The 72,089-nt window shown below is 38.5% G+C and overlaps 3 protein-coding genes across 5 annotated transcripts; 1 reads left to right on the plus strand and 2 right to left on the minus strand.

Moving 5' to 3' along the window:
- Positions 1-6,165: 6,165 nt before the first annotated feature.
- Positions 6,166-19,400, minus strand: slc2a3b (solute carrier family 2 member 3b). The gene is made up of 12 exons (XM_067448922.1): positions 19,064-19,400; positions 18,223-18,368; positions 11,125-11,226; positions 10,879-11,039; positions 10,553-10,793; positions 9,689-9,851; positions 9,325-9,512; positions 8,734-8,838; positions 8,462-8,563; positions 8,221-8,292; positions 7,914-8,114; positions 6,166-7,824 (listed from the first exon to the last, which is right to left on the minus strand). Exons 2-12 carry the CDS (start codon positions 18,244-18,246, stop codon positions 7,567-7,569), a joined length of 1,617 nt encoding a protein of 538 aa, XP_067305023.1. The 5' UTR covers positions 18,247-18,368; positions 19,064-19,400; the 3' UTR covers positions 6,166-7,566.
- A 1,806-nt stretch (positions 19,401-21,206) lies between these two features.
- cox6b2 (cytochrome c oxidase subunit 6B2) lies at positions 21,207-30,421 on the minus strand. The gene is made up of 4 exons (XM_067448953.1): positions 30,323-30,421; positions 29,731-29,857; positions 29,190-29,290; positions 21,207-21,509 (listed from the first exon to the last, which is right to left on the minus strand). Exons 2-4 carry the CDS (start codon positions 29,834-29,836, stop codon positions 21,456-21,458), a joined length of 261 nt encoding a protein of 86 aa, XP_067305054.1. The 5' UTR covers positions 29,837-29,857; positions 30,323-30,421; the 3' UTR covers positions 21,207-21,455.
- Positions 30,422-32,558: 2,137 nt separating this feature from the next.
- On the plus strand, positions 32,559-51,375 carry rasip1 (Ras interacting protein 1). 3 transcript variants are annotated; one of them, XM_067448901.1, is made up of 17 exons: positions 32,559-32,903; positions 33,411-33,798; positions 34,826-34,947; positions 35,924-36,372; positions 37,370-37,630; positions 37,717-37,946; positions 39,697-39,858; positions 40,257-40,461; positions 42,679-42,977; positions 43,297-43,458; positions 44,521-44,561; positions 46,230-46,384; positions 46,931-47,043; positions 47,125-47,413; positions 47,579-47,742; positions 47,836-47,977; positions 50,834-51,375. In XM_067448901.1, the coding sequence occupies exons 3-17, from the start codon at positions 34,826-34,828 to the stop codon at positions 51,010-51,012; spliced, it is 2,973 nt and encodes a 990-aa protein (XP_067305002.1). In that variant the 5' UTR covers positions 32,559-32,903; positions 33,411-33,798; the 3' UTR covers positions 51,013-51,375. The 3 variants fall into 3 exon arrangements, with proteins under 3 accessions (XP_067305002.1, XP_067305004.1, XP_067305003.1); XM_067448903.1 differs by having other exon boundaries at positions 33,411-33,705; XM_067448902.1 differs by lacking the exons at positions 32,559-32,903; positions 33,411-33,798 and having other exon boundaries at positions 33,853-34,947.
- Positions 51,376-72,089: the final 20,714 nt, after the last annotated feature.

Here is a 72,089-nt window from a genome sequence, read left to right on the forward strand (position 1 = left end):
GGTTTTGTAAGGAGTTCCTCCATCTGATCCATTCTGGCTTTAGGTCATCTGGTAATGGAGAATCCCAGTCTTCAGCCTGCATTGAGAGTTCCCGAAGCAACAGCCTTCCTTTGATGGTAACAGGAGCAATAAAACCACATGGATCATATAGGCTGTTTACGGTTGACAGTACACCTCGCCGGGTGTATGGCTTCTGATCATCAATACCTTTGAAAGTGAATGTATCTGTTGCCAAGCTCCATAACACTCCTAGGCTACGCTGGACTGGGGTATCTTCAAAGAAGAGGTCAACATTCTTGATATCCACAGCCCGATCATCAGGGTGAAATGCCTCAATCACTGCAGGTCGATTAGAGATTATTTTATGTAGCCTAAGGTTGGCTACTGCAAGCATGTCTTGAGTTTGCTTCAGAACACTAATTGCTGCCGTTTCAGTGGGGAAGGATTTCAGAGCATCATCAACATAGAAATCACGTTCAACAAACTCTTTCACTTCACTGTTGAAGTTCTTCTCTTCCTCTTTGGCTGTTCTATGCAAACCATATATGGCAACAGCTGGAGAAGGACGATTGCCAAACACATGAACACACATTCTGTGCTCCATTATTTCTTTACCTGGGTCATTGTCCTGATACCAGAGGAAGCGCAGAAAATCTCTGTGATCTTTTTTGACTATAAAACAGTGGAACATATGCTGAATGTCAGCGGTAATCGCCACCGGCTCCCTACGAAATCTTAGCAACACTCCCAGGAGGTTATTGTTGAGGTCTGGCCCCTTAAGTAGGACATCATTCAATGAGACTCCATCATAAGGTGCACTGGAGTCAAAGACCACACGGATCTTGTTTGGTTTCTGCGGATGATAGACACCAAACAAAGGAAGATACCAGCACTCTTGGTCTTTCTTGAGTGGGGGAGCAATTTCTGCATGTCCGTTAGCAAACATGTTCTTCATAAACTCGAGAAAATGAGCTTTCATCTGAGGACGTTTATCCAAAGTATGACGAAGTGAGGAAAGACGTTTGTAAGCATACTCTTTGTTATTTGGAAGCCGCCTTCTGGGAACGTGAAACGGCAAAGGAGCCACCCAGCCATTGGATTCATCCTGGTAGAACTCTTTGTCCATTATGCGTAGAAACCTGTCATCATCCACTGACAGTGCAAGCTGGTGATCTCTGGATGTACGAACAAAGATTGATTGGCCTAGCTTCTCGCTTATACATGTTGCTAAAGCACTTACAGCTTTTGATGTGAGCTGTTCTTGATACTGAGGCTTGGCACCATAATGGTCTTTTACATGGAACTGACTTTCGCAAGGCCAGAAACAACTGGGCCGACCACTTTCAAGAATGGAAGTCTTGAAAACATCTACATGAGCAGGTCGATGAGCTCCTCCAAGACACACATCTCCAATAACCACCCATCCAAGATCTAACTTTTGAGCAAATGGAGCGTTGTGCGGACCATTAATCTGTTGACGGACCTTATGGACCCTAATAAGGTCCCTTCCAAGAAGAAGAAGAATGTTAGCATCTGGGTCGAGGTCTGGTATTTCATCTGCAATATCTCTAAGGTGACTGAAATTACATGCTGCATCTGGGGTAGGAATTTCAGAACGAATGTTAGGAATCTGATTGCACTCTAGCAATGTAGGAAGTTGAAGGCTTACTCTTTTATCCAATGACTCCACAATGTAGCCACTTGCTCTCCTTCCGGTGGTCTCTTTTAATCCAGCACATGTCTTGAGTGAATACGGAAAAGAAGATCCTTTGATTTGAAACTCTTCAAAGAATTCTGTTCTTGCCAATGAGCGGTTGCTCTGTTCATCCAGAATTGCATACATTCTTCTGGATTCTACTTCATTACCCACAGGATAAACATTAACCAAACAAATCTTGGAACACGCTCTGGCACTCATTCCAGCTCCACACACTTCAGTACACTTTGACGTTACCTCTTGGTTGGTTAATTCACTTTCCTCCCCGCCATCTTCTATGACAGGAGAGATGGTTTTCCTCCAAGGTGCTGGACCAGGATGTAGAGCTGACATATGACGATCACTATTACACTCCGTGCAATAGATCTCAGCTTTGCAGTTTTTTGCTATATGATCTATAGAGGAGCAGCACCTGAAGCATACTGAATGTTCCTTAAGAAACTGTTTGCGATCTTCAAGACTTTTCGCTCTAAAGCCTCTGCATCTTTTCAATGGATGAGGCTTGTCATGGATGATACAGTAACGATGAGGATCAACAGTCCGTATCCAGTCCGTAGCATCTCTCGTCTCAGACATGTTAACTTGGGTTTTATGAACAGCTATAGAAGCTTGCCTGAATTTATCTGATCTTTCTCTTCTTTCTTGTGGTGCTGAAGGAAAAATGGTAAAACTTGGATCGGTTCTTGTTTTTGCTTCTGAACGAATAAAGTCAGAAAACACAGAAAATGGTGGGAAGGCCACAAGATGCTCTCTCTTGTACTTTGATCCAAACGAAATCCATTTTTCTTGGATATTATAAGGAAGTTTTCCTACAATCGGGCTCAATCCATGAGCGGTGTCAAGATAGGACAACCCAGGAAGATAGCCATCCAGCTTTGCTGCCTCTAGCTCTGCAAGCAGATCTCCAAAATCACGCAGTCTATACAGATCTCTACCCGATATTTTAGGGAAGCTTTCCAATTTGAAGAAGAGAGCCCTTTCAATTGCCTCTGATGAGCCATACATTTCCTCTAGCCTCTCCCAAGCCATTTGTAGACCTATAAAAGGGTGCCTGATATTAACTGATTTTATTCTTCGAACCTGTTCAGATGATTCTCTTCCAAGATATTTGATGAGCAAATCCATCTCTTCCTCTGGCTTAAGGTCAAGGTCTGCAATGGTAGTTTTAAAAGATGATCGCCAAGCCCAATAATTTATTGGTTTATCATCAAAAGAATTCAATCCAGAAGTTACCAACTGACTGCGTGCAAGGAATTTAGCCAGGCTATAGGTGTCTGACATGTGCTCAGGATTACCTTGTGAATTACGGCGGCTAGAAGCTTGCTGTCTTACATAGTCTGCAGTACGTTGGACGCTGAGCTCTTTGGAAAACTCTGATGCCGATACATGATCTACTTCTGTGAAGGCTGCTGCTAGAATATCTGCTTCGGCTATGGCTGCATCTTTTTCTTTCTCTTCCTGCAATGCCTCTAGAGTTGCTTGAAGCCGGGCTTGTTCCACTTTAATCTCAATTTCTTTCTTTGAATGAGCTGCTCTTGCCTTGGCTGCCTCTGCCTTTGCACGAGCTTTCATGATGGCTAAACTAGCCGTAGAACTTCTAGATAAGGTAGAAGATTGTGAGTTGGAGCAAGCATCATCACTTTCTTTGTGCATGCAATGGTGCAGCGATGATTTAGATTCTCTTGAAGACATTATCGCTGTGCAGGCTTACAAGCAGAGATATTCCCTTATCTCTGATAGATGCAGTTGTTAGACAGACATCCTGTCCATCTTTCCAATTTGCTGCTTATCTTTTCACTGTCACTGGCCTCACTGTTTTAATTGTTCCAGCTATCCAGCCGCTAAACACTTCCACAATCAACTCCACGAAGGTGCATTTTATGAAGTTTAATCATGAAAAGTGTGAAAAGATATTGCATTTCAAAGGGCTCTAATAGGCATGATGAAGCTGGATGTCTGCAACCACATGGAGCACCTTGCACAACTCAAGCACACAAGAAATATGGCCTACTTCCTCTTTTAAACAGGAAGCCATAAGAAAACCAAGGGAAACTCAGAAATAAGTATCAAAATAAAAGTCCTTGTATAAACCAAAGTTTTAAAGTCCAGCACATAATCTAGGATAAATGCTATTGAATTACAAGACCACCAAGGACTCAGGAACCAGTAAAGTTATTTCACGGTCTTATATAATGTATGTGTATTAGTATATTATCCATGCATTGTATTTGGTTTCATATTGTGCTTCAATAAAGTAATGTAGTAACCTGTACCATGTGAATTTTATTCAGATTAGCATCTTTATTTAAAACAAGTGCAAGTAAAACAACTAACTCTTTTAAGTGCCTTGTAAACACTTTTAAATTGATTAATAGATGTAAATTGTTTAAATTTCAATAGCATGTCTTTTGCTGACAGTTTGTAACACAATACTATTAAAATAATAACATTAAATGTGTTAAATAAATAATCATAATAATAATTAAAAAAAACATTTAAAAAACAATAATGAAAATGGAAAGCAGTGTGTTAGATCAGTCGTTCTCAACCAGCATTAAAGCATTAAATCCAAGCATTAAAATAAGATATAAAAAAGACAAGAAAAAAAAAAACATTACAATCATGATTTATTTTAATTCACCATCACAAATGTTTTTCTTTTTGAATAAAGGCTCCCCACACCATTTCTATAAATGTGATATAGTAATTGTATATTTGCATTATTGTACATTATCTACTTAGAGTAGATAAGATATAGTTTAATAATTTCAGGATTGTTAAAAATCCTTATCCTTAATCCTTGTCCAGTAAATCATGAACAAATGGAAAAGGAATGGGGCCGGTAGATTGACATTTGGAAAATTTCAGATGAGGATGATTTTCTTGCTTAAAAAAGACTGAACATATTTTATAGTGTCTTTTGTGATTTAGATTTAATTACTGTATTTTTAGGGATGCACTGATATCAATAAACAGCCAACATTGATAAGCAGATTAACCCACCATAACCAATAAATTGGCAATAAAATAAATGCAATACTGTTTTTTTCCAAAATAAAAATAAATGATTACAATTTTAAAGTAGACCAGATGTAAATGCTATAATTTCATTAATTTATTTATAGGTATTATATATATTATAAAATCGTATATAAGATTGTTATAACTTTTATTAATAACAATAATTATTCTTTTCTATTTACTCTGCCAGTGAGCGCTATGTGTGTACGTTTCAAAGTTGCTCTCTCAACAACAACAACAACAACAAAAATAAACAAAAAAATAATAATAAAAAAAGAAACGAGTTCCTCCTCTTCCACATTTGTGGACGGTCCCTAACTGGCCTTTACGTTAACTGTCCCTAACTGGGGAGGAGGGAACCCTTTATTGAGGAGGATTAAGACAAATAAACTGTCATCTGTGTTCAGTTCCACGTCATAATACCCTTCAGCTAAAACACATTTTATACATTATTGTCATCCACTAAGAATCTATTGAATTTTTTAGCGGCTGAATCTGTCTAATATCCACGGTCAAACCAACTTTATATCAGGTAACTCGGGAGACAGGAAGTGAAAGGGTTAGTTCCATAGATATCTATGGTTAGTTCACCCAAAAAGAAAATTCTCTTTAATTAATTACCACACATTCTACACCTGTAAGACCTCCGTTCATATTCGAAACACAAATGAAATATTTGTGTTGAAATCCGATGGCTCAGACAGGACACCAATGTCATTTCCCCTCTTAAGACCCATAAAAGGCACTAAAGACGTCGTTACAAAGTCTATCTCACTACAGTGATTCTATAATAATTTTATGAAGCTACGAGAATAGTTTTTGTCCGCAAAAAACTAAAAAAAAACTAAAACTAAATAACGACTCAAAACAAAGTTTCGAACGGTTATGTCACGGCCAATGTCACGTGATTTAAGCAGTCTGGCAGTTTGACCCTGAGTTTGACACCCGATCGGAATCATAAATCTATGGCTGATTCATAACCGGCCCATCACTATTAGTCGTTATTAGTTTTTTTTTTTTTTTTTTTGCGCACAAAAACTATTCTCGTCGCTTCATAAAATTATTGTAGAATCACTGTAATGAGATGGACTTTGAAGGCCTTTCTGAGCCATCGGATTTCAACAAAAATGTCTTAATTTGTGTTCCGAAGATGAACAGACTGGACGTCTTAAGGGTGACGAACGATATAAGGGTAAGTGAGAATTTTCATTTTTGGCTGAACTAACCCTTGAAGCTTCCATTTGACATTAACGTGTCTTCGTGTCTTTCTAGTTCCTACCTTGAGTTGGAATGCGTCCTCCAAAAGCGACGCACGGGCGAATGTGGTAATTTCCCGCTAAAACGATCCCCGCCTGAATAAAATATAAACACTTGAAGGAAGCTTACCATAGTAAATCATTGTAAGACACAAACATTTTGGAAGGATTGATGATTTATTGATCATTATTTAAATTGTGTTAATTTTGAACATAAAACAGTGTTGTATAGCATTTAAACCACATTTGAATAGCCTCTTTTAAAAATAAATCAGACAGTATTATTAAATTACAGTAAACTCATGATCTCATGATTGTGACTTACAAATAAGTAATTATTTATTATTACTTTACTAGAGGATGCAACGTCTCACGGCATGTTATGACAGTTATCTAAAAAAAAAAAAAAAAATAGTAGAGTAGGCTACCTCTAATGCAAAGTAACAAACGCAAGTAAAATCAAATCATGGGAATGTTTTAATCTTGACAATTTCATAAAATATGCTTCCAAATGCCCGCTGTATTAAATATTGGCTACCAATATTTAGGACAATGTGCTTGTTACAATGAAAGGAAAATGAATGAATTTATAATTATAAAAGCTATAAATATAACAATATATATAAATATATATAAAACACACACACACACACACACACACACACACACACACACACACACACACACACACACACACACACACACACACACACACACACACACACACACACAAAAACTCAATATTTGGTCAAAACCCAGAAAGCATCTTAAACATACAGTGCAACAAAATGCAGCAATAAATGTAAACAAAACCAAAATATATATATATTTACATAGTTGAGCAATACTTTTATAGTATACACATACAGTTCTAACTACCCCCAACAACCAAATGGAGTCTAATTAAAAAATGAAATATATGGGATGCACATAGGTCCATATTAAACAATAAATGAGTGCTTGTGATTGCTGGGCTATCACGATGAACTTTCATATGATCTGTGTCAGTACTGTTAATTCAGTCAGGCTGACTGACAACTGTCATGACAATACTTCAGGGATGAATACTGTACCTTCAGTAAAACTTCTAAAACTAGGATCACCTAAATAAACATCATGGCATAAATAACTGAACTTGTACAGTGGGACTCAAACCCATATAAAAAAGGCCATCAGCGAGTCTGATTAGTGCATACATTTAGTCTTATTTAATTATTTGGGCAATATGAGTAATCTGTTAATTAACTATTTAATTATGTCACAGTAATCAGTTTGATATTACTCATGATTATGGACAAGTGCTTAGTGCTCAGTAGAATACTCACATATCAGTTAAGTTGATTAAACATTCAGCAATTTATCATTAGGCATCTGTAACTACATTTAACACTTATTTGCTAAAAATTACTTTATAATTGCCAATTATAAAAGGGCTCTCAATACCATCCAAGCTAATACTGCCAAGCTATTTCCTTTGTAATAATGCCCATTATTTAGCTGCATCTGTTCTCTATTGTCCACTGCAGGAGTCCATTTAAAGTGTCAATCTTTTGTGTAAACTATGGGGTTTGTCTATAGGTTTGTTCCACTTTTCTCCTGTCCAGCCAACTCAGTCATCTGAAACTTCTCTGATGACGGGGACACTGGCAGAGAGATGGCACCCTCTGGAGACATGTAGTTGGGTGCATTGGAGCCTGCAGCATTGGAAAACCCACTGGAAATGTCCTCAAACGTCCGGCCTTTTGTCTCAGGAACCCGGAAGTAGGTAAACACGAAGAAGAAGATGAGGAAGATGAGAAATATGATGAACACATACGGGCCGCACAGTTTCTGGAAAGGAAGCAAGGTCATAATAATGGGTTAAGTTTCTGTATCCATGAAAAATGTGATACTGTGTAATTCTGTGACAAGGTTCTCACCAATAGCGGTGGGAAAGACAGTGTGACAATGAAGCTGGCGGTCCAGTTGCAGCATCCGGCTACAGCGATGGCTGCCGGACGTGGGCCCTGAGCAAATAACTCTGCCACTATGAACCACGGGATTGGTCCTGGTCCCATCTCAAAACTGGCCACATATCCGAACACTGCCAGAATGGCCAGAATGCTGATTGCTGAAATTCCCTGTTAGCCGGAAATGTAATAATTTGTAGAGAGAAAAGATACACATAAGTGAACGAATTCAAACTTAAATATAAGTTGGCGTTCATTAGTAAAGTCACACACTGACCTCTTCAGATGCAGGTTTGGAGATAGCAGTGCTATTCTGAACAAGTCCAGCACCTGCAACACCTTCAGGGTCCTATAGATCCGAAAAGACAGAATGAATTAAAAAATGTAGTCTCTATTCTTTAATATTTAATTTGAATGAATCTCCATCCCATTCACTTCTGAATATCAATAGTTTATCATAAAGGCCAATTTAATGATCATATATATTTAATTGTATTTAATTATATATCAAAACTGACCGAAATTTTAAGAGAAATAGTCATGAGCAGAACACAGAAAGCCATTCCAGCCAGTCCAACCATATGAAGGGTTCTTCTGCCTGCCCTCTCCACCAGGAAGAGCTGTTGAGCAAAGCAGTGGGATCATCAACACACTGTTCTTTCTACACCCTCACAAAAGTGTTTTAACAAATATAAGGGCATGAAATGAGTTTGACAACTGGTTTCCTACAGTACAGTTCCTTTTAAATGTTTGTTTATGTAAGTATATTAGCTCAGCTGTTTAAACTCACAGAGACAACAGTGAAGAGAGTGTTGACCGCACCCACTCCAATGGTGGCAAAGACTGGCTCAGTGATACCTGCTCCTCTGAAGATCTCTGTTGAGTAATAAATTGCCTAGAAAATGTACAAAAATGCAGCTGTTTAACATTTAGAACAGTTTATGTCAATACTGTGAGTTGACATGGGGAAAACATGAAAGGGAACATTGCAAATAAAGTGACAAACACTGAAAACAAAAATATTTGTCTAGTTTTATCTATCTATCTATCTATCTAACTATCTATCTATCTATCTATCTATCTATCTATCTATCTATCTATCTATCTATCTATCTATCTATCTATCTATCTATCTATCTATCTATCTATCTATCTATCTATCTATCTATCTATCTATCTATCTATCTATCTATCTATTTACAAGGTATATATAGTATTTATATTGGTTTATACTGTAGATGTTAAGTATTTTATATAGGGTAAAACAAGGCACTGCTGACTATTGAGATGTTTAACAAGATATGATAATCAAAGATAACTTTTAAAAGTTTTTATGTAACTGGTGTGGGGAATGGTGGGGAGTGTTGAGTGTGAGACTCACAGCGTTGATGCCGGACAGTTGCTGGGACAGCTGCAGGATTATGGCAATAATAATGGGCTGTCTATAGGCGGAGTTACGGAACAGCTCCGGAATAGAAACCTTCTTCTCCATTGACATCTTCATGGCCTCTTCCTTCATCTCACGAATGTCATCCTCAACATCTGAATGCCCACGAAGATGTGTCAGCACTAAAGAGCAGAAGAAAGAGAGAAAGCTCAACAAAGTCAGTGTGGAAGAGTAAATACACTTCAGTTGCTAAGGCAGCACTCAATGGTATGTTCCGCATGTCTCCTGCTCTTTCTAGATCCAAATGTAACGCTTCTAAAGACTTTTCTTTAGTCCCGAGCAGTCATAGCAGACTCACCTTGGCGTGCCTCATCCTCCCGGTTGAGACTGATCAGCAGGTATCGAGGGCTCTCCGGGCAGAAGATCAGCATAACACTCTGTAACACTGCAGGCAGCGCAGTCAGAGCCAGCAACAACGGCCACAAAGACTGAGACCCCAGCAATGACTCCAGACCTAAGATCTACCATAGAATCCACAAAAATGACACATTTATAACTATTTCCATTTGACTTTTTAGGTGAAGTCCTAAATAACGACTGTTATTTACTGTAAATAAAAGTCTGAATGTTCCGAAACCAGACGACTCCCTTTCTTCTGTAGAATATAAAATGATACATTTTGAAGACTTCCCTTAAAATACAATTAATAAAGACTGAAGCTTTCAACCATCATAAAAATGGTCCAAATATCTTCCGAAACCATGAAATAAAATTTTATGAGAAAAGAATAGTAATTTGTTATTATACAACAAAAACTTTGAACGAGTCAGTGAACTCATGAATCAAACCAGTTCAGTTTTGTGATGTGAAGGAACTCATTGACAATATCCGACTCAAGAATAATTTCTTCACAAATCTTACATCACTACTGAATATATACAATGGAGAAGTCAAGATTTGTTGGGAATAATGCTTTCAATTTCAGTCTGTCCCTTGCACAATGCTATCATATGACTTCAGAGGACTATAGCACACAAGTTGTATACACCAATTTTAATATATTTTGATGCTACTTTTGAATTTTTGTTTTTGCTTTTGGAATCTTTAGTTTTATTCTAATTGCATGAAAAAAAGAAAACCATATGGGTTTTGAATGAGATATGGGTTTGAGTGATATTTTTGAGCGATCTCTTATTTACATTTATCCATAGGAAAATCTAACCTGTGCAACCAGGATGCCGATGACCACCCCGAGCTGGTGAAGGGTGCCAAAAGCCCCTCGCAGTGCCGTTGGAGAAATTTCACCCACATACATGGGTGTCAGTCCTGTGCACAGACCACAGAACCCACCAATCACTAGACGGCCCACTATCATCAACTCATAGGAGGTGCATATGCTGGATAAACCCATCAGGCCTCCACCAATCAGAGCCAGGATGTTGGACAGCAGCATTGATTTCCGTCTGTAAAGAGAATTTTGGAGATGAATCAAGATGTTCTGTTTTTATGTCAAAATATATTGTGTGATTTTGGTCACTATTTTCTCACCTCCCAAGCTTGTCAACCATAGCGCCAACACTAAGAGACCCGATCATGCCGCCGACATTGAAGATGGAAACAGCGATACTCCACACCATGGTGAGTGTGGATTCATGCATAGGCTCTCCAGTGCGCACCAGAGTCACGTTTCTGAAGAAGTCCTTCACTTTCTGATCATCAACAGAAAGACAGACAGAAGTAAGTGATGATGTGTTGTTTTTTGAAGTCTAAAATGTTCCTCACTGAAATGTTTACCTGATCGGGTGCGTTGATGACTCCTGTGTTGTAGCCGAACTGCAGCGAGCCGATGACGGCCGTGGACACGCAGAGCACCAGGTAGCATGTCACCTGCTTCCCCTAAACAAAAAGAAGAAATGCACATACTGTGACATGCAGAAAAATGACAAGAGTAAAGATGAATGTAACAGAGAAAGAAACTATGACCTAAAATATCTCAAAATATGCACAAAAACGGTCCCATTTTTTCTTTCTTAATTTCTTGCACTTTGTTGTTGATGTGAAATAGTTCTGCAGCACTTTTTATTTCCGAGATTACAATGTTATAATATTTTAATAATATTTATATAAAAAATAATATTTGAATATGTTACATGTTTTATATATATCAGAGAAAGGCTCAGAGAAAATATAATAATAATAATATATAAAATAATATATAATAATAATATACAAAATGAAAATGAACATCATTTCACATCATTACTGTTTTATTCTGCTTTCTTAAGACTGTTTGGAAACCATTAAATTAATTATTTGATTTTATTGACAACCATAGCTGCATGTTCCTTTTGTTTCTTCTCTATATATATATAGTGTAAAGTTAAACTATAACTTGGAAATGATTTGTCTATGAAGCTCTGCCAGACCATAACTCAGTTACCTCTGAGAATGTTCTGGTTTTAACCAGGCTACACCGGTAATGTTTAAACTACTTAAATGCCCTAATTGAACTAAGGCCTAATCCTGGCTTAAGCTAAACCCTGTCTATGAAGCCGAGCCAAAGGTTTCTCAGTTCAAACGTATCTTCATGAAAATATAGCTGCCTTTCTAGTTTTGGAAGTGGGTCCCTTGTAAAGGGGTTTATTATAAAAAAATAACACTTTAAAGAGCTAAAGAAACCTAAACGAAAAAAGATAAGAGAACCTTTCTCACTTTTTTTGCCTTTATTTTAAAAATCACAAATCAATCTCGTTTTACTCAGTCACACTCAGTATCCTCTGTTTTTAAGGTCTATAAATATTCATCAAGATAAATATTTATCAAAACGTAAAAAGTCCTTTGTCAAAGCCTAGATACAAATTGCAGCTTTGAAATTCTATGAATTTCTGTTTATTTTAATTATATTTAATTTACAGTCAAATTGAAAATGCAATTCTGCATCACATCCTGTTTGCTACCTCAATTAAGGGGAAGGGAACTAAAAGACTGATGAAAAGAAGACAAAGCATAATCTTGCGCCAATATTTATTAGAAAGCTTTTTAAACTATTCATGACCAACCCTTACTAGTATCTGTAACATTTTATTGTGGTATTTGGGTCGTTTCATAGACAGGGCTTAGATGAAGCCAGTATTAGGCCTTAGTTCAATTAGGTCATAGTTTTTATAAACGCGTCTTAGAGAAAAACATTACTGGTGTGCATCTTTAGACAAAATAATGGCACACTGAACTATTTTAAGAAATGTCAGTGCAAGTTGCTTTCAGTTAAAACAGCTCAAACATGGATTTTAGTCTTGAACTAGATTTAAGCCATGGGAAAAATCATTCTAAATGGCACGCAAATCCTTATACAACATATTACACAATACAGTCATTTTTTGTCGTATGTATGAAAGTGGAACAACAGAATTGCATAAATCAGTGGACATCATAAATGTGTAATTTTTTTCTCACACTTCTCAAACTCTCTGGTTTCCCAGAACTTGATATCTGTTCCTCACTCTTATGTCAAATTAAAAGAAATAGCAATCCAAGCTAATTATCAGCTGTGTGACGTCTGTACGGCTGCAAATATAATAAGCTTGATCTGATCAAGATCTGTTGAAGATCTTGATCTGATCAAGATCTGATCAAGATCTGTCTTGATCTGTTTCATGCCGTCTTGGGAGTAATATAGGGTATATTGAGTGACATATTTGTATTTTTTATGTACTTGCTATGCAGTATTTAGCAAATGTCTGTACAAAAACAGTGCACTGCACCTTAAAACCTGCGCACAGGAACTTCTACATGTGAACAACAGTCTAATGTTATGATAGAGACCTAAACAGACCCAAACATAGCACACAGAAACAGCAGCTGACTTCTGGAGGAGTGACTGTAAACAAGGACCCATATGATCTGTAAGGAGCCAGAGCCGTCATTATGAAAGAATTCGAAGTGCAAAACAAGTTTTGCTGATAAAGGGCGATAGATCACTGTCTTTCATCTCTATTGATCAGGATAGGCCGGCTCACATTTGCACCCCAACATCCCGCCATGCACCCCAGTCTCCCTAAACTTACTTCAGTGATTTAGCATTAAGCTTTGTATTTAAACTGGGTCATTAATGTAGTTAATTTTGGTGCCTTCTAGACTGAGAAAAGACAGAAAATTTATTTTTGTCTCATGGGGATGAAAGACAACAACTCCCAGAATGCACTTGCTTCGCTGCCCTACAAGGCCACTCCCAAAACGACCGCTACTGGATTATTGAATCACTTCACTTTCCCGCTGTGTTCATTTTCATAAAATCCAGTTCAGTTAGAGAACAGACACTACAATTAAAACTGAACGTGTCTTTTCAATAAAGTGTGAGTAAGCCGTACGAGAGTCACGGCACAAACGCAGCAGGAGTCGGATTACATTCCTCACTAGAGCTGAGGTAAGCACGGCCGCGGCATACATTCACAGCATGTGTTCAGTCTGGCGCGTTTTCAGTTCATGCCTTTGGAAGCTTAACTTTCATAGGAATTAATTTGAGAAGTTGAAACACTCACTTTGCTCCGCACTGCTCCATTTACATGAATGCCCACAGCTGCCTGAGCCGAGCACTGTGAGTGCGATCCCACCCCCCTTGCACGATCATTCGAATATACGCCCGGGTTTCTACTGATACAAATCCATATGCTAAATCGCTGAAGAAACCCTTTAATAGATTTTGGTTTGGGAATTTCCATTCTGTCTGTCCGTTCTAAAACAAGTAAGAACTGGTCAGAATGTTGTGCATATTATGTTCAAGTTTGAACATGCCATCTGAACCCTGCTCTAAACAGTCTTTCCTCCTTGTCATTCTCCTTTGCATATCTCAGTTTCATAATTTACATTTTGTAATCCTCTATTTTATTCCACACTTGGAGTTGCATAGAGATTGTCTCACACATTCCAGGATGTGTTACTTAATTAGAACTAGGATCAGAATCAGTTGGGATAAGGTCCAAACAGCATCCATCCAAAGAATAAAATGTCTCACTACAGCTACTGCATGTGATATTAAAGTGACTTATGAAATCAATTGAACACTAATAGCCTGAACAGAACCTTCTAGTGTTATACATTAGCACCGCACAACCATTACACAATCAATACGTAAATCTTACTGGCAATAAAAAAAAAGCTTTATGTACAATAAAACACATTATAACCTTTTAAATCCACCCCAGATGCCCACTGCCCTGAACATTTACTATAGTTCTTGCATGTAACCACAGTTTACTGTGTCTGTATCGTAACACCAAAGTAACCACATGGGTGGCTCCCTAGCCTAGAAATCTAGACGCACCCTAGCGGCAGCAAGTGTTGTCTAGCAACTCTCAATACACTTCTGAGCTGTAAAAACCAAACTCTGGTCAGGCCAATCACATTGTGTGGGTAGGCGGGTCTTAACATAATGACGGCCGAGTTGCGCTTGCGTGCTTCTAGTAAACACAGAAGCTGGCGAACAGCGGTCTTTCGAATCAGCTTTGACCGCGACTCTGGAAGATTTGGAGTTAAGCTTTTCTCTGAGAAAAGAACGGCACTGAAGTCCTTTTTAAAAAGGGAAGATGTGTTCAGAGTTTTGCCAAACGGATATGGCGAAAGTTTAATCTGTCAACAAGCTCTGCTTCACCTTCGTTGCTCTGGTTGGTTGTAGCGCTATCCTATTGTGTGCAGAGGGAGTGTGAAAGACAACCGTTTATCCCACCCCTCGGATTGAGCCCTGTCAATGATGAGCTTCCTTTTAATTACAATTCAAATGTAATTTCTATTAAAATGTGTATGTTAGTCAACACATCAAAATAAATATACTTATAAAAAAACATGACAAAAGACTTTTAAATCATAATGATTAACATCCGGTTTCACAGACAAGGCTTCAGCTGAGTCCCAGACTAAAATTCACGTTTGAGCAGTTGTAACTAAAAGCAACTTGCACTGACATACTGTCTTAAAATATGTCACTGCCATTGTTTGAGCCATCTCTAAGCCTTGGCCTAAACATACTAAAAGTGTACTTAAGTGTGTTAAGAATTTTTTTTATTTTAAGGTTGTTACAATGTAATATTACTTTTAAGTACTGAGTAATATGATCTACATGCACTATACCCAACACAGGACCCTGGGACAGGGACCAGTTTTTCTTCCATATAACCAAGGTGCAGACGCACAGCCGCGTAATCTTGATCATACGAAAAGAGTTCCCCCTCTGGGCCTGAGCCACCACTGTCAAGGTCTCATGTACAGCATGCCAAAAGGTATCACGTTGGAAGCTGCTGCCATGAACCCCAGCAGCTTTTGAAACTGTTTCACAGTGAGTGTCTGGCCTAGTTTTACTCTTTCGGTGGCTGATAGAATAGCAGGAATGCGTGCGGGCGCAAGGACTGCCTGCATCGCTACTAAATCCCAAACTGGGCCCTAACCGATTTGACTGTGTTTTTAACCTCCTCGGAGGCCAAACACAAAGAGTGACACATTGTCCAGTGGACGCCGAGTCATGAACCCGCTGGAAAACCGCTGTGCCTCGAAGAACCAAGGGTGATGGCGTCAGGACCTCTTTTGGCCTAAAGCCTTCTTCCCTGAAGCATAACCCTCAGGTCGCGGTCTTCAGCTTAGAAGGCTTCGGCTGAGAGTGACGACCTTTCCCACCGAATCTCTGAGGTGGAGCACGAGATGCGACATTCTCCTTTTGCTGCTGCCTATATGAAGAGCTTGAGAGCCCCAGAGGGTTGGTGGTGGCACGGAAGATACTTTTTAAAAGCTTCTGCTTGCTTCCTACTCTCTTGAAATCTGCCGACGACTGTATTTACAGCGTCGCTAAACAGACCAGAGGAATCTATAGGAGCATCGAGGAGAAAAGCCCTATCTTTGTCTTTAATATCAGAAAGGTTGAGACACAGATGTCTCTCTGTCGCCACCATAGATCGCCTGTCATAAACCACCCTATAGCTCTAGCAGTCTCCTTGGTGGCTCTCAGAGAGTTCGCGAACTGCGTCAGGGCTGATCCCCTCACCGCCATCCAAATTCCTCAGCAGTTCAGACTGGTATGCTTGTAAAATGCTCATGGTATGCAAACAAGCACCAGCCTGCCCTGCTGCCGTATACGCTTTCCCCACCAGCCCTGATGTAGTCTTTAATGGCTTAGTGGGGAGCGTGGGGGCCTTCAGGGACGATGCTGACAAAGGGGACAGATAGCTCACAAGCGTCTGATCCACCTTCGGCATCGCCGCATAATCATATTCTTTCAGCCCTCTTGTATTACTATATGTTTTTACTTGAGGGCTTAAGAGACGTGATAAACATAGTTTCTTCCATGATCTACACAGCTTACTATGTAAATCAGGAAAGAAAGGAAGGCCCCAGTGGTGAAGGTGACACATTAGATGTAAGAAAGCGCTCGTCTAACTTGCTTTTAGGACGAGCGCCTTGTTTCTCGGCCGGCGATAATCGATGTTTAATTTAGCCACAGCGCGAGTTATCACCTCCACTAGCTCTTCATGGGCTGGGGAAATAGATGGCGAATCATCTTCCCCCAAACCAACGCTCAACACACACACTGGACTGGAGCATTGAGACGACGGGCTCTCATCCCGGGCGGAAGAAGCCGCAGCGCGGGATTTGAGTGACAGATTGCAGCACTCACGCCCGTCTCAAACCCCTCCGTGAGATCCATCTGCGATCCCCATGATGCCCTTCGAACCAGAGGGAACGTGAGCCTGATCACCCTTCTCGAAGAGTGCTGATCACCCTTCTAACAATGCTCGCAGTCAGCCCCCTCGAAGGCTGACAGAGCATACTCCACTCCCAAACACATCACACACAAATCATGTGTATCTCCCCCCGTAAGGAAACGGGGACACGGGGGAGCACACTGTTTGAAAGATGATGTGTTTGCCATGACTGTTTTACTATTGAAGCTGATAATATCAGACAGACAACAATTCATAGACAAGTTTTAGACAGTTTTACAAAGAGTGCTTTGCTGAGGCAGAAAAGGTGAAGTCTGGTCAGACAGGAGGTGTATTTATCCTTTCCTGGTCGTGACGTCACCCGCCCGTGAAGTTCACGTTCGCCATTGGCTAAGTTGACATACGTTCATCAGACGCTAGCTGTGTCTCATTTCAGAAGGCTGCGTCCTCCGGAGGTCGCATTCGAAGGCTGCATACGTCATAAGGCCGTCTCATTTCAAAAAGTGAGAAGGACACTCCAAATGCGACCTTCGAATGCGTCCTTCTTTCACAGGAATTCGGAGTGTACATGAGGTGTAGCCTTCACGGCTGGAGATAACCCACAATTCTTTGCGTCTCCGTTAACAACCGTCATTTTTTTTTAAATATATTATATGAAAAAACAGCACCACCGCCAGATATACATGCGAGCGTAGGTGTGGTGTTTAAAATAAGTAGTTCAAGCTTTTGTTTTTGTTTTTTTAAGGTCTATTACCTCAAACAGATAGTTGTGGTAAACAGGATTACAACTGTTTAGTGCATTTTAAACGTTTAGAACAGTACATCGCTGTCAAGACAAGAAACATTTCATAGTCATTTTCAAGTTATAAATAATTTTAATTCATATAACTGCCGTGAGAGCGCAACGAGGCTGAACTTGTTGGCATAGCAACGTGATACTTCCTGCCTGTGTGTCCTACGAAGGACGTCTTGTTTAATTCTGATTGAGGACACTCCGTATACTGCATCCTACACAGGACGTGTCCTCCGGAGGACGCAGCATTTGAAATTTAACGAAATGAGACACATCTGCTATCACGCTGAGGGCGTTCACAAAGCTGTCCCTAGTGGACGCAGTGTAAAGTTCCCTTCTAAGGGAACTAAACATCACAACTTTATTTAATGACACCGACAGAGAAAAAAACTCTACCTTACTGTCTTTCATCTTCTCCATTTTGCTCAATGTTGAGAAAGTTGAGCAAGTTATTGCAACTGAGACAGAAGTCTTCTGTTCGTCCTCTTTCTTGCAGCAAAGCCAAAATATGGGTAAACACAAATCCGTATTTGGAAAAGTCTCTAGAATGGGGGTAAAAGAATACAAAGGATTTGTTTTCAGTAATGCACAGGAATGAAAGCTTTCATGTTTTCATCAAGAACAACCACACAAAAAAAGTTGATTTCCGACAACAGTTGTCTGCTGAGTCGAGGTGACAGTTGAGCATCAGTAGGCTATATTGTGCAACGCAAATTGCAAAGTCGTGGAAGTCAAATATAAGAAGCATCTGTCTGTCAATTCAAGATCCTCTATCTATATATCACTCAAATGTGGTTTAGCCTATAGGTAAACACAGTTTCAGTAACTTTCCTGTACTGAAATTTGAAACATTCAGTGAATAACATAATTCTTGCTTTAGTTTATAACAGCTTCATGCAGTTCCTTGATTGAAGACAATTGATCAGATTGTTACTCAAATAGTCTAGAGTTATAGCTGCATTTATACGTCAAATGTTTCATACAAACACATTATATTGTATATTTATAATAATAAAACCTGTGTTCATTATTGAAAACACATTGAACATTTAGAGTGGTCAAAAAAGTAAAATAAACTTCACTGCAGTGTTATTTTAATAAATATTAAACGGTTTAACAAACCGAAATAACGTGTAGACTTATGAGACAATAGGCTATGTTGGTCAATATTGTAATAAAAGATCGTTCAACTGCAACTTATAGCATGTTATATCAGATAATGTAAAATAATATTTACGTGTGTTTGCAGAGCTCGTGCGTCGATCAGGTATGTGCTGGTGTGTGATGAACACTCTTGCGCTCGTGGGTTTTATGGAGAATGAGACACGAGAACCAGCACGTTGCGCTATTTGTCGTCACACAACCACGCTTCCCCATTTTCTGTAATGTTTGAGTCACAGGATTTAACAAGAACTACATTTTGAGTCTCTCACGTAACATCCTTTCACAGGAAATTATGGCCGTAGCTATCTTAAAAACTAGAGCATCCTATAGACCGTATCTGAGCATCATAGGCGCGTGTTGGTGTAAGTTGGTGTCCCTCGGAACATGCATATGATGCCTAATAACTCTTATCTAGATAGGCAGCTAAATGAGGTTGAGACACTGCCTTTATTTCATGTCCTTATTTGGTTAGTGCGCGTTCGCCACAGTGAATCGCGCCTCTGTTCATCTCGCGCAGCATCCCACCAGAAAAAAAGCTGCTGGCCGACAATAAAACAGCTATTGTTGTCATGTGAGTGCTTCTGTGAGAAAATTACGTCTTTTTTGTTTGTAAACAAATAGTCCTCTCTTCCGAGATTGGACAATTTGCGGGGTTTGATGGCTCTCCATACACGTGTGTGATCTAGTGATAACGTTTCGCCGCCTACGCTCATAGCTTTAATTTGTTCAGTGAAAAAAAAGTTGTCTAAATAGCATTACAAATTAACTCAAGGATAATTATGAGAGAGAGAGAGAGAGAGAGAGAGAGAGAGAGAGAGAGAGAGAGAGAGAGAGAGAGAGAGAGAGAGAGAGAGAGAGAGAGAGAGAGAGAGAGAGAGAGAACTAGACTAGTTGACTGCTTTTAAGACAGACAAACAGGAACTTGCCGAAGGAAACACATTTTGAGAACTTAGATCATGCCACTGTGGTGGTCTTTTTGTCGTTGTTGTTGTAGGCTATAAACTACACTCTACACGCTAGTATAGATACTCTAAATTCTCTACGAACCTGACATTTTTCACAACTTCTACCTGCAAAGTGTCAGTTTACCTATATCATTAGAACATCATAGACAGTCCAGTTTTTACATGCATTCGTTGTACTAAATATGTTGCTGACTAAAAAATATGCAGATGACACTATGTAGCCTACAGGACATTATAAAAACAGTATATAAAGCATTTAACTAAAGTGGTCAAATTTGAAGCAGCTTATGCAAATAAAAACCTACAGTATAGCAAGCAGAACAGTTACTCATATATATATATATATATATATATATATATATATATATATATATATATATATATATATATATATATATATATATATATATATATATATATAAGTGTCTAAATATTCGACATGATAATCTTCAGAAGCCTATAAATAGACATCACACCTATTCCTACAATAGAAATCAGAGAATTCGCGCGTGCGCACATGATTCTCATCCAGGCCAGGGCGACAGCCGCATTGTGAACATGATGTAACGTCTTGATTGATTCCTGTGTCCTTTTGCCCTTGTGGTTTGCGATATAAAAATACAGGAATTTACCAGTCGTCTTAATCATGGTTGCCGTCACAATAAAGTTGATGATACACAGATAAAGGGTAAGCTTTTTGAGCAACGTTGCTTGGGCGCCCTTTTCCATTGAGAACAACAAATTTCTATCTGGATAATTTAGAACGGTCATAGGCCGTCTCACACCCGGTTGCACATTGATAGCAACATTGTTCAAAAAGTTGCCTCGTCCCTCGTGTATCATTACCATAAGAGCCTAATTCATGCTACTTTGCCGCCATCTGCTGTTTTAAAAGCCGAGCTGGGTAACGGCTTACTTAGAACCTCCTAACTCGTTAACTCTGATTTCATGTAACCTCATGCTATTTGTAAAAACTGAATTAGCCTTTGAACTCTATATAGCTAAATCATCTTCATAAGATTTATCATGTCTTAATAGGAGAGTCAATAAGGCATGTGTAAGGAACAGTGTTCACCTTGGACATCAATATGTGAATTGTGCTATATGACAACTCCACACCTCACAAAAGCCATTAAATTACAATTTTCAACAGGTCAGACTTGATATAATGGTTAATGGAATGATTTAGAAATGTTCTGTACAAACTATACATTGTTCACCCTTTATTTAAAAAACAAACAAACATTGAAATCAGTTGAAATTGTGCGTTTTTATTTTATAATTTGCAACAGTAAGATGTAGAGTCATAAAGTGTGATGTTAAATGTAGGACCTCAATATGCTAAAGGACAAAAGGTCACATGATTCAAGGCGCGCTCTGAATGACCTCTCATCCTTCAGTGGGCAAAACCAAAAACTAAGACAACGTCAAAATAGGATAATATTACAAGGTACTCTACAAAAGGTTGGGAGTTCATGAGTTGAAGGTAACAGGGACCATTTAGATCTTTCCGGGAAAGCTTCCATCATCAATCTGTCCATCCCATTTCTCCACCTGAATAAAGGAAAAACAAACAAAGACAAGAACACATTGCATTTCAAATATAATTCTAACAGCACATCATATTTTAACAGATTTACAGTTACCGCTTGTGTCTTGTTCCATGAAAGTAAAGGAAAGAGTAAAAATACACAGAATCTTATACACAGAAGCACGTTGCTGTGGCATGACTGGTTTTCATTGGCACCTCCAGTAATGGCAGTAACTGGCAGATGAGTTGAGCAGCTATAATGATATAATTGAGACAACATCCTAAATAAATATCCTAATTTAGTAAAAAATAATAAAAAAAATAAAAAAAATTAGCTATCAAACATTTACAAATCTGTAATATTTTTCAAACATGTCATTTGTGGCACATCTGTATTTGAGTGGCATGCGTGCAATATAAATAGGGTAACACCAGTGTAACTGTATGTTGTTCCATTCAAGGAAATTAATCTATCATTTGTCACTATGAAAACCACATTAAGTCACATCCGTTAATGTAACCCATGATAAATAGTATAAGCGTAACATTGGCCAGCACAAGACAAACCAAAAACTTGCGAAAGTTCTTGTGAGTTTCTTTGTGAGTTAGACAGCAACAAAAATTAATCAGTTTAATACTAATCTGAATATACATTAGTGTTAATTTTATCACCTATTGTTAATTTAGTCTTAGTCTTGTGCTAAATGTCCTTGTTAGTTTTAGTCATATTTAGTCATTCACATATCTTTTTTTAGTTAGTCACGTTTTAGTCGACTAATAGTCTTGTCATTTTAGTCTAGTTTTAGTCAAAAGAAAACTTGACTAAGAAATATCGAGTTTTAGTTAAAACATTTTAGTCTTTTTTTACATAAATTATGTCTGAGATTATTTCTAATACCAGTCAAATAGTGTTTCACACATCCTAAATATTGGTTAAATGTCAATTACCAAACAAAATACACTTGATGAATGATTTTTGTTGAATGCAAAATGCAACTTTATTAAATGTATCGATTTCGATCAGTATCAAAACATATATATATATATATATATATATATATATATAGCCTACTGAATATATAAGGGAAAGCAAGTTTGTCTTTTTAAGCACTATTTTAAAGTGTTTCTTAGGTTAAATTATATTTGCTTCCATTCATTAATATTCACTTGTGTGTGCTTATAGAAGTATAATAAAGGATGCAAGGAATTAATGTTTTAAAATTTTACATTTAAGGAAATCTAGTCTAGATACATGTATATTTATTTATTAAAGAGCCAAGTGGGTAAACCATGGGATTATAATTGAAAATTGTAATATTTCCAGCCACAAAATGACTCTAAATTTGCCTCTTTGCATTGGAATTCTTTATTTTAACCATAAAGGGTTAGTTTACCCAAAAATTGAATTGACGTCATTAACAACTCACCCTAATATCGTTCCACACCTGTAAGACCTCCGTTCATCTTCAGACACAAGATATTTTATATTTTAGTCCCAGAGCATATGCAGTCTATGCACACTTTACTGTCCATGTCCAGAAAGGGAATAAAAACATCATCAAAGTAGTCCATATGTGACATCAGTTGGTTGATTAGAATCTCTTGAAGCATCGAAAATACATTTTGGTCCAAAAATATCAAAAACTACGACTTTATTCAGCATTGTCTTCTCTTCCGTGTTCCTCAAATAAAGATTCAAACGGCCATAAATCAGTGAATCGATCAATGATTCGGATAGCCAATGTCACATGATTTCAGTAGTTTGACACGCGATCCAAACTGCTAAAATCACGAGACATTGGAGATGTAATTAATAAAATGTGAATTCTAATTAAAAAAAACTGATATCACATATGGACTACTTTGATGTTTTTATTCCCTTTCTGGACATGGCCAGTAAAGTGTGCATAGACTGCATATGCTCTGGGACTAAAATATAAAATATCTTAAACTGTGTTCCGAAGATGAACGGAGGTCTTACGGTGAGGAACGACATTAGGGTGAGTCATTAATGACATCAATTTCATTTTTGGGTGAACTTATTTGGGTGAACTTACTAATAGTAATATAAATAATAAATATATTAGAAAAGAAACATATTTTAAGAGCTCATTAATGGACCATAATCATTGCAAAAATAGTTTACTACCAAAAGATCTCATCAAAATGTTCATGACTGTCTATTCAAATGTATTGACAGCGCTGGCTTGAGCTCCATGAGCCATGTGACCGCGTGCACCGCAGGGAGGTGAACGCAAGTCGCCACTCTGTTATTCAACAGCTCTGGCATTAACTATTATGCCACATTAGTGCCAAAACGCTATTTATTGTTTAAATTTCATATTAAAACTTTACAAATTTGGCATGAGATTTATTTGGCCAGAGTGAGAGAGAGTCAGAGCTTGAAAGCGTTTGACTCACGCAAAATGTGTGACAGACGGCAACTGTTTTCCTGCTCCATGTAGTTTTGTGTTGCAGCCACAGGATGGCAGCGACAGAAGACTGAGACGAGACCTGTACTTGAGCAACAGCAGCATGAACTCATTCAGAATATTTTGAAGGCATATCAGCTGAATATTCTCTCTCGTGATGAAAAATTAGAGACGATTGTTGACGTAAATGAAGAGAGATTTTATCTTGGTTTTTATTTTATGCGAAACATTTTAGTCTCCTCCTTTTTTGTCAACAATAATGCATGTTAATTTAGTCTTAGTCAGCGTTTTTGGACATTGGTGCAGTCTCGTCATCGTCTCGTCTTAGTCATGGAAAAAAGGGTTGTTGACGAACATATTTTGTCTCGTCTGATGAAATTAACGCTAATATACACACTTGTCTGGCTATCACCAGACCAAGCTCAATTTAAGATTGAACATTGGTCTGGGGAGTCTGCTCTGTAGTTTTACTGCACAAGAGGCGTGATCAATGAGCATAATATAAATGACTCCGTATGCAATTGGATAGTCTTTCAACCAATCAGACCAATGATCCGGGTGACGTATTTGCAAAGCCGTTTGGTCGGTAATAAGGCAAACATCATTTTGTAGGAATTGTTCCATGGCAAGTTTTTCTGTTTTCAAAGAAAACCTTGCCTTTGAAATCTTTTAAAACAGCAGCGACAGTAGGGCTGTCAAAATTGCTCAAAAAATATTCCCTCTAAAACAAAGACGAATATTCGAACTATTCGAACATCTGGTTGCGCATTTTGTCAATAACAGGACAAATTAATACAAAGAGACATAACTACTTGTATATGTTGTCTATTTAAGTTTATACATATATGACAACATATTACTTACACAAAACAAGTAAATTAACTAATGGCCAAGACCGCAAAGTGCAGACCCCCCCTCTCGCTCTCTCTGCGGATAACGGTTTAAATGAACAAACTTTGAGTGCTGATCAAGAGTTTTGTACAAGCAATTTAAGGTCGCGAGACTCGAGACTCTTGTCCCAAATATAGCAGGCTTTATTCAGTGATTGAAACAAATATTATTAATATTAGTTGAAGTTTTACAGCATATTGAACGCTCCGAGCGAGCTCTGCTGTGCTAAACATGGAACTTTTCCTTGACATGAAACGGTAAATAATCACACCAATGAAAGCAGTGCATTTATCCTTTATTCATGCAATATCTATTCAGTCAGTACAGTAGCCTACACTTTAGTGTTTCTGTTTAATGTTAAATAAAATGAGGCATGGTATGCTAACTGTATCTTACATAGCTTGCATATAACTATCTATCTCGCGGCTCAACAATTTTACCTCCTACCGACCCAAATCCAAAACTGCCATCTTCACTGCAAGACGCGTCGATTTTCAGCATGACGCTGTGACCTGTCCCTGAACCCCCATGAGCGTGCACTCACTCGCAAAGCAGACAGCCACGCCTCTATGGTGTCCCCCCCCCCACTTTTTTATTTGTATTAGAATATTAATTTTTGCCTTCGAAATTCGCTTTTTAAAAACCATTCAAATATATATTAGAATTTAGAATATTCATTGACAGCCCTAAGCGACAGCGGCATCAACTGTTTGCAGCGCTTTGGTGGCCACCATATTCAATGTCAACAAAAAGCTGCTTGCCATCTCTTCTCTATCATCATCGTATTAAACAAGGCCGATTAAAGCCACCAGCAGGATAAGTCAGTCTGTGATTGGTTCCCGCAAAAGTGTAACAGAAGCAGGATAAATTAATGTACAGGTTTCTAGACTGAGCTGCAGGGTAAAATCAAATTACTGGCAGCAGATCAGGCTGGGTTTACCTAGTATATATACATACACTATGTTGCCAAAAGTTGGGACGCCTGCCTTTACATGCACATGAACTTTAAAGACATCCCGTTCTTAATCTGTAGGGTTTAATGTAAGGCTTTCCACAAGGTTTAGGAGTGTGTTTATGAGAATTTTTGACCATTCTTCTAGAAGCGCATGCGTGAGGTCAGGGACTGATGTTGGATGAGAAGGCCTGGCTCACATTCTCCGCTCTTATTCATCACAAAGGTGTTCTATCGGGTTGAGGTCAGGGCTCTGTGCAGACCAGTCAAGTTCCTCCACACCAACTGCCAAACCCAGAGAACTGTGATTCGTCACTCCAGAGAAAACGTCTCCTCTGCTCTAGAGTCCAGTGTCAGCGTTCTTCACACCACTGCATCCATTGCTTTTCATTGCACTTGGTGATGCAAGGCTTGGATGCAGCTGCTCGGCCATGGAAAACTATTCTATGAAGCTTTTTACACACTTTTCTTAAGCTAATCTGAAGGCCACATGAAGTTTGGGGGTCTGTAGCTATGACTGCAGAAAGTTGGCGACTAACGCACTATGTGCCTCAGCATTAGCTGACCCCACTCTGATTTTAAGTGGCTTTCTAATTGATGGCTAAGTTGCTGTTTTTCCCAGTTGCTTCCACTGTGTGGAATATTTAGAAGTAGGGTTGGGCATCGAGAACCGGTTCCAACTTGGAACCGTTTAAAAAATAACGATTCCATTGGAATCGTTTAGAAAATTTGTTTTCGGTTCCGATCATCGGTTCCAAACGCGCAAGTTTTGGTTTCCATGGCCACCTGATTTCCGGTGCTTGCGCGCCCGCTTGTTCTTTTAGCCATGGAAGCCCGGTAATCGGCTCTGAAGTGTGACTTTATTTCACTTTTAAAAAGCCTGGGTCGGCACAGTGCAACTAGTGTTGTCAAAAATATTGATACTGAAATATCTGAAAAGATACGATAGCCTGCTCAGTTTCTACAGTATCGATCCCAGCTGCACTCCTCTCCTCTCCTCTCTGACCGACAGCGAGTTGACGCGCAGCCGCATATTCTCACTCAGCCCGGTTAACCCTCTGAACACGCCGAACGCGTGTTCTGCTGGACTTTTCCTTACGACAGCGTGTTAGTGTGTGTGATCGGTCTGAATTTCGCGTGGGATTGCACATAATTCTACGAATCCCTCAGATTTCGCGCTCACATCTGAAGCGCACACACACACACACACACACATACCGTAATAAAGCCCCCTCTGACATGCAAGTGAAAATATTTGCTCTTTTTTCCATCTTATTATTAGTCAAATCCAATCAACCAAATTGTCAGTGCACATTTTGAAGAGTATTAATGTAAACACCGTCGTAAACTGTGAAGGAAGAAATGAAGAATGAGTAACAGGAACAGTGTTCAGGATCCATGAGTGCGGCAGTTCTTAAAGGGACAGCAGTCATTTGTTATTCAAAGTCAAACTACAAAAAGACAAACGATCACACTGCTCTTGACTGATCAATGTGTGTAACTTTAATGGTTTTATATGAAACTATTTAATTTTTTGCAAAAAAAACATTATCCAATATTATTTTAAATTTAATTAGCCACTTTGCGTTTCTTACTTGAATGTTAGACCTACCTGAAAAAATAAAGCAGTCTATTTCATTTATATCTTTTATTCTATTTTATTTATTTGTGCTATTTTTTGTAATATGTTTATTTGTTCTTATTTAATTACTGTTTAGTCGTCTTTTTAAATTCAATTTACCATTCGAAATCAAGCTTACTTGTGCTGTGTGTAAGCTATTGCAACACAATTACCCCATTGTAAAAAATACATTGAGTTAGCAAATATTTATGAGAGAATTTTAATAGTAATTGATCAATGTTTATATAGGAGAAAAAGCTTAAAAACTTTATCATATGAAGTGATCTCTTCAGAAGAACTTTTTGATTGCCTAGACTTTCAAAAGACAGACAAAAAAAAAAAAAATATATATATATATATATAAAAATATCTAATTGACAGCATATGCAGCGTTTTTACATGAAAACTCGTGTGATCGCGGCCGGCTCGCGGTGCAAACAGCCGTGCCGTGTACCAGCTGATTTGATGCGATGATCAAATTAAATGACTCGTAGCGTCTGCAATATCTCACGACCTTCCGAGTGTCTGAATTCGCACAGTGTACGCCTGCCTTAACACGCATGAATTCACTGAGCTCCTGAGTGACAAATTCTTGCAGTCTGCATGCCTAGTGCTTGATTTAGAACACCTGTGGCAATGGAAGTGATTGGAATTTAGTGATTTGAAGGAGTGTCCCAATACTTTTGGCAATATAGTGTATAATTTAATATATGGTTTGTGGTTCTCATCAATAATTTTAAAATTTTACAAATATTTTGTCATAAGAAAAAAACATTTTTAACAATATGCTCATGCATTATTTCTAGAGATGCCTAAAAGTTTTGATAAAGTATTTGACTTACTATAACCACTTAGACATCTATAGACATCCAGTTTAATATATCATCTACAGACCTACATCACTCTGCTTTGTGAAGAGCCAGTGTCAAGGTCCAGCACACTTCTGGATGGTTGGTGGCAGTTTTCGGAATGGTAGGTCACTTTATAATTGTGTGTGTCATTTTCTCTCATGGTAGTTTACTATATGAAATACCTGATTGGTAAGTGTCCATTTGTGATGGCACAACACTGCTGGTTTCACCTTTTTTAAAGCTACACTGTGCGATATTTTCCCCCATCTAGCGGTGTAAAGCTATATGACCATGCAGTGAATATTAGTTTCTGAGATTATCATGGCAATCCCCCTCTTCACATTCGACACGGTGCCATCGAGTGGTAAAACGTGGAAGGTGAAGCTTGAATTTATGGGTATGTCCGTCTTTGGCTAATGTACTTTCAAGATCGAGGAGCAACATGGCGACCGGCATTCGAACCCCTCACCCGTATGTATTTTCAATGGCATATTATAACCTTACGAGAATGCTTTATTACTTGAAAGAAGTAAATATACATTAATGAGCACATCTTTTTGAAAGAACTAAGTGTTTTTAGCTGAGAATAAACTAAAAAAGTTACACAGTGTAGCTTTAATAAGTTGTGGCCACCTATCTAAAGTGTCTATATTCATTTAGAATTCCAAATGACACAGCTGAACTCTCAACCCTAAGCAAAAAAAAAAAAAAAAAATGTGTTGAGTTATCAAAACAAGTGTGTATACATAAAAAAGACTTTGGTGGCTTGTTGATGCCACAAAAAAAAGGAAATTTCCTAAGAAATTTCTCTTTCCTAAGAGGTAGAGTGATTTATTTTAATGAAACGCACACTGCTGAATGTGTATTACATAAATGGCTCAGTCTGAATTTCATATTTATTACAGTGTTATATTGTAATTATTCAGACATAAGCATTTTCAGTAGAAGAGACTCACCCAGCTCATTGGACACAGGCTCTTGTAGACTCTCTGATACCATTCGCAGGGAGAAGTTTCCTGCCCTTTGCTTGACAAAGCCTTATTACACCTGTGGAAGTCTGACAGAAAGAAAGAACATTAAGTAAGCTGCAAAAATTAATAATGCCAAACAATTAATAATTTTTTAAAGTGCATAACTTCAGAGGTTTGATACAACATGGCACTAGACTAACAATAAGCAGCGACAGTATTTTTCTACTAAAATCCCAGCTTTACCACTAATGTGACCTTGAATATAACAAGTCCAGGCTGTCCCAAGGGAACTATTTGTGAGATCAGTATACTATTAATAAATCAGTTGAAAAGCATCCAAGCCTTGTATTCATTTTGATGTTGTACAGGCTTGTGTGTAAACAATTCTCGCTTTTATAAATAAAAAAAAGAAGCATAATAGATAGATAAAGATGCTTATAGATATAATAGCTCCCCAAAGTTTGAAAGAACTTGTCATTTTTTTGTGTACAGATATGGATAACGTAATAATTTCTACTGTACTTACCGAGGTAATTTTGGAAACAGTTTCGTGTCTGATTGGTGTTTGGAAAACGGGCATCGAACGGAGCCGTTCTGTAGTTCTTGATCTTGTCCTCAATAACATCAGCCATCTTCAGTCAAAGATAATAGGTCTGCATGACAAACATTCACAGATCAACAACATTATCAAAGTAGTCTAATTAAAGTGCATCATGGGGCTTTAGCTGCTCTAATTTCGTAGTTGGGACAGTGTAATAAAAAAACCGAGTGACTGACGCCAGCCAGTCTCAAATACGAAGCATACAATTGACTTGTTATACTATATCGAGCTCTTTTAAATGTCAAAAAGTAAATTTAAATAATAGTTAAATAGCAAACACGTAAAATAGGTTTAACCCCAGATATATTAACTCAAGCGACATAACCTTGGTGCAACCGGCTTAAGTAGCCCGCTTGCTAACTCGCTATCTAAACTCAAATGAACCGTTCTCGTAAAGCGCCCGTTAATATTTCACAATTTTACAATAGAATAAACCTGAATCATTTCAACAAACCTTGCACAAGATAAACAATTACACGCCAACTCAGACTAAAAAGATATAAACATTGAGGCCTACCTCTTACTGTGCCCTTATAGTAACGTCCTCTCGAAAGACTTTCTAAGCGCACTGAATTATGGGAAGTCAAAGTATGTGGGAGGAGCTTGAGGATGAGGCAAGTCGGGGCTTATAAGACATTTTTACCATGATTTTTACACACTTTATTTATGTACGTTTCTGTTGTGTTTATTTTAATCTTCAGATGAAATATCCTCCTTGGACCCAGTAATAGACTTTTGCCCACTGACTGTAGTGGACATTATAGTAGGCTACATTTCTCTGACATCATACACGTTGTGTAAAGAGAATGCTTGTAAACAAAAATGTTTGGAGGTTTCACCAGGACAACAACAACTTCTTGGTCTTTAAAAACAGACATTAATGTTTAGCACTCTTATGAAAATATGATAATATTTTGTAATTTTAATTTAAATCTGATTAATTTTTTAATTTTGTAGACTAATAAATAATCATCTCAGGAAAATGTTAAGGGGTTTCTAATCAAAATGACTTTCTTTTACAAAACAGGGCATTGATTTCATGAATGTCCAATGTAGTGGATGCCAGGACTTAATCAGGTTTATCAGGCATTTTAGAGACACAACAAGTGAATAGGGAAATAAATTACATAATGTTCCTGTGAAATGTTAGAATATATTATGCTGATGTTGCCAACTATTACTCACATTCTTACCCTTCTATTTTCATTACATTCTGCGCCAAGAACACATTCTGCAAATTAGATACAGTGTATTACATTGGACAGGAAAAAACAAATATAAATAAAATTTATTATTATTATTATTTGTATTAAATATGGCCATTTTACCCAAACTATTGCATAAAGTAAGATGGTATATAAATGCATTCCATTATACCTTTCATTACATAGTTCAGAATCATCTTTCAACAAAGTTTGTTTTAAAAAAACAACAACCTGAAACCTAAAAATTGATTGGTAAATTAAAAATAAATCCCATTGTATTTGCCTATACATGCAATTTCATGTCATTTTATTTTTTAAACAACTGAGTCCTGGTGTCAGTTACAGAGGACAAATAGCCTAACATTTGAATAAAAATAAAAAATAGAAAAAGTAAATTGGTTTCTTATGCTCTACAGTTTTGTAATGACATAAAAAAAAAAATACAAATTTCAAAACACTTTTTTTTTTCTGGGTCCAGGGAGGATATGAGGCAAGTATAATAGTAGTATAACACGATAATAATAATAATAATAATAATAATAATAATAATAATAATAATAATAATAATAATAATAATAATAATAATAATAATGTGTCAGTAATTTTAATTAAAACTGATTGACAAAAAACCGATGACAACCTAGGCTAATACTGACACTTCCCAGTTACCATTTTAACAGACTAAACACTGGAAAGCAAAACAGAGCATGACAGTGGCTATGAGAAATCATAAAGTGGAAAAAAGCCTTCAGCATGCCATGGTAAGCTACATTAAGAACCTTTCCATCTCTGGGAAGAATGATTCTTTTAGTAGGATATTTCTATTTTTGTAATTAATCCATTGTTATGAGCAGGGTTCATGTACTACAAACTTATTTCACATTTATATTTTATTTATTGTGTGCTTTCTGTTGTAGTACACCATGGAGCATTGCTTTTTTATTTTCTAACAAATGTAACCTATTTTATTGCAGTTCAATAATCAATAATCATTAAATCATTACTAAATTAATAATGATCAATAAATCTGTGCGCAGCACTAATAACTAAGGGGAAAATAATGAAACACAGTGTAGTTACTGTCCTCTGCCTTTGTAGGGCACTGTTGGCTACCGAACCGTCTTCTGATTCCTGAGCTAGAGTCGGAGTGTGAGAGATGTATACAGTAAGAACGTTTTACCAAAGAAAGCGTGTGCTACTGTATGCACACTTCATTCCAAACCAATTCCCTCTGACCAGGAGCCAGGAAGAGCTTTCACTTACACACTAAAAACAAACATGGAGGGACAAGTCTGAATGACGCACAGGAGCCTTCACAGCCTGCTGTCAGTGCTTCCTGTCTGAGAGACCAACTGCTCAGAGCTTTTGGCTAAGGTTTTAGGTCTGACATGGTGCATGTGTGTGTGAGTGTGTGTGTGTGTGTGTGTGTGTGTGTGTGTGTGTATTTATGTTATGTAGAACAGCATGATTGCTTTACACTGCAAAAAATGTGTTATAGCTGAATGTTCTTATTTTAAGCTTATTTCACCATAGTATTTCTTGTTTTGTGCATAAACGTGCACAAATCTAGTGTCACTAGATTGAGTTAGTTTTGTATTTTAAACACGAACAATGGTTAAGTGTTGGTATATTCATACAAATGTTTATTCTTGTACACTCAAATAGGATATATAGATGTATACACATTCACATACGGATATACAAATGTTTCTTCTTTCCTGACACATCATTCTGTTGTTGACAAGGTTAAAGGTTACAGGTGCCTCTCTGTCTTTGACATCCTGTCCCAGGTTTCCTGCTTCCTCTTTTGTTTTTCAAAAGCCCTACAACGCAAACCAAAGAGCGTTGGATAAAACATGCTGAGGCCAGTGGTAATGTGCCCATTCTTTTTAGGTAATAAACATATATTCTGTTCTTTCAGATGTATTATATTTCCTGAGGATTGTCCTCATAGACCTTAGTCAGGATAGCACCATATTTAATTTCTGACATGAATGAAAAGGAGGATGTAAGGGAGTAAAGTAAAGTGCGTTCAATGGATTGTAGTGTTGCTCAACATGCCAAACAAGACATCAAGAACTTTCACTAGAAAAAAACCTCCATAAAACTGTGCTCTAGGCCCTTTATACAGCGCATGCCATGGTAAATACTCTTAAGTCGATCCCTCACAGCCTCATTCTCATCCATGTAAAATTCAATATGGCGTCTACCCTGACTAAGGCCTATTCTCTTTCTGTCAGACAATTTCCGGCCTTGGTTTGATTTTATATGGTGATATTAGAAATCCCGACTTGTGCTTATTCCATGTTTTCCCTTGCGTTTTGTACGTACAGCAGTTTCAATGATTTTATGTGTATATTTCATATTCTCTCTCTGTCTCCCTCTCTCTCTTTTTCTCAGGATATAGGTGTTGTCCATTGGGGAGGAAGGAAATTCTGTCATTTAGAACAATGGGTCTGCTTCTCTATCTATAGACGCAGAAAAGGGGAGAAAGAAAACGAGGAAGAAATAGAAAGCAAGAATAAGGACTAGAGGACCTTTCTAGAGCAAATTTTACATTGGAGATTAAAAAGACATGCTAAAAACTGGGTGAAAGATCAAATTCCGGAAAAGCAAAGCAAAGGCCTCACGCAGAAAATGGACTATTTAAGACCAGTTATTCTGGAATAAGGAGACACAGAGACAACCTCCGCTGGTACTTATTTTAAATTATTATAATACACTTCACAAACAACAACAGCCATTCCGAAGATTTATCCCGTTATAAAGAGGAAGCACGTCACAGTGGGTAAGTCGCATTCAGATCATCCGCTGGTGAGAAAAGCCATTTTACTGACGCAAAATGACAGGTTTGGAGCTTTAGTCAGCATATACTGAAAACCTTTCCCAACCAAATGTTGTAAATTTTGTGTCTTGGTTGTCCTACATCCACCATTAACTTTGTAGAATGTGATGAAATCAATTATGGTCACAGAGTCAACATATTAAAAGTGAACTTAACTTTTGAGGATTGACAGAGGGCAGCTGACACTTAGGGGGTCTGTTCATGGGTTTTCCCCATCTGTCTGCGAGGATACATGGAGGTGAAGTCCACAATCAGGGTGGAGGACAAAAACATGTATGCTATTATGTATAGCCGACATTCATCGCTTTTAATCAAAGTACAAAAAGGATGATATTCATAGAATGTGGTTTGGCTGCATGGCTTATCCTCAGCAGTGATAGTTTCATGTTGGTTGATATCTTCGTCATGGCCTCTTGGCGTAGCCACTTGACTCTTACTTGACTTCCACGAGTTTGCTTAGCTCAGGAGCAACAGTGCCAAACCTCTGCTTTTCATTAGACATGTAGACATGAATGTGAAATAAATCTTTTTCTCAGAGCCATAACTATTCACCGCCTGCCGTCAACTTTGTGGCATTCCCTGCTAGCCGCGTTAATGCTCTGTTACTCATACCGTTAGATGACAAAGAATGTATGACGCTGCATGTCCTGATTATTATTGTAAGCTTTTCCTGCCATTTGTCTACTGAATGTCATTCACTGCCGAGATCTGATTTTGGAGGGGAATAAACCTCAGGGACACAAAAGCAGACTTCAAACATCTTACACGACGGCAGATATCGATATCTTATGTCTATGTTCTTTGTGCTGTTTCTCTGCATCTTTTTTTTCTCTGACTGTTAAGACATTTCCCTTTCTTGCTTTTTCCTACTTACCCTGATCCTTCCTTTCTCAATTTATTTTTGTCCATTTTATCTTTCCATTCTCCACACTCCCGTCCAATCCTCACCTCCCTCTCTCACTCCCCTTAGATGGAGGAGTCTGGCAGTCCCCGATTTAGGAAGCTCCATTTCCCAGTGGGCTTGTGGATAAATTCTCCACGGAAACACTTTGCCAAGTTGGGAGCTCGTTGGCCCAGTGCAGCATCAGTCAAGTCAGTGTCCCGAACTTTCTCTAAATTTCTGGATCAATGACAAAATGACAAAAAAAAGAGTGTCTATGATAAAGAAAAATAACCCCCACTCACCATGTTGGTTATATGGGAAAACTTTTATACCATTTTCAACAAAAGTTTCAGCTTAATGACTAAATATGTCATGTGTAAAACGTGTTAAAAAAGTTTTGGGGAAGTTGCTCAACAAGACATTTTATAAACTAACTTTGCCTTATAATAAAAAGGTCAAATTATCTGATAATTTTAAATACTTATGACCTTGACTCTTATTCAAGCTAATAAGGTGAATAAGTAAAGTTATATTTTACTTTTTCACCTTATTTTGAACTGTGCAGATTTAAAATAAGTATTTTATATAAGTTCTCGATTTATTTATTTGCATATCTGATTGTATGTTGGTTGGACCACCTTGAAATACTTAAAATACAATTATTTTTCTCAAAGAATAATAGTAGAAAATGCCAAACTACATAATAAGGTTCTCTTTTCAATCATTTTTTCTTCATTAAGATATCAGGACATTTGTGTCACCCAATCATTTTTTTAATTTATGCCATCCAAAAATATTAAATTAATTCAGAAAATTAGAACTTCATACAGTTCATCATAGAATAATATGTATTCAACCACTGGATTCAATGTGTATTCAATATAGAATTGTTATACTTTTAATTGTATTTTTGAATAAAAAAAATTATGTGTCATAGGTCTAAGTGTTTACTACTTTACTACTTTTACTACATTTAAGTATGTAGACATATGGTCACTGTAACTGTGTTAACATTGCTGCTTCCAAATAATGAGGGTACATTATAGATAAGATTGCATGTAGCATCAATATGGACAATTACTTTGCATACAGTACTTTACTGAGTATGTAGACAGCTTACAATAACAATTGACATGCAAGATATGAATTGTATATCACCTCCTTCCTATTGCTTCATTTTATTAGGTCCACAACTAGCTCAGATGCCGCTTCCCTGCATGAAGCCCCATCATCAGTCCCTTCCTCCCTCTCTCACTCCACCCCTTCTCTTGCCCCACCCTCTCCATCCCCTTCTCCTGCCTTCCTCCGCCCTCGCCCAGCCAATCAGCAGTCCAGGGCCAAAAGGCTGTCTCACCTCTTCCTGAGAGGCCGGTCCAATAGTGACCGAGACCGTGCCATTGGAGAACGTGAAAGGGAAATATGGGCGCATTCTGCCACCCCTTCATCACATCACTACCTGCCTCCTGCTTCCTCTAATGCCCCTGGGCTGGTCAAGATCTATGGAGATGCCCTGTCCAGTGGGGCGAACTATCGGAGCCTGCTGGCAAATATGCACTCCACTGCTCGCCAGCTCATTCAGCAGGTCATCACCCGCTATACTGAGAGAGAACGAGAGAACGAGAGTGAAGACACAGGTATTGAGCCCTATATAGCCAGTTGCTTTGTGCAAGAAATGTAGTAAAAAATATTTCACTAGTCACAGATAACATGAAATTTAAGTCACTTTTCACTGATAATTGACCTCCACCATTGCTCTGAAATCTCATTTGCGAACCCCTTTCAGATTCAGACCATGCCATGCCAGGTTTGATGTCATGAAAGCCAAAATGCCATTAGTTTTTATTAAAAGGGTAGTTCATCCAAAAATGAAAATTAGCCCATAAAAGTGCATCTATCCATCATAAAACTGCTCCACAAGGCTCCGGGGGTTAATAAAGGCCTTTAGAAGTGAATCAATGCTTTTCTTTAAGAAAAATATCTATGTTTAAAGCTTTACAAACTGTAATCTCTAACTTCCGCTGACTGCTGTACGCGCGTTCACGATAGACTGCTGTTCCAGCGAATGAGGCTATTCGTTGAGAATATGCTAGTAATATGCTAGTTCTCGCAAGAAACCAAGTTTTGTTTTGCTCTATCTGCGCTTCCGCGTTCGACAACGAAACTTACTCTACACCTCCGTCCTATACGTCATAGTCATACACTGGAATGCCAGTCTCTCGTGAATGTGCATACGACAGTTAGCGGAAGTTAGAGATTACAGTTTGTAAAGTTTTAAATATGGGTTGAATATGCATTCTCCATACTAATCACTTTTATGCTGCTTTTGTGGTGTTGTATGTAAAAAACAAAGTGAAGATTCTTTAGAAATACAGTACAGACACATTTGGAATGACATGAGGGTGAGTAAATAATAATGGAAGTTTCATATGGGTCTGCTGCTGCATATTGGGTTCATTCATCCATTATCTCTGTCTTGTAATGGATGAAAAATAAAACATCAAAAGCAAGCTGCAAATAATTAAATGAGCATTTTGAGCTAAGACATCACAGATTAGATATAGGAAATTAAGCTTTACCCGCTTATTGTATCATTCCCTTCTGAATGTCCTAACTTCCTGTTCACCTGGTCAGCTCTCCAGAAATATAATCCAGAGGACTTCCTGTTATGTGATGTCATTGGAAAGCCCATTCCGCAGCCAGATGGAGCCATTAAATGGCAAACAGAGTGCCGAAGGGGTGTGGCATCCTGGGAATGCCCCTTACAGCTAGTGGATATGTGGAGACCGAAAGATGGTTTTGAACGACGGTTTGAGATCCAGCGCCTTGAGGAATATGAGAGGGAGGAGAAAGAGAAGGAGAAAGAGAGAGAGAGGGATGGAGAGAGCTATCAAGGTTGGAACATATTTATCTGTAAGACATTTTACATTCATTAAAACATTTAAGTGTATTAACCAGTGAAAACACCATTGTGGTAACAGGAGTACGCTGGAGGCGAAGCCGCATGTCTTCTGGGGGTGGTCCAGAAGAAGAACGAGGTCACCGAGGGCGGAATACGGAACTTAGGAGGAGTATTAGTGATATGAACCTGACTCTAAGACGTCGCCAGGGCAACAACGCTAGCAATGACCCCCGGCGCTCTGGAAATGCCCCAAACAATGGACAGGATAGAAAGAACATAGTGAGCATGATAGCAGCTGAAGGTGGAGAGGTAAAATAAAGATACAGACCAACCTTTCAATACATTACAACTCAATAATGTGAAACCGAATTGATAACGCAGCACGCAGGGCTAAACAATAAGGACTTTTTTTGGCCTGTAGTTCAGATTTAGCCCTTCCAATAATTTCACAATTCCAGTGTAAAAATGGTACTACAAACTACTCTTACTGATGCTAACAAGACTATCATGAGTCGTTATTAAAATTTCAGCAAAACATCAACTATGTTAGCTAACTAAATAATTTTACCTAGCTAATTTAATAATCATAAATGTCCCAAAAAACAAATGTGTGCAATGCAATGCAATGCAATGCAAAAACAAAAAAACAAAATAACAAATGCATGCAAACAATCAGGCCTTGACATTAACTTTTTTCTCACCAGCCACTGTGGCTAGTGGTTTTCCAAAGTTACTAGGCACTCAGCATTTTCACTGGCCACAATTTTGACATCGATATCATGAGGAGAACTGCCCTATAGATATTTTTTATATTATCTCATAATTTGGCAGCAGGTATATTAGGCTGCTGTCACTTTAAGACCTGACACATGGATCTATAATACTGTTACATGTTTTCTTTCTCAACTTTATGTTTACTTAAGACATAACTGACTGTGTTTATGTAAATACTCATCAATACCAGAATTTTGAGATTATTTTGACATTAATACTGTGTATTTTACGGTCAATGAGCAACATAAAGAACTCAGTTTAGTACTGAGAGGCTGTTTTATCTGCATGCACTTTGGGTGTGAGCAAAGAAATTGCCATGCAGTGCACACAATCCCATGGCAGAATTCAAACCTTGTAACACCAACCAAAGTGGCTACAATGGCCGCATTACACGCCACCGCTGAAATCCAACCGTATATGGCCGGTTTGCAAGCGTGTTAACGTTAAGCCCTAGCCTGGATGCCAGCCGAACTTAGCCCCGCCCAACTTTTTTTTAGGTCGGGCGGTTTGGTCTGGCCTCGATCCATAGAGGAGTAATTATCTCCGCACAGAAACTGTTCGGGTCTGCTAAAATTCACACTCATTGGTCTATATATCTCTTCAAACCGCGGACATAGAAAACAACCCGCAGAAAAAAACACGGACTTGTTAACACAGTGCAGCTGATCTCTGTTGATATTTGACAATGCCTCTGATTGGTTGTAGGTTTATCCAATTCTCAGGAGGTCTTTCCTGGTTCGGTTGAAACATGCCCCATAATAACAGCCCAAATGGAGTAGTTTCAGACTCATATTCTGACTAGAATTGAGTATGACAACGTCAGGCTAGTTAAGCCCTGTACACAATAAAAAATATATTTAAAAAAACAGTAAGATATAAAAAAAACTATATATGTTTCTATCAATTGGCCATTAAAGTCTCACATTGGCCATGATGGTACATGTATGTAAACTGTAAACTGAAGAATTTTTTATTTTTTATTTATTTATTTTTTAATTATCCTTGTTTTAAATGTTTAATTATTACATGTGGTATTCATATTTCTCATGCATATGTTACCACTATTTTAATACATTTCTATGTAAAGCACTTTGAATTGCCATTGGGTATGAAATGTGCTATACAAATAAACTTACCTTGCCTTGGCTTGCCATTTTTGTTTAGCCCTATAACGTCATATATACCTAATGCAGTAAATTAAACTACATAAGCCAATTAAATACATCTGTGTCATATATAAATGCATGTAATCCCTTCTCTGCGCGATCCTCGTGTGATTTTTCAGGTCACTGGGCCAAGAGGTGGTGGATGTGAGGTGGACAGACGAACTCGTGCAGCAGAGGAAGAGAAAGACACCTGTGACCTGGAAGTGATGTCACAAAGTCTGATCCTTCCACCGACCGATCGGCCTTACTTCCTGTTACTGCAGGGCTATGACCAGAGCAAGGCTAGACATGCATCATCTCACTTATCTTACAGCCATCCCATGATATCATACCTGTATTCCTCTAATCACAACATACCATCAAAGCTTTCATACCTTTGAGTGGAATGGCCATTGAACAAACTGCACAAAACAGCCATACAAAAGCTCTATAAACACACACGGGCCGGACAATACCAACACAAGCATGCTGTGTCTACCGCTTCATCTCTGCACAATGACCTCACACAAGCACATATTGTCGAAAACTGTAACACTCTTCATCCCTTATCGTTGCTGTATTTCTGCAACTTAAGATAGGAGATTCCACAGATTGTAGTAAAGACCACAATGAATATGATAACCGTTTTTTTCCACTCTCGTTGTTCTCCTTCTCACTCTCTTGCTTATTATTTGTTCAGGACTTTGTGCTGTACATAATGACGGGTCACACACATGTTTTTGGGCGGAAGCCAACATTCCGTGAACGTGAGATGGACAGGGAGAGAGAGAGGAAGGGGAAGAGGCCTCTAAAAGTGGACACTTACCTCTCAGCCCCTGACCTGCTTGCCCGACACCTCCTGATCAGAAGAGACACAGCCGTCCCAGAGCAACCACGCGGTCAAGGTACCCTGACAGCAAGCTAACAAAAGACAATGCATACAATTTCACAGCACAAAGCAAAAGTTAAGGGGTTTGTTGCAACCCGGCTCAAACATTACAAACATTCGTGATACAGCAGGAACAGGCCTTCTGGTTTAACTAAATATCTTAGTATTTTATACATTTTATTGATTAAATAGTGCTGACAAACTCTGCATTACTTTTTCACTGTAAAACCTTTTCATTTTTGATACTTTACAACGCTGCCCACACCATGCCAGATTTTCGCAGTGGATTTCCACTCACTTACAAGTGAATGGAAATCGGCAACAAAAGCCAATAATCGGAGGCAAATCTGCACTCAATCATGACCTCAGCTGACGATTGCTATGTGTCATTTTTCAAAGGCATGAAACCGAGAGAAGCGCCAATGCATTTCAGACGCCCCAGAGGTATTTATGCTGCTGCCCACACACTATAAGACTTCCAAAGTTGACAGATTTCTGTTCTTTTCACACTACATAACTCACTCTAATGCCAGTTCCAGTCAAAACAAATTTTAAATGACAGGACTACTACTGCAGACAGGTCTAGATATTTATTCTGCTAATGCCGCCCACACCCTACACAATAGCCATGATTTTCTACTCATCAACAGTTAATGGATGTCACAGACAAAGGCCTAAAATCAGAGGCAGGTTAGTGCTAGTGCACATGAGTGACAGTTGCTATATTTTAACGCAATCTGATAAAAGTCTGATATTACAATATTATCGCTGATGCCTTTGAGATATGTAGCATGTTAGGGGGCAGATCAAACGGAGCAAATAAGCGTGAGAAGTGAGAACACAATTCCATAAAAACGCCAATGGCAGTGGAAAGTTCAGCGTGTTACCTACTGACGATGCTCAAATTAAAGAACACATATGCAACCGGATAATTTCTACAATGACCAACGCAAACATACATATATATATTTTTGGTTGGTAAATAATGGCGCAAATACCAGTAAATTGACCAGCCAAAACTTTAGTAAATCCCCTTGCATGATTAATTTAAATACACTCCTCACATAAAATGCATATACGATCAAAAGTCAGCCGAAAAAAATAAGTCGGTCCACGCCTTTTCAGCGCTAATTTTTCACAGCGAATCTTTAGTAATTCCTGACAGTATAGTTTTTTAACCCCAAAAGAGGGTTTGCGCTGACGCAAGCTGTTAGTAAATCTGGTCCTAAATATCTAGACCTGTCTACAATCCAAGTCTTGTTGTGTGAAATGTGTTTGAATGGAACTGACATCAGTGACAACAGATAGTTGTGTAGTGTGAAAATAACAGAAATGTATTTGCTTTGAAAGTCGTGTAGTGTGTCAACAGCATAACACGGATAGCAAAAAGATCACTAACGTCAACCCAAGTAATTCCGTTGTTCTAGCTTATATTGCCAGCGACAAAGAAGGTCAATGTCAAAGTTGACATGAAACAGAGGTATTTTCTTTCCTATTGTGACATACAGTATCTGAATGAAAAAGGTTCTCAAACAAGAACAAATGTAGGACGGGACTTGATTTTGCGCATTGGGAATTGATTAGATGGTTGTGGTTTGCTATTGTGCTATTGCTATTGTGATATTGTGTAAGTGACAGGGTTGTCCCGCCCTCACGGCAGTAAATACGTCATTAGAGAAGATTTTATAATAAATAATGTATAATAAATGCTGTAATATTCCAAAATAAGGTCCATTTTAATTTCATGGTTAACTTTCACATGCTTGTGAAAGAGTGCAGGTAAAGAGACACCAAACAAAAAACGATCAAAACATTAACAGTGAACAAATTTCTGTGTATTTTTTGATCTTGTACCATGAACCATGGTAGTTCTGTGGTATAGCCTATTGGAGTATCCAGCAAATACCATTGTACATGAATATGGTAATTATTCAGTCTATGCAAACATTAACTAGCAATATAGTTTTCTGTTTTAATCCTTTCGGAGGATTTTGTAAGCTATTAGAAAAAAATAACAGCTGACTATTTTAAATATTTCAAATATATTATAGCTTAAATGTATAGCAAGATACTTTTGCCATGTACTATAGCTTCAAGTGCAATTTGTTTTTCAGTTTTTTGCTTATAGCTTACAGTAGCTATTTCTTCTGTTGCTAGTTCAGCTAGCTACATGTTTTGAGTAGCTTGCCCAATGCCGTCTGCAATTAGGCTTCTTGTTCTCATTCTTCCTTAGCCTTGGCTCGTCCATTCAGAGGAGGACCTGTCACTCTTAATGGAGCTCCACTTTATAGGGAAGCAGCCCTGAAGCCAGGAGACTTGCTGGGTCTTGGCAGCCACTTCCTTTTCCTTTACCGTGACCCCCGTGTGACCCCCGCTCCGCCCCTGGCCTTACCGCCACCATGGCAAGGTGACATGTCAACTTCCTACGGCCCTGGCGGGATGACAGATAGACAGGAAATGCTCAGGCAGTATCTGGGGTCCACAGAATCACTGCTGAGATTCCAGGCCAAACATGCCGATGCCTTGCTGCAGGTAAACACTGATACAATCGAATACTCCTTCTGATATATCTGTCATAAACAAACAGTAGTGCATGTAAATACAGAGCTCTGACAGCAGGATTTTATCATAATGATTTACTGAACGGAAATGTTTTTAATTCACAGCACAGTTCAGCCAACATTTCTGTGTAAATGTTTAAATTATGGCATACTTAGTGAGTGTTTCAATGAAACTTAATTTAGGAAAAATATAATCACTGGTGAAACAAATACCGCAGTAGTTTCAATTTTGCCATGGCTTCATAATATTTATTTATACAAATCGGTTACTACTTCTGCTTTAATTTCAGGAAATTATTTCGAAGAATTCCAGTCCAGATTCAGGGGGCGGGGCCTTAGCACCTGCCTATCTTCTTTCACTCATGATTGACTACGCCTCTAAACATCTGGATCCTGAATTAACACCACAACTGCTTTTAAAGGCAGCCAATCAGATTAAAGGAATTGTTTGGGTAAGTTTCCAAAAATCTAGAGCCAACCTAGGCTATGTGTGCATGATTTTGCTTTGTTAAACCTATAAAACAGAAACAACAGTTTTTAAATTATATATATTACAAAATATATTATTGGCATAATTAAATAATTCACATTATTATTATTTTAACAATTAAAAGGCATTAATCTTGTGCTTTTTGTTAATTAATGGCTTGAAATACATTTTTTTTTCAAGCATTTCTTTTTTGTTATTTTTGTCCCATCAAATGTCTGTCATTACACCATTATCAACATTTTTAGATTTGTTTTTTAGTGAATTTTTGTAATTATAGTCATTTTAATCATATTAATAATGATGATAAATTACAGTATAAAATAAATTAAAAGGATCACATTATGTCTCTGATTTGATGTTGATGAAGAAGTGCTTGGGCCTCACTCATGGAACTACTGGTCTAGATGACATAAAATATCGTGATATCATAAAGTGTAAAACCACAGCCTTTATTAGGAGTAAAGTGTAGCACAGGGTTGGGCTGTTATGTATTGGAATGCAAAGGTGATACTGAACATGACATGATTTAATCAGGCCATAACTCTTCCTCACACTTTCTTGCCCTCTTTGGCTCATGCAAAGTTGTTTTGTCAAACTAAGGCACAGATTAAACTGGAGTAACAGTTAAAACACACAACAAACTAATAGTTTATCTGAGAGTGTCGTACGGGAGTGTCTTAAAATGGACTCTCTCTGGACTGTGAAGCTGTGGTTGAGGAGCCACAGCTGCAGACACAGATGGGCTTTCACTGGAATTTCGCCGTAGTTTGTAAACAGAGGTTGACTGATGTCATTTCCACCCGTTTGGAAAATGTGCTGTCATTGTCCGGACACATCAGCCAAACACTCCCACCCATGCATTCATCCGAGTCTGCTTTAATCTCTCTCTCTCTCTCTCTCTCTCTCTCTCTCTCTCTCTCTCTCTCTCTCTCTCTCTCTCTCTCTCTCTCTCTCTCTCTCTCTCTCTCTCTCTCTCTCTCTCTCTCTCTCTCTCTCTCTCTCTCTCTCATTATTCATCTTTCAGGACAAAATTAAAGAGTTCGGTGACAAACATCCAACACAAAAGTAAGGACCTGCACTACCTCTCTATGCTGTAGATCTGTATACACTGTTCAAACATGGTTGCTCAGTGACAGGCCTGTAAACAGCAAATTCCTCTCACCTTAACCACCACTGAGCATTTGTTGTGCTATTATGTATTTAATGCTTATTTAATGTTGAAGTGTTTGTGTGTGTGTGTCTATATATACATATTAAAAATCCTGTAAAGGCCATTCACACTAAGGATGATAAATATAATGATAACGATTTAGTTCTAAAAAAAAATACAATTTAAAATATTAGCAGAATCCACAATCCATCTATAACGACAACATCACAAAGACTATGGCTGCATATGAAAATGCATACTTGTGGGAAGAAAAAAAAGGGTTGGCAACAATTACCTGGATGATCTACTTCTTCCAGTGAGATTCTGAAGTGTGCATACGATGGACACCTATTTTAGAGGATTTATGAATGGCAGTGAATTCATACTATATAGAACATACTTTAAAATAATAAAAGAAGAAATGACTCATTCAAAATAAGTAGATACTCAAGATTTCAGACACAACCAACATCATTAGAATCACTTTCAGAACAATGTTTTTTAGCTGATAAAGTGATGAAAACATTGGCAGCCAAACAGAATTTGAGAATTTAAAGTGGTAGACAACAAAACTGAAGTGTGCGCTTAGAATAAAACTATATTATTTGCTGATGTGGACACCAACATAGTTATTGCCATAGTTATCGTTCTTGGTGGGAACGGGCCTTAAAGGAACATTCCACCGTTTTTAGAAACAGGGCTTATTCAACTTCTTTCCTACATTTAGATGGTAATCAAATAGGCAAATGCATTTTTGTCTCAGTGCATGCACTGTTTTAGTTGGGTTAGTTTTAGTTGGGTCGCTGCTAGCTAAGCTTAGCATAATGAATGGAATCCTATGTTGCCAGCTATCATGTCCCAAGTTAAAGTGATGAAAAAAAGTGAAAAACCCCCAACTAATTACTTCTTGTAGTCTGCGTATTCACAACAAGTACAAAAAGCAATGCAGATTAAGACTAGGCAGATACTGACTTGGGACTATATTATGGGGAAGCACGCAACACATTGCGATCGCTCAACAGCTGGAGGATCTGAGGATGAGAGCCGGGATATCTCTGCGCCCAAGTAGCAGTACTTCGCGTGTGCTTCCCCATAATATAGTCCCAAGTGAGTAGAAAACGCCTAGTCTTAATCTGCATCGCTATTTGTACTCGTTGTGAATACGCAGGCCACAAGAAGTAATTAGTTGGGGTTTTTTGGATTACTTTTACTCAGGACATGCTAGCTGGCAACATATGATTCCATTCATTATGCTAAGCTTAGCTAGCAGCGACCCAACTAAAACAATGCATGCACTGAGACAAAAATGCATTTGCCCACATATCTAAATGTAGGAAAGAAGTTTGATAAGTCCTATTTCTAAAAATGGTGGAGTGTTCCTTTAAGAGTTTGCAAATGTTAGAAATTATGAAACTATCCTGAGATGCCACAAACTAAAAGATTTCAGATGGTGACTATCCACGTATCAATATTTAAAAAACACATTATGAAAGCAATAATTTAAACATAGCAGTGTATAAATATATGTGTGCATTTTGCGCACTATGCAGAGGTTTTATAATGTTTTCTTTATACCTGTTCAGCCCAGTAGAGGCTGAAGTTGAGCTTCCTCCCCCAAGCGCGCAGAAGCTCTCCTCTGACCTTCGACCTCTGATGTTCTGGATGTCCAATGCCACGGAGCTCCTCAACTTCTTTCAGGTCAAAGTCGAAGCCATGGAAAAAGAATGGGAATTTGAAGGTGAGCGAGAGATCAGCAAATACGGCGCGTTTTCTAAAAGCAAAAAGTACTTGTATTACACATACACAATGTGGCATATCTTCTGCTGCAGACGTGATATGTCTTTTGTTTAAATTAGTCCGTTTATGAGTTTCTTATTATGCCATCTTGTCCTTTTTTGGTAAACCTGCAAGTCTAAGCAAACATTACGACCTGTGAAATAGGCCTGAACTTTGAAGTATTACATTGAGAATATATTCAACCTACGGACTCATACAAATGAAATACAAGAAGATCATGAAATAAATATTAAAATCGTGTCAAAATGTAATGATAATATATCGTGCATTGACAACAAGTAGTAATTTTTCTTTCAAAGATGAGCTTGTGAAATAACATTTTATTGTCGACGAACATGCTCAAATTAACTGCAGTTATTATAAATTATTCATGGTAATAATTATCCATTCACCTGGGATGGTTTATGTTCATCTGAAAATTTCTCCATGTGATTTTATGAACAGTTTGAGTTATGTATGGTAAGTTTTGTCTCATATTAACCTGTAGCCCCCGGTGACCCTGTGCTCTCGGCTGACATGGACACCTGTTCTGAGGCTCTGGCACAACTGGATGATGTCATTATGCACACCTTTCAGCAATGTGTATACCATCTGACCAAGGTGAAAAAATGTGCTGCTTGAATGACATTTTTGAATATAATGAATTTGATGTATAAATAACTTGTTTCCTCTCTCTTTCAGACATTGTACTCCCTCCTCCCAGCACTGTTAGACACTAACCCGTTCTCCAGTGAGGAGAAGAAGAAAGTAAAAGCAGGCGCAAAGGACAGAGCAGGTAGTGAAGGCGAAGGAGACGAGGAAGAGGACGTCTCCACTTTGCCGCCCACCGTGGCCGGACTGGTGGAAGTGTATCGCTGCTCTCTGCAGCTTTCCCGAGAAGCTTGCCTCTCTCCACCGCTAACCTCCCAAACATTTGGCTACCTCTTCTTCTTCACAAACACGTCTCTTCTCAACACACTCTTGGAGAGAGGTGAGAATTTACAAACACAGTTTCTTTCACAAACACAGTTGTGTTTGCACATGGTTTCGAGCACCGATGACAGCAGCTGACTTGTGATGGCAATGAGTTCATGAGGATGACCAGCACAAATGCAAGTGTGATATTGAAAATTATTTGTTTGTTCCGCTTAAACAGATAGTCTGTTCTCTTGGTCACGTGCGGTTCAAATCCGAACAAATCTGGACCTGGTCCTAGACTGGTTACAAGGAGCAGGGCTTGGAGATATTGCATCAGAGTTTCTAAAGAAGCTATCAGTTACAGTCAATTTCCTGTGCATACCTAAGACACGCCTTATTCAGGTGAGTGTTTGAGAACAAACTGACCCCTGCGCAGAATGTGCTTTTAACATCCATAATTCAGTCACATGACAATACATTTCTCTCTTCCTTCAGTCATCCTGGTCAAGTTTACAGGAAGAACATTTCTTGCTAAGTCCTTCCCAGCTTCACCATCTTCTCACCCATTATAAACTTGGACCAACGAGAGCGCCGCCTTCCTCATGGACTCCGCCTCTCGGTACCGAGCTTGGAGGTGGTGAGTAACAACCTTAATAAATGAACAACTTATTTTCATAAAGTAATATGCACCTAATACACCCAGGACTATAGCTACTTTTTTTTTTTTACATACAATGTTACATACACATATTGTTCAAAAGTTTGCATTCAGTACATTAAAATACTGAAAATACAAATACTTTTATTCAGCAAAGAGGCATTGATTAAAAACATGCAGCTTTAACATCACTGGAATAAATTACATTTTAAAATATATATCATATTATCATGGGCGTCGGAAGCAAATAAAAAGTGGGTGGGTCAGTACCAAAAGTTTTGCCTAAGGCCATTATATCATAGGTGGGGAAATTGTTTTGCGGGGGGTCTGGGGGACAAAAAATGATTTCATAGATGTGATTTCCTGCATTATGGTGCGTTTGAGACCATATCCCTTTCCTATACCAAAAAAGACCTCAAACCAGTCAATACCAATAGTCTAATAAAAAGGCTATATTCATTTAACTGCCATAGAAATCAACAGTTTCACAGATAATGATAATGAACAAGTTGCTTATTTTTTATGCTCCGTGTCCAAACAGAAAAAGTGCCGTTTACTAAACGATTGATTGGGCAAGACAAAATTACAGAAATCACTGACTTATTTACCGTGGCTATAGAGTAGGGGTAAGACGCATGGGATCAAGTTTTGACGCAAATCGATCAGAGGTTTGAACCAGTCTTTTGCCAGACTCGCTCTACTCCCTTTCCCCATCACATATCAGATCGGAAAGGTATTTATTTTCAATAAAAAAAGAGCAAATATTAGACAAGGGGAAATAAAGGGTTTAACATGTGTTTAATAATAAGGTTAAGGGGTAGTCAAGGTAAACAAACATGTGCTGAATTAGAGATGATAAAAGTGAGTGGGTCCAATATCATTGGTCTTAAAAAGTGGGTGGGTCTTGTCCCACCCACACACAATGGTTCAGACGCCAATGAATATTATTATATATTATATAGAATGCAGTTACAAACACAATTCAAAAAAAGTTGGGACACTGTACAAATTGTGAATAAAAACAGAATGCAATGATGTGGAAGTTTCAAATTTCAATAGTTTATTCAGAATACAATATAGATGACATATCAAATGTTTAAAATGAGAAAATGTATAATTTTAAAGGGAAAATAAGTTGACTTTAAATTTCATGGCATCAACACATCTAAAAAAAAGTTGGGACAAGGCCATGTTTACCACTGTGTGGCATCACTTCTTCTTTTTATAACAGTCTGCAAACATCTGGGGACTGAGGAGACAAGTTGCTCAAGTTTAGGAATGGAAATGTTGTCCTATTCTTCTCTAATACAGGTTTCTAGTTGCTCAACTGTCTTAGATCTTTTTTTCGCATCTTCCTCTTTATGATGTGTCAAATGTTTTCTATGGGTGAAAGATCTGGACTGCAGGCTGGCCATTTCAGTACCCGGATCCTTCTTCTACGCAGCCATGATGTTGTAACTGATGCAGTATCTGGTCTGGTATTGTCATGTTGGAAAATGCAAGGTCTTCCCTGAAGAAGAAGACGATGTCTGGATGGGAGCATATGCTGTTCTAGAACTTGGATATACCTTTCAGCATTGATAGTGCCTTCCCAGATGTGTAAGCTGCCCATGCCACACGCACTCATGAACCCCATACCATCAGAGATGCAGGTTTCTGAACTGAGCGCTGATAACAACTTGGGTTGTCCTTGTCCTCTTTAGTCCAGATGACATGGCATACCAGTTTTCATAAAAGAACTTCAAATTTTGATTCGTCTGACCACAGAACAGTTTTTCACTTTGCCACAATCCATTTTAAACGAGCCTTGACCCAGAGAAAACGTCTGCGCTTCTGGATCATGTTTAGATATGGCTGCTTTTTTGACCTATAGTACGGTGGCACAGTAGTGCACAACACAACGAAATTTAAAAAGCAAAGATAAGTTCACAACAGAGTTTAAGCCGGCAACGGTAAATGGCACGGTGGATTGTGTTCACTGAAATGTTTTCTGGAAGTATCCCTGAGCCCTTGTTGTGATTTCCATTACAGTAGCATTCCTGTATGTGATGCAGTGTCATCTAAGGGCCCGAAGAACCAAGGGATCCAGTATGGTTTTCTGGCCTTGACCCTTATGCACAGAGATCCTTATGCATGTTCCAGATTCTCTGAATCTTTGGATGATATTATGCACTGTAGATGATGATAACTTCAAACTCTTTGTAATTTTTCTCTGAGAAACTCTATTTATGTTGCTCCACTTTTTGTTGCCGCAGCATTGAGGGAATTGGGGGAACCAAGGGATCCTCTGCCCCTCTTGACTTCTGAGAGACACTGCCACTCTGTGAGGCTCTTGTTATAGCCAATCATGTTGCCAATTGACCTAATAAGTTGCAAATGGGTCCTCCAGCTGTTATTTAAATGGACATTTTACTTGTCCAGCCTCTTATTGCTACCTGTCCCAACTTTTTTGGAATGTATAGCTTTCATGAAATCCAAAATAAACCGATATGTGGCATGATATTTCCAAATGTCTTACTTTCAACATTTGATGTTATTTTAAGTTCATGAGATTTGTAAATTATTGCATTCCTTTTTTATTCAGAATTTGTACAGTGTCCCAAATTTTTTGGAATCAGGTTTGTGTTTTAAATTGTAACAAAATATCACAATATTACCAGTTTTACTGTATTTTTCAATAAATAAATGTAGTCTTGGTTTAGCATAAAATACCATTCAAAAACATTTAAAAAAAAATTACTGACCCCAAAACTTTTCAACTGTAGTGTATATTTAATATATTTATATTATATATAATATTTTTCTTTTTCTTTAATATTATTCACATATTTTCAGATATTTTTGAGAGTTTCTTGGACCATCCTCCTCTTATCCTGCCTAACGAGACACCTCGCCTGGACCTGACTCAGCCAATCCCAAGCACCGATCTACTGAAGGAAGTGACACGCCTGCGAACATTCCTGTGGGGGCTCGACCAGGATGAACTTCCTGCTAATCAACGGACAAGACTGTAACATGATTTCATTCCAGTTGTAAAATTATGAACATTATCTAGTTCTCATATAGAGAAACTATCAGTCTTTAGATACTATAGTAGGCTACATAAGGGCTTGTTCATGTAGAATTAATTTCAGGTGACATTCCTTCTTTCTTTGCCTATCAAGAACATCTGTTTAAATTTTAATGGATATACACTGACTTAATTATGAATATGTATAATTCATTGCCTTTTTTATCTTAAAGGTTAATATTATAGGAAATTCATTGCCTGGTTGCAATGATAAATGCCAGCCTGTTATTTCACAGACTTCTAATATTTCCGGTAAAGTAGGTTTTTTTCACTGTTTGTATTTCTGTAATAAATAAAAAGTACATATATCCCCTGGCATGTTTTTAATTTTTTTTATTAATAAATTCCCATACATTTTGAAAGAGGCTTTTAGAAAAAGTGGTGGCCACATGCTGTTCTATTAATCAACACTGGGTGGCATGATCGCAATGGATTCAATGATTAGTGAGAAACACCAATGGTCAATTAAATCCCCAGTACACTAAAAAGGCAATTTTGCACATTATGACATATTGATGCGGACCAGTATCCTGAAAATGTTTTAAATAGGGTTCTAGAAGTGTTTTGAATTATAAATAGGCTACTTGTTATAAGCTATGTGTTATAGTGGAAATACTGATACTTGCAAGTGCTCTTACAAACATTTACCATGGCAACCACATACACTTATATACCACAGTTACTATAGTTATCACTAATATTGAACCATAATAAGTTAATATGCTATTTATTTTTCATTATTTGATGACTTTTCAACTAATACCAAGTTATCACAATTTTATTGCTGTAATAACAGTAATAGTTTCCATGGAACCGATGGTAACTAAGGTATGCCAAAATATTTGTAAGGTAATACAACATTTAGATAGGCCTACTAGTTCAAAGCCAGGGTAAACCCTGGGTAAACATAATTAACGGTTATCTTCTAAGGGTGATACTGTTAGCCTAGTTCAAAGCCTATGTTTACTAGTATGGGCGAATTCCAACCGGAAGTGAACATCCATATGTCCTACTCACTCTAAAGGGCAGAGGCCTTGAAGTGTGGACTTTAGAGGGAGCATTTGTGTGTCATAATTAAGCCATTTGGAATGCACTTGGCGAAGGAAACATTCAACATGGAACTTCACATGGAATGTTACCATGACAACAGGAATATCTTATTATTATTGGTAATATGATACAAATAAATGTACATTTATAATGAATCCTTTATATCTATATCTATGTGTGTGTGTGTGTGTGTGTGTGTGTGTGTGTGTGTGTGTGTGTGTGTGTGTGTGTGTGTGTGTGTGTGTGTTCCTGATCTGCTCTTAACTTTGTTAAAGATGCAGTAAGCGATTTCTGAGAATCATTGTTATACATTGTTGATATTTGAAATCAACCCAAACAAACACACCCCTCCCTTCATTGCTCCACCCCCAACATGTACAAACATGCAATGCAAGATTGGATGTTACATAGCAGAAATTAAGCAAAACAAAGCTTAGGGGAAAATAAAGCAAAGTGGACGAATGATTGTCAAGGAAAAACAAAAAATTAGCATACAGTAGTAGGTGAGTATAAGCAAGTTAGAGTTAGAATTTATAGTCGCCAGCAGCACACACTGAAAAACAATGTTACTCACGTTAGGAGCAGAACCAACGCAACCTCCATTTTCAGGCCTTCCCGCTTATAGGTCTCTTAAGGGCTGACCTTTTCTCTTTTGTAATGTCTCTCAGCCATCTCTCTTTCAATAATCGTTCTTCAAATCTCCCTCTTGCTCTCTCCTCCCCCACAACAAGTGTATACTATGTGGTTTGAATTGTTTTATTATTCCAAATAAAAACACTGAACAAAATTATAAACTCAACACTTTTGTTTTTGCCCCCATTTTTTTAATCTAAGACTTTTTCTATGTACACAAAAGGTCTATTTCTCTCAGATATTGTTCACAAATCTGTGTTAAGCTTGGAACATACTCTGCAAGAACAAAGAGATTTGTTCGTTTTCTCGAGGTGGCAAGAACAAGAACAAAGTTCGTTCAGGCAGTACATTCCACACTTCACAAGAAAAGCAGGTGCCGATCATCTGCGTTTCTCCGCATTTACCACGCCCACTTTAAATCTCTGACCAATCACACAATAGTTCTCGGACACCCGCAAGAAAAAAGTTCTGCTCAGACGATGTGTCGAGAACAAGCTGTGAGAACTCCCAAACCATGGCTGTGAGAACAAAATGACGTCAATTTGTTCTCGCAGCTCTGAGAGCGAGAACTTTTTTCTCTGTTCTTGCGGAGTATGTTGCAGCCTTTAGTGAGCAGTTCTTTGCGGAGATAATCCATCCACCTCGCAGGTGTGGCATATCAAGATACTGATTAGACAGCATGATTATTGCACAGGTGTGCCTTAGACCGGCCACAGTAAAAGGCCACTCTAAAATGTGCAGTTTTATCACACAGCACAATGCCACAGATGTCGCAAGTTTTGAGGGAGCGTGCAATTGGCATGATGACTGCAGGAATGTCTACCAGAGCTATTGCCCATGAATGAAATGTTCCTTTCTCTACCATAAGTCTTCTTTAAAGGCGTCACAACCGCAGACCACGTGTAACCACACCAGCCACCCGGACAGCTGCTGCAACAATCGGTTTGCATAACCAAAGAATTTCTGCACAAACTGTCAGAAACCATCTCAGCTTGTCGACTGCAGTTGGTCGTCGTAACTGACTTGAATGGGAAAATGCTCACATTGGATGGCGTCTGGCACTTTGGAGAGGTGTTCTCTTCACGGATTAATCCCAGTTTTCAGTTTACAGGGCAGATGGCAGACAGCGTGTATGGCGTCAGGTGGATGATGGATTTCCTGATGTCATTGTTCAGGATCGAGTGGCCCATGGTGGCGGTGGGGTTATGGACAAACAAACACAGGTGCATTTTATTGGTGGCATTTTGAATGAACATAGATACCGTGACAAGATCTTGAGGCCCATTGTTGTGCCATTCAACCAGAACCATCACCTAATGTTGCAGAATGCTAATGCATGGCCCTATGTTGCAAGGATCTGTACACAATTCCTGGAAGCTGAAAACATCCCAGTACTTACACGGCCAGCATACTCACCGGAAATGTCACCCATTGAGCATGTTTGGCATGCTCTGGGTCGGCTCTGTATACGACAGCATATTCCAGTGCCTGCTAATATTGAGCAACTTCGCATAACCATTGAAAAGGAGTGGACCAACATTCCACAGGCCACAATCAACCTGGTCAACTCAATGTGAATGGTAAATGGACTGCATTTATATAGTGCTTTTAACAGGCCATCCAAAGTGCTTTACATATCAGCCATGTAAGGCACCATCAGCTCATCAGGAGCAGCTGGGGTTAGGTGTCTTGCTCATGGATATCTCAACACTTGGTCAGGTGAAACCAGGGATTGAACCATGAACCTTCTGGTTTGTAGACAAGTAAATGAACCACTGCTGCCCCAGTGAAGAAGATATGTTGCACTGCGTGAGGCGGACACACCAGATGCTGACTGGTTACTGAAATACAGGAAAACTGCACATTTTAGAGCACCCTTTTATTGTGACCAGCCTAAGGCACACCTGTGCAATAATCATGCTGTCCATGTGGTGGATGGATTATCTTGGCAAAGGAGAAGTGCTCACTAACACAGATTTAGACAGATTTGTGAACAATATTTGAGAGAAACAGGCCTTTTGTGTTTTGATTGTTTAGTTTGTCTCACGTGCATTAGAATACATGGAGGGGCGGGGGTTATGACCTATACTGGGACCAACCACCTAGGCGATCGAGACGTTTTGGCTTCAGTTTTCAATAGGAATGCGGCAGGCTTGGTCAAGACATGCAGACAAATCCACAAGTAGAATCAACCTACAGTCTCCTCAAGCCAATCAGATAACAGCCCCATTGCACTGACCAATCGTATAGCATGCTCTCGTTCCAAACAATAATGATTTTCTTTGCAAACAGGACGGCCACTGCTCATTTATCTGCAGTGGCTCAAATAGGAGCCATAAGACCCACAAAATGAATACAATAAATCAGATTTGAGCGAACATAGTTTTACTGGTGAGCGTGAGCGATTTGTGAGTGGATCGCGATGGAATATTGAGCTGAGCGTCACACTGCTCCGCTTCTCTCACATGCTATGGTTCCCGTCAAGTGTAAAGCAAACCATGATTGGTTGCAGCGAGAACATGCTATGATTGTTCAGCACAATGTTGCTGTTATCTGATTGGCCTGAGTAAATGGTGGGTTGAGTTCATTTATTGGTGGATTTCAAAATCCACAAATGAATGCTGAGATCCACAAACGCGATCAAAAAACAGTCCACAAATGCGTGCAGCCATCCACAAAGGCTACAAGTCTGACTACAAGTTTGTTGTGGTGTTCGGTCCAATCTACTTTCAACAGTGTTTTTCAGAAATCGCTTACTGCACCTTTAAGCATTAAACACATAACGCATTATAAGCATTTCTTACTTATGACATTTTTTAAACTTAATATGACATGCATGACAAGAATGTGTGTAATATATCACAAAAAAACAACTTAAATTAGGGGTCCCCAAACTCGGTCCTGGAGGGCCGCTGTCCTGCAGAGATAAGCTCCAACCCCATTCAAACACACACCTGAAACAGCTAATCAATGCCTTTATAGGACCTAATAAGACATTGATTAGCTGGTTCAGGTGTGTTTGATTGGGGTTAGACCTAAACTCTGCAGGACAGCGGCCCTCCAGGACCGAGTCTAGGACCCCTGACTTAAATTATTAACTCCAACTCTCTGACATATCTAGATTTCGAATGATATGCGAGGACTTGTAACCCTGGGTCAAGTGATCATAAATCATTTCTTGAAGTGACAATCACATGGTTCCTTCGCTAACGGACAGGGTCTTTGTGAGGGGGTTCAAGTTGTTCACTCCCCTACAAATTGGGCCCCCTTCCCAAAGTGTCCTAAGCGTGTCCTGATTTGGAATTCAGTAGTAGTCGGTTGTCAGACATTTGAACACAGGAGGATTAACTACCTTATTTACATATTGTGAGGTCAAAAGCAAATTTGGCATTCAGGTTTCTGATATTAAAACCCAGGATTCATGTTCTTATGAAGAACAGTAGTGTGACTAAGCGAATGCATCATGTGTCCATTACCAATGACAAAATTTGCATTTAGGAGATATAAGCATTCAAAATTTACAGTCTCTCACTTCCATTAAAATTAATCTCAGATTTTGATGACATCATCGCAGACTTCACTCCATTTAACACATTTTAAAAAATAAGAGGTGTGTGTGCAAGAAAAGAAAAGCTAAAAATCAGCCTAGGGGGGTTGGCTGGTCTTAGTTTGTTTAAACTGGAAGGAGCTGGTTTAAGCTGGTCTCCCAAGCTGATGTTCAGCTAGTTTAACTGGTCTTCAATGCTTGACCGACGGTCAGCTAAAAAAAAGTGTCCAAAACTCCTCTAAAACCAGCCAACCAGCTTAGGCTGGTTTTAGCAGGGTTTTTTCTCTCCCAGCAGTGTGTAAGCACTGATGTGGTTTACATTAGAAAAATGTAAAAAAAATAAAAAATAAAAAAATAAAAAAAATAAAAAATCTATGGAATACAAAAAAAAAAAAAAAAAAAAAAAAAACTGTTTGTATGGCCCCTCCATTGCATAATTTTACTCTGCAACAGATGTGCTAATCCAGTCATAACCCAGGGTTAAAAGTACTAAAACGTCTCCCAGGATTGACTGTCGTTTTTAAGTGTATTAGCCTACTGTGTAGACAGCTATCTCTTATGTTGTGACGGAGAAAGGATACTTAACAGGCTGCTGTTTAGAGTGTCTTATTATTCCTGATAAAGAAACCTTCAGTGACGTTCTAAAATAAACACTTACTGTTATTGACCTCTACTAAGCGCGGGATGGAAGTGGCCTCAAGCCTATCCTTGCTTCATTTGTTTAGATTTACATGTTTTTGAGGATATGAAACAAAAATTCCCAAGTGCACTGACGTCATATCAAGTCTTTAATCCACACTTATTGTAAAACCGTGTTGTCTTTTCCGCGTTGTATCTTGGCAACGTGCCAGATCTCCATCCCTTCCGGTCAATTGTTTCATTATACCGTTTTTTACGGTAAGAATGTGATCCCGTGAGAGCCGTTTACATCACTCCGGGTTTTATATTTGTCCAGCCAGCGGCACCAGCCCTCGTTTGTCCCCATCATCCGCGCCATGTCATCGTCTCAAGTCGGTTGCAGATTTGTGTGAGTCATGATTCAGCCTCCCTGTGGTGGAAATTTAATCAATTAAGTTACTATTCGACTCCTGATTTGCAAATCTGTGTGGTTTATGAGCGAGACTGTCCAGGGGCTGTTTTGAACTTGTCATCCATTTATCATGGAATAATTTATGATTATTATTTGGGTTAAAGCAGTAAAGATGTTTTTCAGGCATGCTGGTCATACAGCTATGGGTCAGTGATGCCAGTGTTGATGTGAACAGTCAGCCTCCCCATTCTCTTTCTGTGTCACTGTCTGCCCTGTCCTTAAAAGTGTGTGTCTGTATTGCTCACATGGCTGGCCATAAAAACACACACATGTCCTCTGAGCGAAGCTATACACCCATTCCTCCAGGTGCAGCTCCTCGCACCTGTTGAAGTTCCTCTCTGTAATTAGGACAACACAATTATTTTTCGGAGGCAGAGGGGGAAGGAGGGGTGACGGGGTAGACAATGGAGCACTTATTCTCACTTTGCTTTCTTTTTCTACATTTCTCAAGTAATGATAGATGCTTGCCTCTTCAAAGCAACACAGGTTTCCTACAAAACTGCTGAGTCAGGAAAGAGAGAAAGGGAGGGTCTCTGCGTGTGTCGGGATGTGTGTGTTAACTGTGTCTTTGAGTGTGTATGACACGTTTCCTGTTTATAGAATATTGTATGATGTTCATGTTTTCAAAATTCTGACGCAAGCAAATGTTTTGAGTCTGACATTATTAATCCTGTTCTTATTGAGATCTGCATTCATTACACAACATGGGGCTTTCCAGGATATGGGCCAAATAACCTGATCCTTAAGGCCACCAGCTGCTCCTCAGCTGATGTTCCTTATCTGTTGTTCAAGGATAGCAAAACATAGGCCTGAAATACTACAAACAAACTATACAAAACAGAAATGAGACAAAAATACCTAATTTTTGATGTTTTACTGACACTGCAAAGACCAACTGACATGAATGTTTAGTCTGCGCGCTGGTCCAGGTGCATGATGACTTGGTGCTGATCTAGGTGGTGTATTAGTAGCCATGCTTTCGGGAAAATATTTAACATATAAATAAGTAGTATCTATCGATCGACCACCCACACTGTAAAAAATATTGTTGGTTTAACTTAAAAAAGTAAGTAACCTGGTTGCCTTAAAATGTTGAGTTTATTGAAATTAAAAATTTAATTGAATTTATTAAATAGAAACTCAAAATATTGCATCTGAACCACATACAAAATTTGATTTAGCACAATTTAGTTGCACTGCGTCATCACAAATAAAACACACAATTACCCTTACAAAATCTTTTAATAATATTTGAATAAAGGTTGTCGATTCTCAAAAATGTTAATTGTATTAACTCAAATTTTTAATTTAAATTAAACCAAAATGTTAAAGGAACCATGTAACTTATTTTTAAAATATTTTTTACAGTTTACAGTCTATCTATCTATCTATCTATCTATCTATCTATCTGTCTGTCTGTCTGTCTGTCTGTCTGTCTGTCTGTCTGTCTGTCTGTCTGTCTGTCTGTCTGTCTGTCTGTCTGTTTGTCTGTTCGTAAGGCCTATGAATTTTTATACTTTCAAATATGCCTTTGCTACCAAGCAATGCTTAACTGAATTTCAGTTTATTTTTATTCTGCTTCTTCTTACTATTCGACACATACATTTAAATTACATTCAAGTTCAGCAATTGAAGTTTAGCTTAAAATGCATTTTTAATTCAGTTGTCAATGACACACATCTGTGGTGTTCTGTAGATGACAATTTTGCCTTAGATTCAATTTTTTTTTTAAATTCTTCATTATGTTGGTGCCAAAAGATGGCGAATAGTATAAATGGAGACGTGTGTGCGCACTAGATGTGTCTGCAGCCGGTGCGGTCAGTGAGGTTGAGCTGCCCTGAGTTTCCTACCCTGCTCTGACAAAGTCTGTGTGTGTGTGTGTGTGTGTGTGTATGTATGAGAGAGAAATCTATCCCTACATATTTGCTTGTATATTTCTATCCATGAATGGAGAGGGAGTGAACACGTGTCAGTGTTCATTTACATTCTTACAGAAGCGAATCCTTGATGTGCAAAAGAGAAATATGAAATGGATTGCATGTGTGTAGTCATCGTGTGTGTGTGTGTGTGCGTGCATGGGAAAGAGAGACTGTGTGTAGGTTTGAGGTTAGACGCGGGACGAGTGAAACACCCAAGCTCTCCTCTGGGGCCGATTCACTTTCTCCTGCTGCCAGGCGGATTACGTCATCGCTGCCCACCGTATGAGAAGAGCCCTGTGATGTCATACAGAGAGGTTATCCACCGGTGACGCTCCCGTTTTGTCTGTCTCTAAAACACCAACCGCTCAGATGTCCCTTTTACCTCTCCCTACATCTCTCATCCAGCTTTTCTCACTCCACCCTAACCTTTGCTCTGCATTTCTCTCCCCACCTTTCCTTGTCCCTCCCTCTGTTTTATATTTGCTCTCTTTCAGGTTTGCCTTCCCTAGGAGTCTCCACTCTGGTCTCGGGTTTAGGGGTCTCGTCCAAAATGCACACCACACCTCGACTCCCGGCTCAAGCCCTTCGGCCGTCCCACCTCTTCTGTCCTCCACGCTCCTCTCCTCTGGGTCTGGGCAGTGGCAGTGGGGTCAGTGGTGCTGCGGGTTGGGGCTGTGTTCCGACAGACCTGCTTTTTCTGTCGTGCTTTTGTTCCGTTCTGCGTCATCGTGTTGACTGAGCGGACCCCACACTTACCGGGCAGTTGCGCGCCCGGCCTCGGCCTAACACTGAGCCATGGTAGCGGCTGTAATCTGATGGCGGTGTTTATTTTATGTAGGCTCTCTTTGAAGGCGCTGAGAAAGTCTTTGGCCTTTTTGTCCGACGCTTTGGCTGCCTGTGCAGAGGTGCTTGCAGTGGTAATAGTCAGGAAGAATAATATTTGCATTCGTATTCACTCAAAACATGGTTTTTTCCATATTAGTGTCAGAGAGGGGAGAAAGGGGACAGAAGGGGAGCTCTCACTCTTTCTTTCTTTCTCTCTCTCTCTCTCTCACGCTCTCTTTTCAGAGAGTGTGGGGATCTCTGGGCCCTGGCTGTGGTGGCAAGCCTGCGTCGACTCCATCAACCCTTATTACGCCTCCACAATCCCATAATAGGTACTTAACCTCTTCACTGTGTTTGAAGCTCATGGCATCACTCACTGTCTGAGGACAGGCGCTTGGCCTCTCTCTCTCTCTTTGCTTTTAGCTTACTCTCTCCTTCAGTTCAGTGAGCTTTAATGGCATGACCAATCAAAGCAAACATTTTGATGGCAGACACGGTTTGCATCCAAGTCGCAAATTTAATTTTTCGCGAATAGAAAATGTAGAAAAAACAATATGCAAACTGAGCAGTGTTTTCTTCCCATGGGAAATTGCTGCAAAATAGAAGTGGATGTTGTAGCCGTATACCGGGGAACCCACTATTACATGAAATCTAATAAATGACTTGTGGTTTAGAGTAGTTGACACTTTTTTTGTGCTAGTGACACATTTTTGCTGGATGCAACAGCGTATCAGAAAGTTCTGGAAGGTTATAGTAGCCAATAATTCTGATGCCAGGCATTGTGTTTCAAACCATGAGATTTTAAGGCTTGTTTTCGGAGAATATATTCAAAAGTCCTTTTTTTATTTAACACTTTTATTTAGTACACTGTAAAAGAAAATATGATCAAAATATGTTTTTACATTGCTTTAACATTGCTTTACGTTTTTTAAGTTATACAAGATTTAACACATTTTTTAAAGTCAATTTAACAGAATTTAAGTTGAAATTATTTAAACATCCAAGTTGAATGTACTTAAATATTTAAGGAAGAACCTTTGTTTTGTTTTTTGTTTTGTTTTGTTTTTTTAACAGTTTAAGGAGGCCTTAACTTGATCGAAACGGAAAGTAAAGACAATTCCACATTGATATAACAGTTTTTCTTAGTCGCTTTGGTACATTTCTCGAATCAAACTCACAATTTGCAAAACAGTAAGTGCATTTCTCAAAACAATTTTTACAAATAGCAAAACACCATAGATAACCTGAAAAAGCCACTCTCTTACTCAAAATCCTTAGTTCATCTCTCAAAAGTAAATATCTGTGTCAATGAACATGTCAGTGCCATCAGAATGACAAGTCCTTGTGTCATTGTGTACGGAAAAGACAGTCAAATTGTTTAGTCATGTTGTCAATATAACAGTTTACTCTGGAGGGATGTTCTGATGGAAACTACGGCTAAAGTTTTGATGACAATTATTGTCAATTGTAAGTTACATCTTAGTGTATGTGTGAGTGTAATTGCAAGAGAATAGAAAAGATTCAAATTTACACTCTTACTGTTTGTACTGGATTTTATTGACAAAAAATGTCATTAAGAAACAGAAATGAAAAGACAGCACTGAATGGCGCACACACACACACACACAAAAAAAACCTAAAGAATAAATGTGAACATAGAAAAAACTGTACATGTGGTGCGTTAGAAATATATATATATATATATATATATATACTAGCAGATATATATATCTGCTAGTTGATGCTTCATGAGAAGCACCTTTGTTAGAGAAAGCCAAGATTCAATTTACCAATTTAGGACGGTTCTAGAAAAAAGTCTAATGGAAATATAGAAAGTATAGAAATATGCTTGACATATTATGATAACTTGTTCAACCATTTTGCATGTAAAGACTTCTGCTATGAGCTTGTGCCTAAATGTTGTGTGTGTGGGGGGGGGGGGGGGTAAGACTATTCAACAGAGACCCAATATAATACATTTTGTTTAACATGACATGAGCAACTGATAATGTAGGGAACAGCAGAGAATTGGACATAATCATTTGCATGATGAACCAAAGCATTTGCAACTTGTTCAAAGAAATGAGAAACTGCTTTTTTGATGTGCACAAGTGAGAATTGAACAGGTAGTTTTGAGAATTTCAATTCTCATCTGAGAAAAACTGTAACACTTTTATTCAGTACAATGTAAAAGAAAATATAATCAACATACATTTTTACATTGCTTTAACTCCTTAAAATAAGTTTTTTGTAAGTTATACAAGATTTAACTCATTTTTCTTAAAGTCAGTTTGACGGAATTTAAGTTGAAACTACTTAAACATCCAAGTTGAATGTACTTAAATATTTAAGGAAGCAACATTTTTTTTTACAGTTTAAGGAGGCATTGACTTGATCAAAACAGAAAGTAAAGACAATTCCACATTGATAATAACAAGAAAGGATTGCTGATGAATCACGTGACACTGAAGACTGGAGTAATGATGTTAAAAATTCACATGGTGAATTATATCACTAATGACGGCGATGCAAAACACGCAATCTGTCTTTATTACTGTTATAACATTTCACAATGCTTTTCTTTCATGGTGTATCTGAAATCATAATGGTCCTGTAAGCAGTAAAGCAGGTGTTCTGTATATATTGTAATTCCTATGTGAGATAAGATGAGCTCATCTACAAAAGCATATATTTACAGGTACACTTCATCTTTGTGACCATAACCACCACCCCTAAATAAAACCGGTGCGTTTTATAACATTGTTTTATAATATATCAAAGATCCCTTCAATAGTACTTTGTGTGAATGGCACACACAATGACTGTGTGTGTGTGTGTCAACATCTCAGTGTGATATCTTGGAAAACCCTCTGACATCACCTGTTAAACTCCAGTGATGCATTCTCATTCAAGTAAATTACAGCGTGCCATTTGTAAATCACTCAGTGGGCGGAGCTTGACACCAAGCCAAATGACAGCTTTCTCTCCACATCAGTGGCTGCTAGGGTAAAGAAAACATTAGAGATCCTTCATTCTTGCTTTCATCCTTTAAGTCTTAACAGGAGATGACATAGCCATTTGTTCCTCCCTTTCTGTTCAACGATATTGCATTATCTAAATAGGGTATGGAAATTTATGCCTCTGTTTTTCTCTTACTCACACCTTCTTGCATTTATCCAGATGAGCCATAATCATACGGCAGCTTTAGAATCGGTCTCTATCCTTTCCCAGACTCCGCCCAGAGTTGATCTATACACATTCGGCCCAAATATAGAGAGACTGATGCCTCTTTTGTCAAGACTGTGTGTGTTCTGGGTGGGAGGCATATGGCATGTGCTTGCTTAAGGCCCGGCGCAGTTCAAATGATGATGTAACGCAAGGAAACGGGGAAATCAACCCCGGCGGTCCTGTAATCTGATCCCTCTTTTTTGCTTTCATTCTTGCCCATATTTTGGAAGTTTATTAAAGGGGTCATGTAATGGTACATGCATTTTTACAAGCTGATTGTATGGAAATGTGTGTTGGCAGTGCCTGTACACAACCGTCCTATAATGATAAAAATCCATCCAGTGTTTTTTTAAAATCTCCTTATATGTTTTCCCCTGTCTCAAATCAAGCTGTCTCACAATGTGACATCACACGGTCGGACGCCCCTCCCACAACTGTTGATTGACAGCAGCGTTTCAACTCAGACCCGCCATGAGCGAGCTTTCATCATAGTCCGCCATTGTTGATACGCTGGGGCAGAATGGCATCTAAGCGATTGTGGTGTTCTGTTCTTGGGTGTAATTATGAACACAGCAGTCATTTTGATGTTCCTAAACCCAAACCGCTGAAGACGCAGTGGCTGAGTTTAGTTTTCGAAGGGAATATTCCCACCCGAACAAAGTCAATGTTTTTATGTTTGCGCGAACCATGAAGCATTTCTCACCTGACTGCTTTATAAACGAGGGGCAGTATAAAGCAGGTTTGGCTAAGAAGCTGCTTCTGAATAAAGGAGCGGTAGCAACTAACTTATGCGTGTTCCTGCTGCACCTCCAGAAGAAGTGAGTGTAGTTTAAAACGCTTGCACGTGCGAAATTCGACATTTAAGGCTAAACAGGACGTTTCTGAATGGTTGGTTAACGTAATGTCACTTTGATCTGTCTTTGATCTGTCTTTGTACTGGCAGGGTAATGTTAGCACGAATGTTATGTGTTTACTGATGTATGTGTTAGTTCATTGACGGATTGATATTACACCTAATGCCAATAAAAACATTTTTTTCTGTTAATGTCGGTTTGTCAGTGATGCTTAACAGTGATGCTTAACGTTACCTATGCATTGTAATAACTGTTACAAACTGACATTAACATAAAAAAAACTTTTTATTGACATTAGCTCTAACATCAATCTGTCAATGAACTAAGGTATACTATGCTAATGTTACCCTGCCAGTACATAAAGAGAAATCACAGTGAGATTACCATTAACCAAACATTCAGAAAGGTCCAGTTCGAGCATTAATTGTCGAATTTTGTTGGAGCTGTCATCTTGTTTCGGGTCCGACTCCGGTTCAAATTGATACAGTTGCACAATTGTGTCCTCACTCAGAGACTCCCATCGCCATGCTTTCCCTTCCACTGTTTTCAAGGCAACACTCCACGTAAAACCCCACAGAACAGAGGAGCGGGGTGAGCAAAGCTCATTAGCATTAAAGACACATGCACTGATTTAGTGTTTTCTTACAATTCTAATGGGAATTTTTAATTAAAGTTTATTACAAAGTTTTCATTTAGACACTAAAGAATCATATTAACTTTACTTTATTAAATATTAATAATAATTTACAATATGAAATTTACAAAAATGGCATTATATGACCCCTTTAAAACCTGGGCCAATGACTTAACACTCATTTTTAGTCCAGATCTATTAATATATTCAGAAGTACATAAAAAAATGCAATTCACATGTGGAGTGACTTGAACACAGCTGTTCTATAATGCATGTTTTTAATTTCGGAATTAAAATTTATTTAGATACTTTTTGTCAAAAAATATTGTAACGTAAAAACAAATTATGTATCATAATGTCAGAAATGACTGTATTTTACTGTATTCGTAATTCAAAATTTGTGACTTCCCAAAACCGTAATATTTATGAATTAATAATTTATAATTGTTTAACCTTGATAAATATATTTAACATTTTTTTCAAAATAATAATTTACCTTGTATTCAAGGTGTAAAGAAAATATATTTTTTAACTTGGTTACACCATATTAAAACACTGGAAACCAACACAAACACATTTCTAATGTGTTCTAATGTAATTGACTATGTCTATTGTTGTAATTCTGGTATGACCTTGAGGTCAGTGTGGACGGCTGGTGTGGGAATCACCTGTAGGCTCAAAGTGATTCGCAGTGAAAGTCCAGTGGATTGTTTGTTACAGGTAAAGGCTCTGATCTGACATCATTGTCAGTTGGTGACAGACAAACCGAGTGTTTGAGGTGCTGTCACACTGATCTAGGATTAGTTCAGGTTTAGTCATGCTGAGGTTGGTGTGACTGATCCAGTCAAAAGTGTTTGAGTAATGCTGCCGTACTGTACCCTTGAGTGTCTGTTTTCTTCATCAAAGATTCAACTCTTTTTCTCTTCATTGCTGTACTCTTCACCCCACCCCCCCACCCCTTTCCCCAAAGTCTGTCTGTTCATACTTTCTTACATGTCTGCTGTCCTTCAGGGAATTTCCCTCTATCTATGACTCGGCCATTCCTCACATTCTTTTCATACTTACTAGGATAAGACGATGAAATGTGAGTTGTTTGTGTGTGTGTGTGTGTGTGTGTGTGTGTGTGTGTGTGTGTGTGTGTGTGTGTGTGTGTATGAAGGGATTCAATGGAGTGTCTCAAGCGAGAGCTATAGAGGCGCTGAGTGGGTGGTATTGGAGAAGCTTTTTTGTATGAGGATGTTGTACTTCATTGATCCACTGACCGTGGGAGGTTAATCGGCCATGTAAACAGATATAGAGTGTAACTATATATATAGTGGTCATTATGGCATGCAGTATATTTTAATGACAAATACTGAGAGGGAAAGTGATTGAGATGGAGTGGGATTGTTTCAGGTTTGGAATGTGAAACTGACCGATCATTCCAGTAAACTCTGACTTCCTGTTACATGAGACTGATCTTTAAATAATGCAGTTGTTTTTCATCTGAAATGGTGACGTGTAGCCTATATATACCTATTCAGTTCAGAGGGATAGTTCACCCAAAAGTTATAATTCTGTCATCTTCATGTTGTTCTAAACAAATAATACTTTTGTTCGAAACACAAATGAAGATATTTTTTAATTAGACCTGCAAGATTTGTGTCACTCCAAGTCCATTACCCTTAAACGCTGACGCTTTTATAAATCAGATATAATTAAGGCTTTCATTCATATACAAACATACAAACATTAACACACATAGAGCACATCAAATATTCACAACCTTGTCACACCTGAGAACAAACCTCAGAAAATTATGAGTTGAAGAATGATTTGACTGTTTTTGCTCATATAATGAAAGTCAATGGAGCTGTGTTGGCCTTTAAAGGATTTAAATGTTCAAATATCTTATTTAAATATTTGTTGATGTATATTTTTAGGCAAAAATGAGAATTTAATAATTACTTTTTAGTTTACTTTTTTTTTGTTGTTGTAAAAATTAATATTATTTGTGTCATGTGATGATGTCACTTCCTGTAAGTCTTTCCCGGTTCTGCATGAAAACAGCAAAGCTGTGTCCGAAACCTGGAAAGTGCTGTCTTTGGAGGACACATTTCAAGGTAGTATTGTGAAGGTATTAAGGCACATCTGAATCTAATGCTAGCTTCACTTAACTTCTCCTTAGAGACCTTCGTCTGGTTGATTTTTAAAGCCAGCATTAACATTATAATCCCACAATCCTGTGCATTCCTATTCTGTGACAGTTGAGCTAGAAAGATGGTATCTGAAAGTTGCGTTTGCTGGTCAGTTAGTGTGTAACTGCACCTTTTTGACCAACATTTTCCACTTCTGATGTCATTTCTGGTGAGAAATATTTGTAGTTCTCACCAAAGTTCTCTCTGTTCTGCAGTACATCATTAAACTGTTACACAGCCTTAGAAGTCTGTCCGAAAATCAGTTTCATGAGTTGCCTTCATGCACAAACGCTGCCTTACAAGTCATTTTCTGATAAGGCAGCGAGGCAACAAGTCAGCTGTCCATAGGTTTTCAGTTACAGCCTGAAATTAACTGACATTGTGTGCTCTCGCTCTCTATCCACTTGCATCCACTATAAAGCATCATAGAGGGGATGCCGCTAGTTAATTTATGTGACTTTTGATGTGTTAAAGATTGTAAATCATTTTATTAAAAAGATTATGTTTGATAAGCTTGTTTACTACAAGCTTACAGCGATGCTAATAGCAATTCTAACTTAGTGTTTAGTCAGAGTTTCAACACACCGCAGTTAAAAGGCAGCATTTGATGTTCTGAAGTGGTTAAGATGGCAACGTGCAGTAGGTCGCCTGTGCATAGCGCTAGAAGTGGCAAGTCATCATGCACGGGCCAGAGCTGAAGCTGCCAAAGTGAGAGCATCATATGCCAGCCAAGAGGCTAAACTGAAAATGAAAAAGGCTGCTAGAGAGAAAGGGCCACAAGAGAGGCAGGAAGAGAAGCTGAAAGGATCAAAAGAGATGCTCAGAATCTTCTGGAAACCGTAAGAATACACACTGAGCTGGAAATGTTAACGTTCCATTGAGAAGCTGATCCCAGCCAACAAACCCATGTGGGGCCCAAAGGGGTTGCACATAGGCTGATATATGGGGCCCAACTGGGACCCAGCTAATTTTGTCCTTAGTTTCCATGGAGGCACCACATGGGTTAGCCCAGATGGGTAAAAGATGGGTCTCTTGATGGGCTCATACCGGGCCCATATGGATAACCCAGGTAGCACCCACTTGGGGCCTACATGGGCTTGCCCATATGGGTTGATGATGGGTCTCTTGATGGGCTCATACTAGGCCATAGACAGTACAAAAAAAATGGACGTTCCCATAGACTTCAACGGTGGAAAATAAGGTCAATCAAGATGCACTCACTTCCTGATGGCTGAGCGAACTGCGCAGGCTCAGACTGAGCTTGACGACGTAGATGTGGCGTGACGAACCTGTCTGACAGTTGTAAGTCTTCTAGTAGTTGTGGAAAGTAAAATCTGAATCACATTGTTTAAATATTTTCTCCCGTTGCTTTTGGCTTACTATGGGCTTCTCCCTATTCTTCTCCCTTGACTTTATCAGACTTTATGTCTCTACGTCCCCCCACGTCATAGACAGTTAAAGATTGCTTCGGAGCGTCTCCTCCTGTCTATACGGTAATTTCTCAACTGTGTGACAGAGCTTTTGGCTTTTGGCTTAATCGCGTTGGTTATGACGTAATTGTTAGCCTATTTTTACAAAAACAGCTTCTATGGGCGATAGTGTAAGATACAATCTTAACTTTTTTCTTAAGAAAATTTTAGTGAATCCAGCCCCAGATAGGTGTTATGTAGGGCTCTTATGGGCCACAACATGCCCACAGAGATTTTATATATACACAGGTCCTTCTCAAAAAACTAGCATATTGTGATAAAAGTTCATTATTTTCCATAATGTAATGATAAAAATTAAACTTTCATATAGTTTAGATTCATTGCACATCAACTGAAATATTTCAGGTCTTTTACTGTTTTAATACTGATGATTTTGGCATACAGCTCATGAAAACCCAAAATTCCACAAAAAATTATCATTTCATCCGACCAATAAAAGAAAAGTGTTTTTAATACAAAAAAAGTCAACCTTCAGATAATTATGTTTAGTTATGCACTCAATACTTGGGCGGCCTTAAGCTCATCCAGAGTGTTGGGTCTTGCGTTTCTCAACTTTCTCTTTACAATATCCCACAGATTCTCTATGGGGTTCAGGTCAGGAGAGTTGGCAGGCCAATTGAGCACAGTAATACCATGGTCAGTAAACCATTTACCAGTGGTTTTGGCACTGTGAGCAGGTGCCAGGTCGTGCTGAAAAACAAAATCTTCATCTCCATAAAGCTTCTCAGCAGAAGGAAGCATGAAGTGCTCCAAAATCTCCTGATAGCTAGCTGCATTGACTCTGCCCTTGATAAAACACAGTGGACCAACACCAGCAGCTGACATGGCACCCCAGACCATCACTGACTGTGGGTATTTGACACTGGACTTCAGGCATTTTGGCATTTCCTTCTCCCCAGTCTTCCTCCAGATTCTGGCACCTTGATTTCTGAATGACATGCAAAATTTGCTTTCATCTGAAAAAAAGTACTTTGGACCACTGAGCAACAGTCCAGTGCTGCTTCTCTGTAGCCCAAAGTGGCTTGACCTGGGGAATGCAGCACCTGTAGCCCATTTCCTGCACAGGCCTGTGTACGGTGGCTCTGGATGTTTCTACTCCAGACTCAGTCCACTGCTTCCACAGGTCCCCCAAGGTCTGGAATCGGTCCTTCTCCACAATCTTCCTCAGGGTCCGGTCACCTCTTCTCATTGTGCAGCGTTTTTTGCCACACTTTTTCCTTCCCACAGACTTCCCACTGAGGTGCCTTGATACAGCACTCTGGGAACAGCCCAATTGTTCAGAAATTTCTTTCTGTGTCTTACCCTCTTGCTTGAGGGTGTCAATGACAGCCTTCTGGACAGCAGTCAGGTCAGCAGTCTTACCCATGATTGCGGTGTTGAGTAATGAACCAGGCTGGGAGTTTTTAAAAGCCTCAGGAATCTTTTGCAGGTGTTTAGAGTTAATTAGTTGATTCAGATGATTAGGTTAATAGCTCGTTTAGAGAACCTTTTCATGATATGCACATTTTTTGAGATAGGAATTTTGGGTTTTCATGAGCTGTATGCCAAAATCATCAGTATTAAAACAATAAAAGACCTGAAATATTTCAGTTGGTGTGCAATGAATCTAAAATATATGAAAGTTTAATCATCATTACATTATGGAAAATAATGAACTTTATCACAATATGCTAATTTTTTTAGAAGGACCTGTATATATGGGTTAGCATATTTTCTGTTTGGGTTATCTTATAGTAAACCTCTAAATACAAACATTACATGTAATCCACTAACTACAATAAAATGTATTCAATGAACAGAAACCAGTAGTTCATGCTTTAGTTTATTATGAAAGGTTTATTTGGATAAATTTGAAAATGACTTACTACATTTACAACCTTATAATACAAAAGTATCAAAAGGTTAATTCAACCATTAAATTAATTAATCAACCATTCCCTTTTTCATAGTTAAAGCCTTTTGGTACCCCACATCAAGTTAATCTAGATGAAATGCTCAGTACGGTCAGACAAAAACAGATGGCGAAGAAACAACACACGCTAACTGCCAAATAATTAGGAATTAAGGTGAAAAATTAAGTGAAACCATCAGAAACCCTTTACTCTCCAGCACCACAATTTTCCAGAGCTGCAACCTACCTAGAGTCTCCAGAAGTCCAAGGTGTCAGGATCTCATATACCAAAATGACCCCACTTAATAAGAATCACAAGCAGATATGTTGTAAAATACATGGTTATGGTTTCAAACCTGTCTTGGAGTACCCCCAGCCCTGCAGATTTTGTATGTCTCCCTATATCTGACACACCCAGGTTTCGCAGTCTCTACTAATGAGCTCATGAGTTGAATCAGGTATGATAGATGAGGGAGACATACAAAATTATATAATTAATTATAAAGGGAAGATCCTGGTTTAACCTACTAATAAGGACTCAGTATTTCCAAATCCTTCTAAAGACATTACAAATTATTTGGAACAGTACTCTTAAGCAGTGGTTTTCAAACCTGCCCTGGAGGCACACCAGCCCTGCACATTTTGTATGTCTCCCTTATCAGACACACCCAATTTAGTTCTTGCAGTCCCTCCTAATAAGCTGATGAGTTGAATTAGGTGTGATAAATATGACGGAGACACACAAAATGTGCTGGGCTGGTGTGCCTCCAGGAAAAGGTTTGAGAACCACTGCTCTAAAGTGTTACTATATTGGTGCATTTATGTTAGTATACATACATTGGTGTTAGTATATCTTGTGCACTTGTAATTTGAATTAGCACTAAATAAAAATGGGGGAAAAAACACAGGCAGCTGAGTGAGGAAATGGATAAAGCTCATCAGATCTCATTGCTCAGTGGAAACTAGTTGTTCTGTGACAAAATAAACATTTATTAAAGATCTATGGAAAATCAAACATTTAAGGATGGAAATATTTCACTCAATGTGCACAATTTTGAATAAAAGCTAAAATGGTCCCTGTATGGCACTGTTCTGTGATCACAAAATAAACTTTTTTTTTTGCCTTTGTCTCTGCTCTTGATGCCTGTTAACACCATATGGCAGACTAGTTGGTAAAATTGCAGTTGTGCTGGCATTTTAAGACTTTGATTAGATTGAAGTCACATTGTGTTTAGGTGTCAGAATAACAATACAAATTTATTTCAAGGGTGAAATTTGTGTACTATCTACCCATATAATCAACATTTGGAATTGACTGTGTTTGCACTTGTCTTGACAGTGAATGAGTTAGAACACGGAGTAGCCCATTTTCAACCCATGTACTAATTTTCCATTAGTGAACCATCTAGGTCTCACATGGGGAGCCCAGCTGGGTTTGCCCATGTGGGACCTACTTAGTTCTCCCAAGTGGGCCCCAGATAATATGCCCATTTTGAGCCCATGCCCACTCTGTACCCCTGTAGCCCATGTTTAACCCACGTGGGCTGGGATGTGGCTGTGGCAGAGGCACAAGTGCTGGAAGAAGCTGAGCAAGCAATGCATGCTGCCGTTAAAAGAGGAGAATCTGAATCAGAAAAAGTTCAAATTGAACATGCCAGTGAATATGTCAATGCTCAAATCAAC

This window comes from Pseudorasbora parva, chromosome 7, assembly GCF_024679245.1.
Source record: "Pseudorasbora parva isolate DD20220531a chromosome 7, ASM2467924v1, whole genome shotgun sequence".
NCBI classification, from domain to species: domain Eukaryota; kingdom Metazoa; phylum Chordata; class Actinopteri; order Cypriniformes; family Gobionidae; genus Pseudorasbora; species Pseudorasbora parva.

Bases quoted from the DNA above. Each gene is read 5' to 3' on its own strand.
- rasip1 (XM_067448901.1), top strand. From the start codon at position 34,826: ATGGAGGAGTCTGGCAGTCCCCGATTTAGGAAGCTCCATTTCCCAGTG. The intron at 34,948-35,923 runs GTCAGTGTCCCG...TCATTTTATTAG, and splicing joins CCCAGTGCAGCATCAGTCAA to GTCCACAACTAGCTCAGATG. The intron at 47,743-47,835 runs GTGAGTGTTTGA...CTCTTCCTTCAG, and splicing joins CTAAGACACGCCTTATTCAG to TCATCCTGGTCAAGTTTACA.
- cox6b2 (XM_067448953.1), bottom strand. From the start codon at position 29,836: ATGGCTGATGTTATTGAGGACAAGATCAAGAACTACAGAACGGCTCCG. The intron at 29,291-29,730 runs GTAAGTACAGTA...TCTTTCTGTCAG, and splicing joins CTGTTTCCAAAATTACCTCG to ACTTCCACAGGTGTAATAAG. The intron at 21,510-29,189 runs GTGAGTCTCTTC...TCCTTTATTCAG, and splicing joins GCCTGTGTCCAATGAGCTGG to GTGGAGAAATGGGATGGACA.
- slc2a3b (XM_067448922.1), bottom strand. From the start codon at position 18,246: ATGGAGAAGATGAAAGACAGTAAG. The intron at 11,040-11,124 runs GTAAACATTTCA...GTTGATGATCAG, and splicing joins TCATCAACGCACCCGATCAG to AAAGTGAAGGACTTCTTCAG. The intron at 8,839-9,324 runs GTGAGTCTCACA...TACATTTTCTAG, and splicing joins AACTGTCCGGCATCAACGCT to GCAATTTATTACTCAACAGA.